The sequence below is a fragment of the Peromyscus eremicus genome, chromosome 2 (genome assembly GCF_949786415.1).
Source record: "Peromyscus eremicus chromosome 2, PerEre_H2_v1, whole genome shotgun sequence".
NCBI lineage: Eukaryota > Metazoa > Chordata > Mammalia > Rodentia > Cricetidae > Peromyscus > Peromyscus eremicus.
The window spans coordinates 34,496,842-34,568,930 of NC_081417.1; the positions used below are offsets into that span (position 1 = coordinate 34,496,842).

General features: G+C 44.2%; 1 protein-coding gene across 3 annotated transcripts; it reads left to right on the forward strand.

Annotated features, from left to right (window-relative positions):
- Positions 1-5,966: 5,966 nt before the first annotated feature.
- On the forward strand, positions 5,967-29,687 carry C2H8orf89 (chromosome 2 C8orf89 homolog). 3 transcript variants are annotated; one of them, XM_059253993.1, is made up of 5 exons: positions 5,967-6,226; positions 20,871-21,034; positions 23,096-23,237; positions 27,751-27,806; positions 29,401-29,687. In XM_059253993.1, exons 2-5 carry the CDS (start codon positions 20,908-20,910, stop codon positions 29,547-29,549), a joined length of 474 nt encoding a protein of 157 aa, XP_059109976.1. In that variant the 5' UTR covers positions 5,967-6,226; positions 20,871-20,907; the 3' UTR covers positions 29,550-29,687. The 3 variants fall into 3 exon arrangements, with proteins under 3 accessions (XP_059109976.1, XP_059109975.1, XP_059109977.1); XM_059253992.1 differs by having other exon boundaries at positions 5,972-6,226; positions 20,868-21,034; XM_059253994.1 differs by lacking the exon at positions 5,967-6,226 and adding an exon at positions 20,183-20,199 and having other exon boundaries at positions 20,868-21,034.
- The last annotated feature ends 42,402 nt before the right edge of the window (positions 29,688-72,089 follow it).

The window sequence follows — 72,089 nt, forward strand, 5'->3', positions numbered from 1 at the left end:
TTAGGATGAGAATTGATGGGTCCATAACCCATCTCCACACTGATTTGGGCTGAAGTCTGGAGCCTGGGAGGTAGCTTGGGGGGTTAAAAAAACCTGTGGCACACACGCTAGACAGACAACCTGAGTGTCAGGAATCCCTGTGTATAATGGGGTACATAATCTCAGCACTCCTACAGCAAGATGGGAGTTACACACACACACACACACACACACACACACACACACACACACACACACACACACACCCTGGCCCCAGGAGCTTGTGTACCCCCTGGTCTGGAGTATCCAGCACAGAGGCATACAGGGCACCCTTCCTCAAACCGAGCTGGAGATGAGGACTGATAGTTTCCATGTGTGCTATTGGACAGTGCACTCTGCTTTAAGGAAGTCTCCCTTGTCAAATGGGGAAAATTCTTGTATATAGCCTCATAGGGTAATGAAGGTTAAGTATTTGTGGTCATCTAAAAAGCTACTTGGTAGTGTAGCTTGGATACAAAATTAGCTTGTCCAACACTAAACATAAGTTCTACTTTTGCACATCCATCCAACAGACAGGACAAACAGGTCTGGAGATAGGAATCCCAGTCAAGGTGTCAGTAGACCCACGATCCTTCAGAAGGAAAGTAATCGCCTTTAAAATGAAAACTGATTTTACATTTACATCTTCCCTCATTTGTAAAATAGATAAATGGTAGTGGAGAGATGACTCAGTGGTTAAGAACACTGGCTGCTCTTCCACAGGACCCTAGTTAATTCCCAGCACCCATGTGGGAGCTCACAACCATCTGTATGTAACTCCAGTCTTGGGGCCTCTCAGAGGGTATCAAGCATGAAACACTTACAAACCACCAATGCATAGAAATATTTAAAATTAAACTTGCCTTTGTTTTGTGTGTATGGAGGTACCAGTATTGAACTTGGGTTATCAGGGTTGGTGACAAGCACCTTTACCTACTAAACCATTTCATTGTACCCTATTTAAGGGCCTTGTGACATCGAGCCACTGGAAAAAGCCCAGATAATTTCTCCATCTCAAGGTCTTTAAATACATCTGCAGTCTTGTTCTGTATGGTGTTCACAGGCTCCAGGATTTGGAGCATGGAAATTTCACAAAGGGATACCCAAACTACCTTGTCAGCTGTAGTCTTGAGTCTGAAGCACAGGGCCCACGGTCCACCCCCAACCCGTCCCTAGTCTAACTTTGAAGTATTTGGCACATCTGAAACTTTGTTGCTCCTCCTAGCCACCAGTGTAAGGCTTGATGCTTAACCACTGTAGAGTAGCATTAAAGTTCCTGATGGAGTTGTAGCCACTTGACACACCCTTTTCTGTACGTTCATTAACTGACTTAAAGATTTTAAATAGATTAGCAATCAATTAAGAAAGTCATTTTAAGTCAACAAGGAAAATTTATGTCCTGGCTAGTTTCTTGTCAACTTGACACTAGTCATTTTGAGAATAGGGATCCTCTATCTTAAAAATTTCTCTGGGCAAGCCTGGGGTGTGTTTTCTTGATTGATAGGGGAAGGCCTAGGTCATTGTGGGCAGTGCCACCTTGGGGCACTTGGTTCTGGGTGGTTTTTATATTTTAAAAAGGCTGAGTAAGCTGGTAAGCAGCATTCTTCCACGGCCTCTGCATCAGTTCCTGCCTGAAAACCCTTTCCTCCCCATGATGCTTTTGGTCATTGTGCTTATCGCGTCAGTAGAAACACCAAGACATACTTCAAAAGAAAATGTAAAATTGTTCATAATTGGTTTCCAAAAGCCAACCAATTCATTCGGTGCATGTGGCTGGGGTTCTTACTAAGCATTGTTGGCACCTACTTCTTCTATCACATTTACGTTATTGTGCATCACCTAGAATGCTGCCATGTTTGTCCAAGCATGTCTTTGTTTTTTTAAATTGATACTACCACTCTATAAAGCAGAGCAAGGGTGTTTGGCCACTCTTGGAAAAGTTCAAATCCTTCATGAAATCAACTTGACAAGTCTTTCTTGGTTCAATTACATGAGGTTAGAAAAAAGCCATTTCCTTGCAACACCCTAGAGAGATTTCACACACACACACACACACACACACACACACACACACACACACACTTTTTTTTTTGTTCCTCTGCATTGTTGGGATTAAGACATGACACCGGCCGGGCGGTGGTGGCGCACGCCTTTAATCCCAGCACTCGGGAGGCAGAGCCAGGCGGATCTCTGTGAGTTTGAGGCCAGCCTGGACTACCAAGTGAGTCCCAGGAAAGGCGCAAACCTACACAGAGAAACCCTGTCTCGAAAAAAACAAAAAACAAAACGAAACAAAAAAAAAGACATGACACCGGTAGTCCTTTGGCTGGGTCAGCAAGGTGGCTCTGGGTCAGCAAGGTGGCTCCACAGGCTGAGTCTCATACTGCCTAGCCTGAGTCTGCTCCCCAGAGTGGGAGAAGAGGACCGACCAACTCCTGAAGTCCTCTAACCCTCACACATGCATGTGCACAGAGAAAATAAACTTGGTTTGGTTTAAAACAGTACATAGGAAATACAGCTTTGTGGGAAGATTCCAAGTCTCCTGCCTTCAAGTGAACACTAGATTATCTTTCTCTAAAAAACTTGATAAAGCTGAATCGCTGAAGCAGCCATCAGTTCTAGTTACCAGTGTCAGCCCCCTAAATTTCTTTTTGCCAAGAAAAGCCATTTCCCGTCCCAGGATCGAGCACTGAAACATCCAGTGTTACCTACCTCAGTTTGTTCTCTTCCCCAAACAGACTTCTCTGACTCCATATTCTTGAATGCTATCAGGTCTCCCTCAAACACAGGCCCTATTGCTCTCAGGTTGCCAGCACCTCCTGGACAGATCTATCTGCCTTGGGACTGCCTTAAGCACTGCTGAGGTCCCCAGTGCCTGCTGAAGATCCAGTGAGTCAACTTATTTAGAATATTGCATTTGAAATTCCAGGCCTCCAATTAGCTGGCGCATTGTGGTTATGGGGTATTTGTGGTAGAGGATAATAAGGTGAAGATGAAGTGTGCATCTGTGTGTAAGTGTGTGTATACACATACTATATATATATGTAACAGTAGGACAGTTATATAGGAGTAATGGGACATAACAGCATGTTACAGGAACACAGTTCATATTATATAAATTGGAAGAGTTTATAAAGGAAGTTGGGGTACAGATCTCTATTAATACTGTCTCCAAGACACGAGATGAAATAATTGTGGACTGCTTAGACTTAATAGGTAGTATTTCCCATTAAATCAAGTTTTTAAAATTTAAGTTACTGTGTTACGCGCACATCTCAGGGGAAAGAGGACAATCTTGTGGAGTTGCTTCTCACCTTTATGAGGATTCTAGAAATTGAACTTAACTCATCAAGCCTGCATCGTAAGCACTTCTACCCATTTGCTGGCCCCTAATTTACTGTTAAGATATTGTATTTATTTTGTATATGTGTATGTTATTCACATACCACAGCGTGCCTGGAGAGGTCAGAGGAAAACACCTGGGATTCCTTTCCTGCCATCTTGTGGGATCATGGATGGATGGAACTCAGATCAGGCCCTGGAAAGTATCTCTACCTGATAGCCATCTCACTGTCTCTAACTTACTTGAGAGAGAGAGAGAGGAGAGAGAGAGAGGAGAGAGAGAGAGAGAGAGAGAGAGAGAGAGAGAGAGAGAGAGAGAGAGCAAGAAAGAAGAAAGGCTGTGAAATCCAGATTGGCCTTGAACTTACAATCCTCCCTCAGTCTCCCTCCCACATGCTGAAATTACAGGTGTGCACCATGAGTAACTTGTCATCAAACATTACATGTTAGTAATTGTTAGGATATTTATACCAACTGTATGTGGAAGGTATTAGGTACCCTTTACCTTTTAAATAGCGTCATTGTTTTGCTTTTAAACAAATGAGAAAAACCTTTTTTGGCTAGAAGAATGTAACTGCATTTTCCATTCTGTTAAAAAGTCTAAACATGTGAGTTTGCCACTTTTCTGTGAATTATTTTCACATTTTGCCCTTTGTCAGTTCTTCTGACTGGGATGTGGACAGGCTTGTGCTGGGGAAATGGCTCTGGGTTAATTGCCTGAGCAGCCCAAGTGTGAGGTCTGGAAGCGGCAGAACACATGTAAACCTGGTCGGGATTGAGTATGTCTGCCATACCTTTGCTCCTAAAGGGAGATGGGAGGCAGTTAGAATAATCCACAGATGCTCAGGGCCAGCTAGTCTGGTGTGGACAGCACAGACCTTGTCTCAAACAAGGGAGGCAACAGCCATGCTTGTTCTCTGACCAAGAAACATGTCTGCACTCAGACATACGCTCATGTTTACCACCAACATGTGCGCATGTGCGCGGACATGGAGACACACACTTTAAAAGACTTCAAAGAGAGATGGTAAAACTGTAAAATAATGTGGCCTTTCTGAATTTTATAATGTCATTGGCAAATAGTATGAGGTACATTTTCTAGACTTGGCTCCCTCTGTTTCTAGTGTTTTGAATGTTTGTGTTCATGGTGAAACTTAATGCTCAACAACATCAAAAAGTACAAGATTGTACCTTGTGGTGGTTAGGTTGAGAGCTTTGTCCTAATGGATGGGATCAGTGCCGTATAAATTGGCTGGGGACAATATGGTAGATCTCTTTTTGCCCCTCCCCATTTGACATTTGTCTTTCTGGAGCATGCAGTGTTCCAGGTGCCCTCTTGAAAGAAGGGACTCTGCCCTCACCAAACACTGACCCTGCCTTCCCTTTGATCTTGGACTTCTTAGCAATAGAACTTTAAGAAAACAAACAAAAACATTTAAGGGAGATTTTTAGATACCCAGAAAAGAGCAGTTGGGGAAAGGCAGAATTTGTATGGTGCAGGAGCCAAAAGGACACATGAAAGAAACATTTGAATCCTGGTATATTGTTTGATCCATATCATCTCTTCTATGTGATTCTCCACTTTGCAACCCCAGAACTGAATTTATAATTGGTTTTGAAATGGACTCAGACATGTTTTCTCTTAATTTCTACCCATTAAATTCTTCCCTTAAGTTAATATGCAGCCCAGTCTTCTATATGTCTCATTAGCGCTTTTTTTTTTTGCCAATACTTTTATTTATATAAAGTATACACATACATGTATTTATTGGAGACAGGATCTCATGTATCCTAGACTGGCCTTGAACTCATGATGACCTTGAACTGATCCTCCTGCCTCCACCACAGGGTTTGGGATTACAGAGCATATGCCACCATGCCCTCTTTTATGTGGTGCTAAGCACCAAACCCAGAGCCTTGTACGTGCTAAGAAAAGGATCCACCAAAAAGTCTAGATGCCCAGCTCCACTGAGCCTAGTTTCAGATGAGGGGTTAGCTTTATCTACTTTAGTATTACAGTCCGGGTCTAATTTGAGTTAGCTTTCTTAACCAGAGGACCCGAGGACTGGTATCCTGTGTGTTGAGCAGTGAGGCATTGAAATCTTACTGAGTAGGTGCGGGTGCTAGACTTCCAAGGTAGGGAAAGGACACCCTTTTCACAAAACATTGAAAGAGTCTAGTTACTCTGAATCTGAAAAATGAGGCTGAGATCAGCCGATGTGCCAGCGGCCTAAGAAGCCAAACACCCCACTTTGCCCAACGGTCCATTCTCTCCCCTACCCTAGGAAGAGTGTTAGGCTGCATAGCTCTCCACTCAGCAGTGACCCAGAGGCAGCAACAGTGTAAACGGTCTCCTAACCATCCGGGCATCCACCCTGGCTTGGTACCCTGACGCCATGTCCTTTTCCTGCTCTCCTAGCCATCCCAGCATCCACCCTGGCCCGGTACCCTGTCGCTAGGTCCTTTAGCTGCTGTACGGGCCGAGCTCAGTGGGGCGGCCCCAGGCTACCGGCGCCTAGCAACCAACGGCGCACCGGGCAGGCGGGGCCACGGCTGCAAGCGCTCGCTGGCTCCGGCAGGACCGGGCCGTGCCGAGCGGCGGCCGCGCTCCGAGCGTCGCCGGGCTGCCGGCCGCTGAGCATGCTCGCCCGGAGAGTGGTGCCAGTGCGAGCAGGCTGCGGGCCGCCCCGCCCCGCCGCGGCGGACAGTCCCGCGACACCGCTGGCCTGGGCCGGGGGCTCGGGTCCGAGCCAGGCCGCCGCTGGCTCCCACGCTGCCCGCTGCCCCCGCTGGCCGAGCAGCACACTTTGGTGCCTTGGGTCCGGCACCTGAAGAAGCCCATCTCCTCGGTGCAGCTGCGGGGACGGTGAGTTCAGGGAGTCGAGTCGGGGCTCCAGGCTGGAGGCAGGAGGAAGGGCTCCTTCCCTCTAAGGAGAAACTAACTGAACGTCTGCTAGAGAGCCGCGTGGGCCACTCCAAAGCTGCTCTCGAGGCACTTCGGCAGGATGGCTTGGGCATGGGGACCTGACCAAGCATGCTCCACTTGTGGGGTAAGATGGCAGGAAGTGAGGAAGAAACCCTGAGTATTCTTAATACTGGACACACCCTTACAGGCTTGCCCTCCACTTCTTCCAGAGCTTAAACCTAAGGTTGGGAGCAGAGATGTGTTCACTTTCTTGACTTCCGTGTGTCCCCCTTTCTTCCCGCATAGTCTCAACTAAATGGACCAGAACTCCCTACGTTGCCAGTCCTGTCTTGTATAATTTCCGATGTGCTCATATTTGTGGGTGTATTTTTTATTTTCACTAGAATCTGAAGATACTAGGAAATAATTGTGCTGGGCAGGTAGACTGTTTTATGTACTGGTTATCCACACTGGTTGTCCAGCCTTTTTGGAATCATAAGCGTCAGAGAAACCATAGGGACAAATGCAAACAACTTTGCAAACAAATGCTCTTAGGCCACTGTACTCGGAGAAGCAAAAGAACCCCAGGTCTTGGATTATATGCACGTGTGCATGTGTAGTCCCTGTTAATTAACTGTTAGAATAACGTGCTGTTGGGTTTCCTTTTACTTTAGCCCCACGTTGGAACACCAACATGTTGCTGGTTGTTTCTGCCCTTTGGTGGGGCCTACCACCCAGCTCCCGATACATCACACACGGAGACTTACTCTTAATTATAAATGTCTGGCCTTAGTTTGGTTTAGTTTCTAGCCAGCTTTTCTTTAATTATCCCACCAAACTTTTGCCTCTGGGCTTTTCCCTTTCTCTTACTTCTGTAAATCTTACTTTTCACTCTTGCTCCATGGCTGACTGAGTGGCTGGCCCCTTGCATCCTCCTTTTTCTTTACCTCCTTTTTTTGTCTTTCCAGATTTCTCCTCATATTTATTCTCTCTGCCTGCCAGCCCTGCCTTTCCTTTCTCCTGCCTCGCTATTGGCCATTCAGTTCTTTATTAGACCATCCAGTGTTTTAGGCAGGCAAATTAACACAGCTTCACCGAGTTAAACAAATGCAACATAAAAAAAGGCAACACATCTTTGCATCATTAAAGCAAATGTTCCACAGCACAAACAAAAGTAACACCTTAAAATAATATTCCACAACAAGAATGTTTCATAAGACTTTTGTTGTTGCCTTTTTAAAAAGTTATCTGTGGTTTTGAAATTTACATTATGGCATATTAGGGCTTCTCATTGACTCAGCAGAGGTATGTGAGCAGGCCCCAAAGTTTTCCTTATTTGCTACCACTTCCTTTACTTTTTAATACATTTAGTGTTCTTCTGTCTTCCACCGTTTTAACTTTGGTTTTGGCCATGGATGGTAGAACTATACAATCCCAATTGAGAATGGTTCCCATTTTTCCCTTTTACAAACAACACAACTGTAGTGATATTGTGTTCCCCAAAATACTGTACACTCTAATAAATTTATCTGGGGTCTGAGAACAGAACAGCCATAATATTAAACATAGAGGTTAGGCGGTGGTAGCACACACCTTTAATCTTAGCATTCCAGAGGCAGAGATCCGTCTGGATCTCTGTGAGTTCAAGGCCACACTGGAAACAGCCAGGCATGGTGACTCATGCCTTTAATCTCAGGAAGTGATGGCAGAAAGGTATTTAAGGTGTGAGGACCAGGAACTAGAGCTGGTTACGCTTTTAGGCTTTTGAGCAGCACAGTTCAGCTGAGATTCATTCTGGATGAGGACTCAGAGGCTTCCAGTCTGAAGAAATGGGATCAGTTGAGAAATTGGCGAGGTGAGGTGGCTGTGGCTTGTTCTGCTTCTCTGATCTTTCAGCATTCACCTCAATACCTGGCTCCAGGTTTGTTTTTTATTAATAAGACCTTTTAAGATTTTTGCTACAGGGGGCTGGAGAGATGGCTCAGAGGTTAAGAGCACTGAGTGCTCTTCCAGAGGTCCCGAGTTCAATTCCCAGCAACCACATGGCTCACAACCACCTGTAATGAGATCTGGTGCTGACTTCTGACCTCTAGTCATACATACTGTATACAAAATAAATAAATACATCTTAAAAAAAAAAAGATTCGTGCTACACACAACAGTGAACATTCTTCTACAGGTCAGGTGGGGACTGGGAAACGGCTCAGCAAGTGAAAGCATTTCCAGCACAACCTTGATGTCCTGATGTCCAAACTCACAGAGGAAAGAGAGGACCAACTCCACAGGGCCGGCCTCTGGCCTCCACATGCATGCTGTGGCATATGTGACCTCCCTACTCCCTGCCACATACATGGTTGGGGGAGGGAGTAAAGAAACAGAACTACTGAGTCAGATGTATGTACATTAAAATTTTTGACAGAATTTTGCTTTTAAAAAGGTTGTATTGATTTGCATTTTCTTTGTGTGTGTGTGTGTGTGACAGTATCATGTCATCCAGGCTAGCCTTGAACTCACTATGTAGCTTGAACTGATCCTCTTCCTGTTACCTCCCAATTATAACTGTACCATCATGCAGAGCTTGGTTTACCTTTGTATCAGCAGGCTGTGGTGAGGGAAAAATATTTATTATTATTTAAAAATAACTAAAATCATACTTTCTGTTCGCAGAGTGCTTATTACATGTTACTGCCTGATGCTCAAAGGTGTTTTAGAAATTCAGTCTTTGTCCCCTTATGAGAGGCAGAGGCATGACCCTATGAGTATGTAACTATCAGAAGGCAAAGTGGAGACTAAAATCCAGGTTCACTTTACTCTAATGCTGGGTTTTATAAGCTTCAAAGCCTTGTTCCAGTGACTCACGCAGCAAGCCCAACTTTTGGTTAGCTTCAGTCAGTTTCTCCTGAGCCTGAGGCCGAAGGCAGAGAGCTGAAGACAGGCATAGGCCCATCCCTAAGAACCCATCCATCTCCAGCAACTTCTTCCTCAGGCCTAAACCTCAGACCTATTTGGTCCCATCAAGTGGAGCCTTAAAACCTAGTCCTGGTATGGGGGGCATACCAGGGCAATTGGGTAGTTGGAGGCGCACGTATTATGTCTTTCTCCTCACTAACTCCTGTCCACTCAGATATGGCCCCTTGCCTCCATGATGCTCGGGGTTGTCTCTCTCTCTAGTCACTGTTCCTCCTTAACCTTTTCTTTGTCTTCGTACCCCACATATATCTTAAAAACTATTCTGACTTTCTTCTCTCTCTCAAATCTCCTTTGCCAACTTTAGTGAAGACTTACTTCTCATCTGTAAATAGATAGTTTTTAACCTTTTGTCTCCAAACCAGTTACCCCCAGTTTCTACTGAGTGGTTCCAGGTTGTGTATGTCCGCTGAATACCCTTCTGTATTTGTTTTCTGTAAAACAGTGTTTCTCATCACCTGCCAACCTCCACTCCAGCTCAGTCTCTTTGGACTCTGTATTGGTCAGGTTCTCGTGCCCAGTTAACAGCCACAGTCACCTTTAACCCCCCTCTTCCCGGTCAGAATGTCAGTATTCAGTCCATTGTCAATTACATTCTCGCTGGACTGTTTTAGTAGCTTCCTAGCAGGGTAGCAATGCACACCTGTAATCCCAGGACTGGAGAGGCCAGGTAGGAGGTGTGTGAGTTTTTCTGCAATCCTGGGCGACATAGTAAGACAGATCTTGTATAAAAAAAAAAAAAAAAAAAAAAAAAAAAAAAAGAAACGAAAAGGGCCGGGCAGCAATGGCACACACCTTTAATCCCAACACTCGGGAGGCAAAGCCAGGCAGATCTCTGTGAGTTCAAGGCCAGCCTGATCTACAGAGTAAGATTCAGGACAGGCACCAAAACAACACAGAGAAACCCAGTCTCTAAAAAAGCCACCCCCCCCCAAAAAAAACCCAAAACAAACAAACAAAGGAAAGAAAAAGAAAATCACTTGTTTTAGCAATTTTCCAGCTATGGTGACATACAGATCCCAATATGCTGTTTGCTTTTATAAATAGAAGTTGTTCGTGCTCACATTGTAACAATCCCAAGGCAGGTGTATTTATCAACAGGCAGCTTTCTTCCAGGTTTTAGAAGAACCCAGGCTCTGCCTTAAGTGGCACTTCACTGTTATCTAAATCCAGCTAGCACAAGTGGTGGTTAAGCTTCAAGAGCTTCCTCGGTGATCCAGGCGGCAATTGTATTGTATTTTTATGACTTAATCTTGGAAGTCACGCTGACTTCCTCTGCTTTATTCATTCATCTGTAGTTAATGGCTGCAGAAGTTAATTTCAGGGAAAGGGGCACCGATCTCATCACTGAACCCTGACGTCACGTGGGAAGGAAGAGCATGTGAGACTAAATTCATACTAGCATATCTGTCTTTGACAAAGAGTTTCCTAAGTGCCATGAGAAGACAAACTGCCATTGACCTGTGAAAGCTGCTAGAAAACTTGCCATCTATCTGAGCCATGCTAAGAAAGAGTAAGCTGCTGAGGGGTGGAGCTTCTAAGCTAGACCAGCTCAGCTCTGGGGCCAGAATTCCCACTGCTATGTAGTTAGAGACTGCAGCCCAAGAAGATTGCTTGATTGTGCCTGTAACTCTGAAACCCCAGGCCAGGCAGAGGTCAGTGGGAAACTTCTCTGTTTAGCAAAGTATCTATTGCTTAAGCAACAGTTGACTCCTGGAGGCAGCACCCTCTCCAAGTCAGGCTTGGAAAGTTACAAGTGATGTAAAGAAATTAACCACAATCAGGAGACACAGCAAATGCAGTTAATGGCATATTTGTGTACAGCAGCAGTTCTGAGCCCCTCTGGGCCCAGCAACACTCCTGAGTGTAGCAATAGAGAGAACGGGGAGATGTGCTGAGTGAGGAGTTGGCACACACAGGAGTCAGCCTAAAGAAAAGGGTGTCTTGCAACTGCTCCGAGAGCTGTGTGCGGCTGCTGGAGAAGTGCCAGGCTTCTCAGAGCGCAAGGGGGCGCTGCAATGGGAGCCATCTTGAGAAGGTCCCAGCAAGCAGCTGCTGAAAAAAGAAAAGGGTGTCTGTCCCCCAGCATGCTTCTTTCCTAGGAGCTCAAAGTCCAAGAAGAGGTGGGAGGAAGTGCGGACTGGCAGAGTGAAGGACTGTCCTTCCCTGCATGACCATTCCGGTTTTTTTAACCTCGGGGTGTGTTCGCTTTTTGTATGTGCTGACTGGTTAACTGGAGTGTGTGTGTGTGTGTGTTAATTCCATATAAGTGTAAGTATTTTTCTTTTTATTCTCCCATTACCCCTCTCTTCCTCTCCTACTGAAATCGCCTCTCCTCTATCTCTCCTCCATCCCTCAAACCTTTCTCTTTCTCCATCTCCCTCCTTCCCTCTCAAGATCAAGCCTTTCACTTCCACTTTTCCCCTATTTTTGTTTTGAATATTAAAATTTTTGCTTTTCTCTCTCTCTTTTTGTTTTTTAAATAACTTACTTATTTTGTGTACATTGGTGTTTTAGTACCCTAAGACTGGAGTTACAGACAGTTGTGAGCTGCCATGTGGTTGCTGGGAATTGAACCCTGGTCCTCTGGAAGAACAGTCAGTGCTCTTAATCACTGAGCCATCTCCCCAGCCCCTTCTCTTTCTCTCTTTCTTTAACAACCTTTTATCATAACAAAATGTAATTGTTATGCTAATCCTTTGGTTTATACTACTTCTCCACCACTTTTCAGTTGCTGTGGTTCTTAGAGTTGTGGGTGCTGTAGTTGGTGCTTGGTCATTACTGTATTTCTGTGTCTGGCTCACTGTTATGTGCTGTTACTGTTTTGGTTTTCTTCTTCCCACAATGTTTGGAGAGTGCTGTGTAGATGTTGTGTATATGCTGCTGAGGGTCCACACCCAGCCCAGCCGCAAGTCAGTACATGTTGCTCTGCACATAACCTTCCCTGGCTCAAACTTAAGCAAATACATAAACTCAAAGAATAAAAGTGATAAAAATCCCAAGCCAGGGACCAGGCTCTAAGTAAGCGTGGTGTGTGTGTGTGTGTGTGTGTGTGTGTGTGTGTGTGTGTATGTGTATTATGGAGTTCCCAACCCCTGGGAAAAAAACCATAGATTTAATCTAATTATGATTAAAGGATTTATTGATTTCTCCTAGCAGGACAACAGTCGCTGAGATAAATTTAAGATTGCTGTGAGAATGGGGGTGGGGGAAGGATTTTTTTTTTAATTTCAAGATTTATTTATTATGTATACACTGTTCTGCCTGCATATATGCCTGCAGGCCAGAAGAGGACACCAGATCTCATTACAGATGGTTGTGAGCCACCATGTGGTTGCTGGGAATTAAACTCAGGTCCTCTGGAAGAGCAGCCAGTGCTCTTAACTGCTGAGCCATCTCTCCACCCTGGGGGAAGGATTTTTTTTTTTTTTTTTTTGGTTTTTCGAGACAGGGTTTCTCTGTGTATTTTGCGCCTTTCCTGGAACTCACTTTGTAGACCAAGCTGGCCTTGAACTCACAGAGATTCACCTGCCTCTGCCTCCGGGGTGCTGGGATTAAAGGCGTGTGCCACCACCGCCCGTCAAGGGAAGGATTTTTAAAGGCAAAACCCACAAGAAGACCTTGAGTATCTGCACAAGCAAGCTAAGAGTTGTTTTGGAAGAAAAAAAGAAAAAAGAGTTGTTTTGCTCTGCCAAGATTGGGCAACCTGAATGTCTGCACAAGCAGGTTACAGAAGCCAGAAAGCAGTCAGTCCCAACATACCAGTGGATGGTCATCACTGTATACTTCTGAGTGTGCGGTCACTAAGTCAGAGTTCCTGGGAATCTATCTTCCGGGGACTGGAGTCAGAGACAACCAGTGGGTACCAAGATGGATGCCTAGCGTAAGACGGAGGGTTGTTTTTTTTTTTTTTTAGCTATCACAGTTGTGCTGAAGACCTGCTCCTCAGTTTTGGCAATGGCAGAGAAAAACTGAAAAGTCTATGGACCCTGCTTCTATAAGGACCACAGCACAGGCTGAACCCACATCCTCAGAACACACATTCTTACCAAGATAAAGCTGTAATTAAAGGAGGAGGGCCCCGTGTATTCCAGTGTTTACATCTTCTTTTCTTTTCTTTTCTTTTCTTTTTTTTTTTTGGTTTTTCGAGACAGGGTTTCTCTGTGTAGCTTTGCGCCTTTCCTGGAACTCACTTGGTAGCCCAGGCTGGCCTCGAACTCACAGAGATCCGCCTGGCTCTGCCTCCTGAGTGCTGGGATTAAAGGCGTGCGCCGCCGCCGCCGCCGCCGCCGCCGCCGCCGCCGCCGCCACCACCGCCTGGCTTCAATGTTTACATCTTCTGGATCCACTCCTCTGGATCCTCAGAGAAAGTAGGACCCTCAGCTTTCTAAACAGTATGTACTGTTTGAAAATACACTAGTCCTTAACCAATACATAAACAGGAAATTATACTATTAAATCCATTAGGAAATATATTCACCACTTCAACATTCTCACGTCGTAGGAAATCTCTTCCTAAAAAGGCTACCCCATAAAAATGGAAATATATCCACCCAACATGGAAATACAAGAAACGTGAAAAAAAAAGGCAAGATGACTCCTCTGAAAATTCATAATTCTCAGCCGGGCGTTGGTGGCGTTGGTGGCGCACGCCTTTAATCCCAGCACTCGGGAGGCAGAGCCAGGCGGATCTCTGTGAGTTTAAGGCCAGCCTGGGCTACCAAGTGAGTTCCAGGAAAAGGCGCAAAGCTACACAGAGAAACCCTGTCTCGAAAACCCAAAAAAAAAAAAGAAAAAAAATTCATAATTCTCTAGCAATTGGCTCCAAAGTTATTGAAATGGATGAAATGCTGGATTAAAAACCTCCGAATAATGACTGTTTAAAAGACCAATGAAGGCTGGAGATAAGGCTCAACAGTAACAGTACTTGCTGCCAAGTCTGACAACATGAGTTTGATTCCTGGAGAGAACTGATCCCTGCAAGTCATCCTCTGATCTCCACACATGTTCCATATGTGTACACACACACACACACACACACACACACACACACACACACACACGAATGAATAAATGTAAAAAATTAAAACATCAATGAATACCAAGTGGAGGGGGACCTGAACTAATTAAGGAGAATAATATAGGATATGAACAAGAAGTTCAATAAAAATAGATTTTTGAAAAGAAAACAAACAGATTTTTAGAAATGAAAAACTGAGTAAGGGCTGGAGAGATGGCTCAGAGGTTAATAGCACGTGCTGCTCTTCCAGAGGTCCTGAGTTCAATTCCCAGCAACCACATGGTGGCTCACAACCATCTATAATGAGATCTGGTGCCCTCTTCTGGCATGCAGGCATACATGCAGGCAGAATGCTATATACATAATAAATAAACCTTAAAAAAAAAAGAAAGAAAAGCTGAGTAAGTCAAAATTAAAACAACTCAGTGGAAAGCTTCACCAATAGAGGAAGTCAAGAAGGGAGAATTTGGGGGCTTGAAGATAAAGTTCATGAGTTAAATGATTCAAACAGGAATAAAGAAAAAGAATCTGTAGTAATTGAGAAGCTGGAGTGGGAAAATCATGGGCTCGAGGCCTATCTGCCTACAGAATGAGTTCAAGACCAGCCTCAGCAACTTAACCCTGCCCCCAAATAAAAAGCAGAGGCTGGAGAGATGGCTCAGCACTAAGTGTTCACTGCTCTTCCAGAGGACTCAAGTTACCTTCCCAGAACCTTTGTTGGGTGGCTCACAACTTCCTGTAGTTCCATTTCAGAAGAGAACTATAAGCATGAACGCACAGGAAAGAATAAATCCCAGCAGAAAAGCAGATAAGCAATAAAAAATGAAGAGCATCAAACATTAGAAAGATAAAAATTATAGGAACTAGGACACACTTCTATATTATAACCTTAAGTGTAAATGGTTTTATTTCTCTAATTAAAAGATACAGACTTCTGAATGGAGAGATTGCTCAGCGGTTAAGAACACCGGCTGCTCTTCCAGAGGACCCTAGTTAATTCCCAGCACCCATATGGTATCTCACAACTGTGGGAGTCTGTGAGAGTCCAGCTCCAACCTGCTCCCACCTTTTGAAGGGTTCTTGGGTGGAGGAGAGAGGAATTAGAAAATTAGTTAGAAAGATAGACCTAGACAGCAAGGAGAAAGACAAGAGACACAAGATAGCTTTAGGAGGTCCCTGGATCAATACCCAGTCACCCAGAGCTTTATGCAAAAGGCCTTTTTATAATATGCCAAGGGGAGAGGCAAAAGACCTCCCCCTTGCAAGATCAAAGCACACCGTATAGCCAAGTGTAGACTCTTTCAAACACGTGGTAAACACGCCCGTGGCCAACTCTCCTTACTTAACCCTGCTAGGTAAAGCAAGCTCAGATTCTCTGACCCTGAGTAAGGTCTCACTAGGAAGCCTCTGTGGGTCTCTACACAACCATCTGTAGTGGGATCTGATGCCCCCTTCTGGCATAAAGTCATACATGCAGATAAAGCACTCATATTGTTGGAGGGTTTTGCTCTTTTTTGGGGGGGGTGTGCCACCCAGCTTTCAAATAAATCACACACGGAGGCTTATTCTTAATTATGAATGCCCAGCCTTAGCTTGGCTTAGTTTCTAGCCAGCTTTTCTTAACTTTAAATTATCCCATCTATCTTTAGGCTCTGGGCTTTTCCTGTTCTTTTACTTCTGTAAATCTTACTCTTACTCTGTGTCTTGCTGGTTGTATAGCTGGGTAGCTGACCCCTGGTGTCCTTCTCTGGCTGCTAGATCTCTCCTCCCAGATTTCTCCCTCTATATATTCTCTCTGCCTGCCAGCCCCACCTATCCTTTCTCCCGCTTTGCTATTGGCTAGTTCTTTATTAGACCATCAGGTGTTTTATACAGGCACAGTAACACAGCTTTACAGAGTTAAACAAATGCAGCATAAACAAAAGTAACACACCTTAAAATATTCTACTACACACTCATATACAATAAATAAATCTTTTAAAAAAGATATAGATTGGCTAATTAGATTGAAAAACAACTTTCAACTGTTTGTTCTTGTAAGAAACATACCTCACCAGCAAAGACACACACACACACACACACACACACACACACACACACACACACACAGGCTGAAGGAATGGAAAATAATACTCCACGCAATTGGAATCTGGAAGGAAACAAAATGAACTGTGTTCATATTTAATAAAGCATATTTCAAGGCAAAATTAGAAGAAACAAGACCACTTCATCGTACTACAGGGAAATCATCAGGAGGATATAATGAGTGAAAATATATATGCACCAAATGTTCATGTAACCAATTTTATAAAACAAAACAAAAGAAAACTAGAACATCACAATCAAGTAAAAATTATTGGACATAAAGAGACATGGAGGCCCCAGTATAGTTATAGTGAGTGACTTTAATACCCTATTCTTACCAATAGGTTGGTGGCCCAGAAACACCCCACGGGGAGGGGGGCGAATCACTGAAGGAACTTCAGAGACGAACTATATGATAGATTATAGATTATTATAAATTATAGATGATAAATGAATGGCACTAACAGACTCTATGAAGCTTCATCCAAAAACTGCAACATACACATTTTTTTCACATATTTTATGGAAATTTCCTCAAAAATATATCTCTGAAATAGTTATGTTTAGGCCACAAAGCAAGTCTTTTTTTTTTTTTTTTAAATTTATTTATTTATTTTGTATATAGCATGTATGACCAGAAGAGGGCACCAGATCTCATTACAGATGGTTGTGAGCCACCATGTGGTTGCTGGGAATTGAACTCAGGACCTCTGGAAGAGCAGCCAGTGCTCTTAACCTCTGAGCCATCTCTCCAGCCCCCTTAAACTCCAGCCCCCTTAAATTTCTTAAGACTTGCTTTGTGGGGCTGGAGAGATGGCTCAGAGGTTAAGAGCACTGGCTGCTCTTCCAGAGGTCCTGAGTTCAATTCCCAGCAACCACATGGTGGCTCACAACCATCTGTAATGCGATCTGGTGCCCTCTTCTGGCCTGCAGGGATATATGCAGGCAGAATACTGTATACATAATAAATAAATAAATCTTTAAAAAAAAAAAAAAAGACAGAGTTCTCAGATAGCTTGATGATGCATCTCAAGGTCTTAGAAAAACAAGAACAACCCCAAACCAGTAGACTGAAAGGAGGAATACAGATCCAGAGTTGAACTCAGTGCAGTGGAGGCCAGAAGTACAATACAAAGAACCAGTAAGACAGGGAGCTGGTTCTGTGAGTAGGCTAACAAGACTGACAAACCCTTAGACAAGCTAACCAAAAGAAAGAGAGAAGATATAAACTGATAGAGATGAAAAGCAAGATATTATAGTACAGCAGAAATCCAACAGGTTTACCAGGAATTTTTCAACAAACTTAAAATAGAACTATAGTATCTACCTTCCATGATCGGCACAGCTCTGGGATTGACCTTACTGGGGTAACAATGAATGAAGAAACTACAGACACGACTGGGATGGGGTGAGCTCTGTGAAACAAATCAGCAGCCTACTGGTATTTACAGCTGAATGGGTAGATTAGCTGATCTCCGTAGGAGGTCTCTGCAAGGAAGTGGTCTCAGGCTTCAGTCATGCAGGATGAAGAAGCATTCTGCGGCACACATGGTCAGCATCCAGACAGGGATCTGGGGAAGACCTTGCCATTCCCATAGGTCGGAGGTATTAGGGTCCTTGACATGGCTGTGCTCATGCCATGAATGCTCACTCATACAGGGGTGCATTTGCTCCCCGTATCCACCCATACCTGGCGTATAACTGAAGGAATCAAAGCCATCATACACTAGGGATACCTGCAATGTTCTGCTGATTATGGCACTATGCATTCAGCCAGGTTACTGAATCAGCCTGGGAGCCTAGCAGTGGCTGAATGAATAAAGGAAATGTGGCCCATAGGAGTGTTAGCCAGATATACAGAAGATGAAATGATGTCATTTGCAGGAAATGGATGAATAAAGACCATCATATTAAGCCTGGGTCAGGTGATTCCAAGTTCTTGGCCTCTTATCCAAGAATTGAACATAAGAGCTCAGACATATTTTCAAAAGTGAGATGATGTTCTTCAGAGCAAAGCAGCAGTGTAAGCTGTAGGAGTAAACTCTGTCAAGACTGACGTGGGACAACATGAGTGACAAAGGCCCTGACTATTGTTCTGAGCTTCCTTTTAAGGAGTTGGTTACTGAAGGGCTTTTCTTGATGGTTATCTATTTTGATTGGTAGGTTATGTAATGGCTTCTCCATTGGGCATGCCCTTCCTCACAATGCGTCTGATTTTAATCATATGCACACCCAATTATGCATAAGCATAAGATGGTAAATAGTGGATCCTTCCTGTAAAGTTACTAGAAGACAGTTTTTGCCTTACTATGCATGCACCCAAAACTAGTTCAGGTCCGGCTGGCCCTTCTGTCTTCATACCAGATACATTGGGAATACACCTGAACAAAACTGTCCAAATTTGAAAACTTCTGAGGTGGGAGTATGTGTGGTCTAATGCAGATGGTGGGTGGGGGTTGGGGGTGGGGTGGCTTCTGAAGTCACTAGATGCATTGTTTGGAGAGGGTGTATGTGCGTAGTTATATGCAAGGGAAGGAAGTCAGTTACTAACTGTCTTATTACAAGAGGATGTATGTGCATAACCCCAAAGCAAATGGGGATCCTAGGGCATCAATCTATTTCCTCTGCTTGCCTGCCTTGGTAGAGATTGTGTTTATGAGAAACATCAGAAAAAGCATTTGGTTTGGCCAGTAAAACAACTTAGCAGATAAAGGTGCCTAATAACCTAAATTTGATACCGGAGATCCACAAAATGGAAGGAAAGAACCAATTCCCACAGATATTTCTGTGACCTCCACATGTGTGGTGTGGAATGTGCAGGGTGTTTTTTTTGTTTGTTTGTTTTGTTTTGTTTTTTATTTTTGAGATAGGATCTCTCTAAATAGACCTAGCTGGCCTTGAACTCACAGAGACCCACCTGTCTCTGCTTCCCAAGTGCGGGATTAAAGGTGTGTGTCACCATGCCTGGCTAGTGTTTTGTTTTTTATTATACCAATACATTCTTGAAGTTGTAGATATTTGCAAATTTGGATTATTATTTTTCAGTTTGTATTTTTAAATTTATTTCTCTTTATTAAAAAAAAAAAAAAGCTTATTGGAGACAGTCTTTACCACCCACACTGGCTTCAGGCCAGCCAAGGATGGCTCTAAGGTTCCCATTCTCCTACCTCTCCACTGGGATTACAGTTTACATTGTGTAGACAGTCTCTCTCTCTCTCTCTCTCTCTCTCTCTCTGGCCTTGGCTGTCCTAGAGCTCACTATATAGACCAATCTGGCTTTGAATTTCCCAGCTTGCCTCTGCCTCCCAAGTACTAGGATTAAAGCTTTTCACCACAATACCAGGCTCTCAAATGTGGACTTTCAAACAAACTTTTATCATAAAAAATGTCAAACATAGATTTAGAGATTAGAGATTAGTGTAATGGGTCTTCATGTATTTAGTGTGTGGATGTTCTAGAAAAATCCAGTTTTAAGAACATTTTAGCAGGATAAAATGCCTCAAGGAGGCCGTTCCAGTGTGAGATGCTCGGAAGTCCATCTGAGCATCCCTGTCTTCCCTCCGCCACCGGAAGAAAGCAGCCTTAAGTCTCTGTCTCACTTCCTGGGCTGTTGAAAGGGAGCAGGAGGCTGGTTGGAAGCTGAAAGTTATCTGGTTCTCTCTGTAGATAAAAAGGAAATTCTTAGAATGGAGTCTGGATTGTGATTCTAAGAGTTGTTTTGTTTTTTTTTTTTTTTTTGAGCCAGAGTCTCACTATGTTGATCCAGCTGTCCAGAAACTCCTTATGTGGACCATGTGGACCAGGCTGGCCTCAAACTCACAGAGATTGGCTTGTCTCTCCTTCCCGGGTGCTGGGATTAAAGGTGTGTGCCAACATGCCTGGTGAACTGAATGTCTTTGAAGAGTTTGGAAACTGTCAGTAACTTCATGTTTCATTTAAGGTCATTTTCATGGTTGTCACTCAGAGAGTGGTCTCCTTTGGCCTTCGCCTCTTTGGCCACATCCTATGACATCAAAAGCACTTACGAGGTTCCAAGGATATCAAAGTACTGGGAGTGGTAGTATCTTCTTCCTGTTATCCCAGCTCTGGGGAGGCGGAGGCAGGAGGATCGGAAGTTCAAGGCCATCCTTGCAGAGTTCTCTTTAGCCTAAGTTGAGACCCTGTCTCAAAACGCCAACCAAATAAAAACATTCATTTAAATGCTTCAAACATAGCAAACTTTATTCTTAAAACTCTCTAGCTTTCAAATCCCAAGACTATGCTGGGCACGGTGGCACACAGCTTTAATCCTAGCATTCACTTCAAGGCAGAGGCAGCCATATCTCTGTGAGTTCAAGGCCAGCCTGGTCTACATAGTGAGTTCCAGGCTAGTCAAGTGCTATATAGTGAGACTTTCAATAAGCAAAATAAACCCCCCAAAATGCATATTCCCACATTATAGAAAATGTGTGTTAATATTTAGTCTTCACGGTAATATGAGAAAAGATATTTACAAGAAATGCCTGTGTTCTTGCTTCCCCTGCTCCACAGCAGCGTGTCCTTCTCATCCGGGCTACTGAAAGAAGAGAAAATGGCAATACTATCTCCTGAGATCAAATTTGAGGCTTCCAAAGTCAGTAGACATTCCTTGGACAACTGCTTTCTGTTTGAGAGTAGTTGGAGGAAAGCGGTTTTGGAAACGCAGAAGATGAGGAAAGGTAACTTCATTTCAGTTGTAATTCTCTTGGAGAAACAGAAGGGATGCCTGGAATTTACATCCGTTTCTCCCCTAAGCAGTCAAGAGACATTATGGAACTCCTAGACATTTATATTGGGCTAATATATTAAGTTTATGGAAGGGGAAGGGGAAGCAAGTTAAGATTAATATTCTGCGAGCAATGGAAACACATTTTATTTATTTACTTATGTTTTAAAATTGTTTTATTTATTACTTACATTTTTCAATTGTTTTAAGGCAGCCTCTCTATGCTGTCCTGGCCTGGGACTTGCCACATAGTCCGAGCTCACCTTGAATCTTTGAAATCCTCTTGCTTCTGCATCTCAAGTTCTGGTGCTATAAGCATGCACTACAATGTTCAGCTACAGATTTTAAACAGTTACCTTTTTTTCTGCTATTTTTCTTTCTAACAGGGTTTTACATACCTTAGGCTACTCCTGAACTTGTGGTCTAGGCTGGTCTTTTAATTCCTCATCTACCTGCGGCCACCTCCCAAGTGCTAGGGTTTCAGGCTTGTGCCACTGTCACCTTTAAGCTTTTAGCCTCTCAATCTACCTTTTCTGTTTAATGCCTTTGTTTTTATTTCTTTTTAAAATGTGTTTATTATTTGTGTTTTATGTATATGAGTGTTTGCCTGCATGTATGTCTGTGTAGCAGGTGGTAGCTGGTACCCGCGGAGGCCAGAAAAGGATATAGGATCCATTGGAACTGCAGCTGCAGACAGTTGTGAGCTGCTGTGTGGTGCTAGGAAAGGAACCCTTTTCCCTGGAAGAGCAGCCAGTGCTCTAAACCTCTGGGCCATCTCTCCAGCCCCTGTTTTGATTTCTTAACTTGGGGATGAGGAAAGAACTCAGCCAGTAAAACACTTGCTGAGCAGGCAAGTTCAGGTCCCCAGAACACATGAACAGGTCTGTAGGAATGGCAGCCCGCCTGTAATCCAGCACACCAGAGGAAGAGAGTGGTAATTACCAGAACAAACTAGTTTAACTTGACAGCTCTGGGTTCTTCTGGGTTCTGCCTTAGTACGTAAAGTGAAAAGGATTGATGAAGGTACCCAAGTAAATCTTGGGCCTCCACACAGGCAAACACCCCCATACTCCCACCCACATGAAAAAAAAAGAAAGAAAAAAGAAAAAGAGAAGAAAACAACTTGAAGCCAAGTATAGTTGAGCATACTTGTGATTCCAGCTCTTGGGTGGCAGGGAAATTGTTGCAAGTTCAAAACCAGCCTGAGCTACATAGACCTTGTCTCGATTAAAATCCTGACCAACCAACCAACCAACCAACCAACCAACCAACCAACCAACCCTAAAACCCAAACAAAACAATTAAAAAAAAACCTGTGGAGTCAGTGGGAGCAATCTGGACACTTTGTGTTGTTTTTTACGGATTTGGTATGAATTTTGTGGAGAGAAAATTCAATTCAAATCGATGCTAAGGGTAGGATTTCAGATCATGTAATTTCTGCTTTGTGGTTATTTACACAAAAGCAGGACATATTGAAAGTGATTTTATCTAAATATTCTGTGGACTCTAATTAAATGAAACAGAGGAGGCAGCGGAGCAGCTGGACACCCTTTTTTCTGCTACTGCTCATATTTTTGTTTTTTTGGGGGAAGGGCAGGTAGGATTCTGGGGGCAGAACCTAGAGCCTCGCATGCACTTAGCGAGCCCTGTTACTGAGCTGCTTTCCAATCCCTTTGTGCTTTTATTTTCAGACCCAGTGTCACTAAATTGCCCAGGCTGGCCTTGAACTTACAATCCTCCTGCCTCAGCTCCCCAGCACTGGGATTGCAGGCATGAGGCAACATGCCTGATTCTCCTTGTTCCCATTCTTATCCACCCTCCAAGTCTTGTCCTCCCCGTGGTCAGTCTGGCTGCACTTGACAGTCATTCTCCTGGGAGAGCAAATGGCAGCAGCTTCCTGCTCTTTCCTCTGTGCCGGATTTCCTTTGCAATACTATGCATTTTAGTAAGTGGTAGAAGAAGTGTGCATTTAACCGAGAGAATTATGATTTTTTTTTATCACAACGCCCCATAGCATTTGGTCTAGAAGAGCCCAAAGAATGTCTCAAAATGCCGTATTTGCCAGAATTGCCAAGTTGCCCAAAGAACTTAAATTCAACTACACTCGAGATTCATAAGCACCTGCTGCACGCTGAGACGGAGATCCCCCCGATCAGGTAGGTGACCTGAATCTGACTCCCTTGGTTGAGTATTTGTAAGTAAAGGTGCTGAAGGTAGAGGGCTTTCTGGGCTAATAAATCTGATTCTTGCTTATTGAATTTTTTTCCATAAAGGGTTGAATTTTTAACTTTCTTTCTTTCTTTCTTTCTTTCTTTCTTTCTTTCTTTCTTTCTTTCTTTCTTTCTTTCTTTCTTCCTTTCTTTCCATCTAAGTTAGCCATTTCATTCAAGTTGACAAATAGGCACGTTTCTCTCTTTTTAAGTGGCATTGCTAGAAAGGATTAACGGACCTCCTTTTAAGTATATTTATTGTCTGAGCCTAGTTCAAATGCATAAGAGCACGGGGATGATTATCTATAAGGGTTTTAACTCTGCAGCCTTTGCAGGTTTTGGAAGATTGTGGGTGAGACTGGGGGTGATAAAACCTTGCACCATCAGGAGGGAGAGTTTTCGCCAGGCACCCACCTTTGTAAACTGCCACTAAAAGCCTTCTCTGGCTCAGGAGCTGGGCATGTAGCTCAGTGGCATGGTGCTTATCCAGCCGTCTAGGTCCCGAGTTTCATCTCCAGTACTGAAAAAAAAAAGTCTGAGATTTGTCTACATATCTGTAATCTCAGTACTCAGGAGCCCCAGGCAGGAGGATTTCTACTTCAAGGCTAGCCTAGGTTACATAAGGAGGCCCCCATCCCCCTACTTTTCTAATATAATTAATATAACTTTGACATACTAATCAAAGAAGAGTTCTCCCCCCCCCCCCTAGTTTCTCTGTGTATCTTTGGCTGTCCTGGAACTAGTTCTGTAGACCAGGCTGGTCTCAAACTCACAGAGATCTGCCTGCCTCTGTGTCCCTGAGTGGTGGATTAAAGGCATGCGCCTTTCACTGTTTCAGTCTTGGAGGATAAGGCAGGGACAAAGCCAGCCTTGAGAGGTGGGTCAGAGGTTAGGTGTGTGCACTGCTCTTCTGGGGACTAGAGTTTGACTTCTAGCACCTTCTTCAGGCACTTTACATGGACAGCCTCATGTAATTCCATCTCCAGGGGATCAGACACACACGCAGTTAAGGTTGCTGAGAACCGAGATTAGCCACCACAGACTAGTTCTTGTTCATTTGCTCGTTTTATAGAAAAGAAACATTATCTGAGTTGTAACTTTTTTGAAGGAGGTATACAATATACAGATATATATCTGGGTGGGTTTTTTTGTTTGCTATAGGTACAAATCACCATACCTGGCACACAGTTTTGTATGACCTTGCTACTACAAAAAACTTTCACCCACAGACAGCATACAAGACTGGGATTTTAGATTTCTTTTTTTCAATTGTCTTTGAAATGGGGTCTCACTGTGTAGCCCTGACTGGCTTGGACCTCACTCTGTAGACCAGGCTGGCCTTGAACTCACAGAGATCTGCCAGCCTTTACTTTCCAAGTTCTGGGATTAAAGGTGTGTGTCACCATGCCTGGTACTGTTTGGTTTTGAGCTGCTGGAGATTGAGGCCAGGGCTTTGTGAATGCTAGGCTAGCAATCTACCACTGAGCCATATTCCCAGCCTTAGCTTTGTTATTTTGTTTGAGACATGGCCTCATGTAGCCCAGGCTGGCCTTCAACTCACAGTGGAGCAGAATATTCTGTGAATCCCTGATACTCTGTCAAGTCCTGGGACTAAAGGCATGTGGATCACACCTAACTCTATTTCTTTAAAAAAATATTTTTATTTTATATGTGTGCGTGTTTCCCCTGCATGTATGTCTGTGTACTACATGCATGACTGAAGAAGCCAGGAGATGAAGTCAGATTCCCTGGAATTAGAGTTACAGGCAGTTGTAAGCTGCCATATTGGTGCTGGGAACCAAATCTAGGTCCTCTTGCAAGAACAGCAAGTGCTCTTCACTGCTGGGCCAATCTCTCCAGCTCTCAGCTTTCTTTCTTAAGTTTACCAGATCAGATTGCTTTTAAGTACTCTCAAAATTAACTGTGGCAACATAAGTAGGTAACTAGAAGATACTATGAAAAGCCAGCCAGTCTCACTGGCTTATGTCTGTAATATTAGAACTCAGGCGAGTTAGGGGAGTCCCAAATTTTGCTCAGTCACTTAGTGAGTTCTCTCACAGATGAGACATGTGGGGAAACCTTATATCCAAATAAATAAATAATTGAAAAATACTGGAAGATATCTATCTAGATGATGGGGAAATTTTCAAGTTTACAGAAAATTTGGAGAAAAAAAGAAACATAAAAAAGAAACACAATTTAGGGTGTTTTTCTGTTTTTCTTTCTTTCTTTTCTTTCTTTTTCTTTTTTTTTCTTCGAGACAGGGTTTCTCTGTGTAGTTTTGGTGCCTGTCCTGGAACTCACTTGGTAGCCCAGGCTGGCCTTGAACTCACAGAGATTTGCCTGGCTCTGCCTCCCAAGTGCTGGGATTAAAGGTATGTGCCACCACTGCCCGGCCTAGGGTGTTTTTCTATACTTGATTTTCATGGATTTTATTTTAGTTGTGATTTTAGTGTCTCTGTACTTTTCATTCTGCCCCTTTCCCCAAAGACTGTTTGCAGGAACACATACTCACGTGCACATGAGTTCAGGTGCCCAAAGAGGCCAGAAGTGTTGGCGCCCACAGATAGATGTAAGTTTGGGGAAGAACACTCTTTGCTCTTAGCTGTTGAACCACCTCTCCAGCCCCTTATTATGCCTTTTAAGAGTTATTATTGGCCAAACATCATGGTACAAGACTTTAATCACATCACCAAAGTAGGCAAGTGTCTGTGAGTTCAAGTCCAGCCTGGTCTACAAAGTGAATTCCAGGCCAACAAGGGTTTCATCTGAGACCCTGTCTCAACAAAACAAAACACAAGAAATCACAACAAAAAATATCCAAACCCAGCCACCACCACCCCCACCCCACCGACTGCTGAGCTTGACACTTACCATGTCATATAATCTTCACTTTACATAGCCTTGCTAGCCACACTATTGTCCATACATTGCTCTGTGGTTTACCCAACCATTTCCTACTTTAGACTTGTAAGTTCCTGTGACATCTTTGATTTTATAAATAACGTCACAAGGAATCATATAGCGTTGGTCAGCACTTTCAATATTTTTCTGAAGACAGATTTTCTAGGATCAAAATGTAAAAGGCGGGGCTGGGGATCTAGTACAGTTGGTAGAGTATTTGCCTACCAAGCCTGAAGTCCTGAGTTGATACCCAGCGCTGCATAAACTTTGGTAGAGCATCCTGCCATCCCAGTACTCAGGATAGAGGCAGGGGCATTCAGAAGTTTAAAGTCATTCTCAGTTATACAGTTACATGAACTACATGAAATAATAATCTCAAAAAGAGAAGGCAGAAATAGAGATAGTGAAAGAGAATCTTCACCCTCTTTCCCACTTCAGCCAGTGTTGGTTATCGTTTGTGATCAGGCTGTTCAGGAAATCACTTCTTGACATTTTCCGTTGACAGCTGTGGATCTGATTCTTGGTGAAGGGTAATCTGAGTACATTTCGTCACAGTCTGGCTAGTGTTCTTCATATATAAAGAGGAGTGGTGTGGCCAAGTGACGTGGTGTCTGTGAACTCTAGGCAAATGTAAATGTCGCTCTTTTCCTTGCCTTTCATTGAAATGCCTTGAGTTCAGCCACTCCAGTGAGGACGCACCAAGTTGTCTTGTGTGTGTTATTCCCCTCTGCATGCGGCACATCGTTCTGTGAAAGAACAATCTTGGCAAAGCAGGGAAGTACGCCATTTATTTGTTTTGTCCACTTTCTTACCTTCTTTTTGGCCCCCCAATGTGTGAATATTTGACTCCAAAACTCTGGTAAATGTCTAATCTTTTCTCAAATGTTCTTAATGAGGACCAGAAATTTTCAGTGACTCTCGCAACAAACAAGGAATGTAACTGACAATAACATCATAGAGGTAAAGATTAAAGTTTACCATAGTTATATGAAATGTGAAATCTTTACAATTCCTTAGTCATTTCCCCTAATAATTTGTTATGCCAGTCTATTCATTTAGGTGCAGAATTATAGCAAAAGTTCAGATCATGGTGACTGATGAGAAAAAGTGCAAAAATATGGGATCCGGGCATCTGCATCTAACACATCCAGACACATTAGTGTAGCTGCTGTCCTGACTACTTACAGTTACCACAGATGCCTGTGAAGAATTACACTCAGTGCCTAGCTACTGGCGAAATGTATCAGGAAATCTACTGTTGGATTGGTTCATTCCCACTGTTGGGGTTAACGATGGTGGAGTTGTTTCTCTCCTGTACCACTGATTTTTGTCCCCATGTGATATCATTTGACAAGGTGAGTTTTAGTGGGACACATCATGGGCTTACCAGATGCAGGAGCATGGGACTTGTCCCCGCACAGAAACAAACTGAGCCATACAAAACGTAAGAAGCCAGTCAGTATGACTGAGGCTATGCTATTTGCCTCTTGTGTCTTTCAAAGTCAACAGCCTGTGGGTTACTGTATGCCATTTTATGACCATCCGTAATCTTTAGGATTAAGAAGACCAAGGAGCCGTGCACCGTGCCAGCCCTTCAGGAGAAGTCAAAAGGTACTCCATTGTTCCACTGCCTGCTCCCCACACCTTTGCTTTTTTGAACAGGGTTTTCCTGCATAGCCAAGGCTGGCCTCAAGCTCACAGTTATCCTCCTGCCCCAGGCCCCCTAGTGCTGCCATTACAAGCACCGGTTGCATGCCTCGCTTGCTAATGCTTCTGTTAAGCTTTGCTTAGTCTATAAATTTAGGGGGTTTGAGGTTCATTACACACGCTCTGTCGTCTCAGGACCCAGGCCAGCCTCCAACATAGCTCACCTGGGCCACTTAGTAGCCTTCAAGCTGGCTACTTTATTTTAAATTTCTGAGTTTTAAAGTCATTCAACACTGCAACAGAAGCATGCAGCCTTGACGCCTAATCATGCTACCCTCCTATTTCAGAAACACCTGCTCCTTACAACGGACTAAAATGTGAATGTAGTACTGAACCCTTTACCACCTTCCCAGAAGGTTCCATGCTATCCTTATCTTTTTAAAAAACAACTATTGTTTTATGTGTGTGGTGCTTTGATTGCCTGTGTAGTAGTACTGTGAACCATGTGTGTAGTGCACTAAGCGTCCAGAAGAGGGCATTCGAGGATCCCCTGGAACTGGAGTTATCGACAGTTGTGAGCTTCCATGTCCTGGGAATCAACCTGGGTCCTCTGGAAGAGGAGCCAGTGCTCTAAATTGCTGAGCCATCTCTCCAGCCCCCTATCCTTATCTTCTATTCTTTTTTAAATTAATTCTGTGTACTCAACACATTTCGCTACAGCAACTATCTGTATTGCAATTGTTTAGAGCCCCAAACTGACTCTTTATTTTATTTTTTATTTTTTATTATGTATACAGTGTTTACAGTGTTCTGCCTGCATATATGCCTGCAGGCCAGAAGAGGGCACTAGATCTCATTACAGATGGTTGTGAGCCACCATGTGGTTGCTGGGAATTGAACTCAGGACCTCTGGAAGACCAGTCAGTACTCTTAACCTCTGAGCCATCTCTCCAGCTCCCCCCCCCCCCCAAACTGACTCTTAAATCAGTTTCTTTCCAAGCACTGCTGAGTATTTCTACCATATCTGGAGGGAGTCTGTCCTTTGCTACTTTAGAAGCAGACATTCCCAGTTTTCTCACTTCTGATATACTTGATTAGAAATTTGTTTTTTGAGAGTAGACATCAAAACCTCTGCGGAGTCAGGTAACTTAATTACATCTACAAGATTGTAGAGAACTTTCTAGGAATTCAGGCGTCTGCATTTACTGCCTCCTCCCTATACTTGTTAGATTTTGGAGGTATAGTGTCTGAGGCAATGCGTATGGCACGTGACAGAATAGACACATCTGGCTGGTGTTTGAGCCCTGTAATAGGCTCTTAACATGTTTCTGAAGTAATTGGCAACCAAAGTTAGTGGTAAAGTTTCTTGAGCCATATACTCAAAAGTTTTCCATTCTTTAGTTGTGTCAGAAGTAGGCATTAGCCTTTCTGGAAAGTTCCAGGTGTGCCTGCAAAGACTCGGTAGTGTTTCATGGGCATCAGTGGAAGGAACCTCACTCCCTCATTATATACAGTGCATGCTGAATTGAGTTGTGAGAGCTGACTTTCTCTCTCACAGGTTCTGTCTTCAGTGACCCTTTCACAGGAGCACCCTCTCAGTTTCTACAGAGACTTTCCAGAATGGCCATATTGGAATACGACACTATTCGCCAGGAAACACACAAGAAGGCCAAGCGGGGCAAGAAGCGAGATCTCCGAGACTGCTGATGGGTCCCACGACGCGCCATGCTTTCTCCCCGGGCCGTGGCTCACATTTGCCGTGTTTCTTTTTCTTTCTTTCATTCTCTTTTGATATGTGATATAATACAAATGGAAATGTAAATAGCAAATAAATATTTTATGTTATATATGGAATAATTTGTATTTTGTTGAACATGGCGTTTCATCTTTTATTTTACTTTTTTCTTGAAAATGGATATTTTATTATTAAAATGGAATGATTTTACTTTTAAAATAAAGATGGTACTAGGTATTGAACCCAAATCTCTGTGTGTGCTAGTTCAGTTTTCTGCCCACTGATTTATATTCCATAAAAAACATTTGAATTATGCAAATATATGCATGATAGAAGTTATATTCTACAAGTTTTAAGCACATTTATATGTCTTTTGATCTAATTTGATAAATGCTTTTGAGACTTATCTTTCCAATGGATCTCACTAGTTGTCACAGAAGGTTCAAGAAGAATCCAGGGATGGTGTCATACATCTGAAACCCCATCATTCAGGAGGCTGAGGCCAAAGGATTTTTGAGTCAGGATTACAGAGTGAGGCTCTGTCTCAAAACAACCAAACAACCAAAGAAAACAGATTAAAAGGAAGTAAGTGTTGTTGGCGTTAGAAGGGACCAGTAGCTGTCGGGACGGCTCACTGGCGAGAATGCTCGCCGCTCTTCCAGAGGACCCAAGCCGGCCTCACACCAGGCTGCTCCCCATCATCTGTAGCTCCATGTCCAGGGGATCTGACTCCCTCCAAAGGCAGGCACTTCCACAGCTGTGGCATACATCCACATAAAATAAAAACTTGTTTTTATGTAAAGAAAGGGTCAATGAAAGGGTTTTTTCCTGTGTGGAAACTATTCAACCAGACGAAGAGGAAAGTCTTGTCTTTGTTTGCTGATGAAGTCTGGGTGGGTAATCTTGCCTTTGCTTGGGAGACAACAATGGACCTCCCAGTGCTGAACTTTAGAACGGAGCAGGTGAACACACGCAGGTAGTACCCACTACCCTCGGTCACTCGTCACCTCAGGACCTTTCCTACCAGGCGGAACAGAGTCTCTCCACAATGTAGATAGACAGATCTGGGAGGGGAAAGGAGGGGGAGGAAAAGCTTACTCCATCTTCATGGAGAAGCAAGTCTAACTCAAGAGAGAAACCCTTCTCCAGAAGCCCGAGGAATGGAGACATGTGCTCCCATGAAGCCAGCTTCAGTTTGAGCTTCTAATTATTTTTGGCCCACACATGAACTGACTTCAAGTTAGTTGCTAGTGTTTGCACACTGGAAGGTTTTACACGAAAATCTAGGACGCTGACAGCTGGCCCTGGAGAGTGCAGAACACTGAGTCTCCTAGGAGTTTAGAGACCAGGCAGTAGTCCTCAGTCAGAGAGGGCTTGTGGAAGACATAGCGTTGGAAATGAGCCTTAAATATGGGACACATGGAAGACAGGCTGTTCTAGAAAGCCGAGAGAACATAAGCCAAGGCATACTGTCCACTTGGGGATGGCACACATACTGCATACAGAGCAGGCATCATGAATTCACATGCCTGCAGGCTCCAGGCCAGTTCCAAGTTGTGTGACCCCATCAAGCAGAGGCTGTAGTAAACCTACTTGAAAGGCCTGGATGCCTAGCTTCAGTTCTTTGTGCTATATGAGTCCAAAGTTGCCAGATACCCCAGCTTTTCACGAGAAACGAGAGTCTGAATTTTCAGGTACTCTTCTTGTCTTAGGGTCCCGTTGCTGCGAAGAGATACCACGACTGCAGAAACTCTTAGGAAAGAAAGCATTTAACCAGGGCTGGCTTACAGTCAGAGCTTGGTCCATTACTGTCATGGTGGGAATGATGGTGGCACACAGGCAGGCATGGTGCTGGAGAGGTAGTTGACAGTTCTACATCCAAATCCACCAGCAGCAGGAAGAGGGAGCCACTATGCCTGGCTTGGGCTTCTGAAGCCCAAAGAGACACACACCATGCCCACCCCAAGTGACACACTGACTCCAACAAGGCCACACCTCCCAACCTCTCTCAGGGAACTCCGCTTCCCTGATGATGGAACATTCAAATATTTGAGCCTATTGGAGCCAGTCCTATTCAAAACACGACACTTCCAACAAGTGTCTAGAGAGTCTCTAGTTAGGAAGTAGGAGAACTGGGATTCTACCCACCTAGGGTCTAGTTCATATACATAAACTCTTAGAAATAATAATTTTTAAAAATCTTCAACTTATCATACCAAAAGACACATCGCAATGGTTTGAGTATCGTCTTCCTGCCAGAGGCCAACAGGACCATCCCTTTATCACAGCAGATGTAGTGAACTCTAGTAATAAATATAGCCAAATACTACAACTGTGTGGTTGATCAACCAACCAACCAACCTCAAATTTAGCTGATAATATATATTATATTAAATATTATAAATATATAATAAATATAATCATGGTTTAATTGATTAAAATTTAGGGTATGACAAAAATAGCTGTCTCAAATCATGGCAATATGATATCACAGATTCATGCCTGTGGAATGGGAAGCTGGGATGGTTTACATAGATACTATGTCCGCACCACCCTATCTCCCTAGGAAAGAATTCAACTTAAGCCAGTTCCAGAGTGGAATATTTTGGTATTTTTTAAAAAAGATTTGTTTTTATTTATTATAGGGACTGTAGGGGAGTTATGCCACATGTGAGCAGGAGTCTTTGGAGGACAGAAGACGGCATTGGATCCTCTGGAGCTGGAGTTACATATGGTTGTTAGCCATCCGACATGGGTGCTTGGTACCAAAAGCAGGTCCACTTGAAGAATAGCAAGCGTGCTTATCCACTGAGCTCTCTCCAGCCTCTATTGTTTCTTTTCAACAAATGAGATGGACTGATAGTAGTTGATCACTTGTTTAGCCTTAGAATCCAAGTTAGCTTACGATTTTTATTAAATATTTTCTTGCTGTTTGTTTTGAGACAAGGTCTCATGTAGCTCAGGCTGGCCTCAAACTTGAAATAAGGTTGGAGGATGACCTTGAATTTCTGATTTTTCATCCTTCACCTTCCCAAGTGCAGGGGATAATGGCATGTACCATTAGCATATGAGGAAACAGGTTCATTAGGCTGAAAAAAATTTCACAGACTCTACTACTTTAGATCACATTTACCTTTTTCTTGTTTGTTTGTTTTTTGTTTTGTTTTGTTTGTCAAGACAGGGTTTCTCTGTGTAGCTTTGGAGCCTGTCCTGGAACTCACTCTGTAGCCCAGTCTAGCCTCGAACTCACAGAGATCTGTCTGCCTCTGCCTCCCGAGTGCTGGGATTAAAGGCATGCACCACCATCGCCCGGCCACATTTACCTTTTGTACTTGATAAAACTTTGAGGAAGACTAGTATGTATTTAGAACACAGAAAGCACAAGGCACATCCAAGTTGGACAAACCAAGGACTTAGAGAAGGATCAGAACCAGCTGAAAAAAAAAAAAAAGGTTTTGTTTTAATGCATATGGATGTTTTGCCTCCATGTATAGCTGGGCACCATCTGTGTGTAATGCCCTAGGAGGCCAGAAGAGGGCCTTGGAGCCTCTGGAACTGAAGTTACAGATGGTTGTGAGCCCCGATATGAGCGCTGGGAACAGAACTCCTGGTCCTCTGCAAGAGCAACAAATTCTCTTAACTGCTGAGCCATCTCTCCAGCCCCTAGAGACTCACTTCTAATACTGCAGTCACCATGAACATTAAGTGTTTTGTCCTTGTGATTTGGAAACTCCCTCCAGAGTAAGCGGCACCATTTCCAACCTTGAGGACCTGAACCTTATGATAATGTTTAGGATGGAAAATGGAGTTGAGAAAACAGTTCATTTAAGGGTTTAAGTATGGGGTGTTTGTGTGTGTGTGTGTGTGTGTGTGTGTGTGTGTGTGTGTGTGTGTGTGTGTGTGTGTTATGCTTATATGAGGTCAGCGCCCAAGGACACCGGAAGAGAGTGATGGATCTCTGGAGCTGGAGTTACAGGCACCTGACCTGGATGCTGGGAACCAAACTCTGGTCCTCTGGCAGAGCAGTATGTGCTTTCAACCTTTCCATTATCTCTCCAGCCCAAGAACAAAGTTCTTTACACTCCATTGGAGGAAAAATTCCTAGTCAACGAAGATTCCAAATTATTTTTCTAAGAAGACTCCGTTTCTTTTCTTTATTCCTTTTAAAATCCAGCAGATTCCTCATATGTAATTTTGATTTCCCAGTAAACATATCCACTAAAAAACAATACTTTCTCTAGATTCTTTTTTTTTTTTCCCCGAGACAGGGTTTCTCTGTGTAGCTTTGGGCCTTTCCTGGATCTCACTCTGTAGCGCAGGGTGGCCTTGAACTCACAGAGATCCGCCTGACTCTGCCTCCCAAGTGCTGGGATTAAAGGCGTGCGCCACCACCGCCTGGTTTAAGTCTTCATTTCTGAAAGATCCTTCTGTGAGGACTTTCAAACTGACACATGGGTCCAAATCTCCCAGAGAACTTCTTACACTCCAGATTCTTGTGGCAGTGGATTGAGCGTCTGTGATGCAAAAAGGCTACCCCAGGTGGTGCTAAGGATGCTGATTATGGACCGTTTCAATAGCCCTGCCTTAGCATGTCCTGCACTCAGGGTATTGGATGCACCACCTTTTCAGTAAGTGGCCTGTGTCAGCATCTCCTACACTCAGGGTCACTGGGTGAACTTTGGAGAGCTACGCTCATTCGGGCACCATCCCGGAGTGTGATCCAATTGGTTTGGGGTGCCCCCTTGGACATGGGTAATTTTGAAAAACTCTCCCTGCCCCTGTGATCGCAGGGCACATTCTGAAGAGAACTCCTTTGCCTCTCCATTTCCTCTCTAGCAGTTGAAGCCCTAAATCATCACATTCTCCCCTCTTCCATTTGTTATTTATTATATTTATGTGTATATGTGTGTGCTGGCATGAGTGTGTGTGCACCGTGTGTGTGTGTGTGTGTGTGTGTGTGTGTGTGTGTGTGTGTGTGTGTGTGTAGCTAGGAAAGAGAAATACTCTTCTTAGGTTGAGAAATTATGGAAAATATTTAGAGACTGAAATAAGCCCTTTTCTTTCCCAAGCATTGTTCTCTCCTCCAGAACTCCATGGGTGTTGTTTCCTTGTCTTCCTGTGCTGTTAGCGCTGGCTGGGAAATCTGGAGGGAAGCCCCTGGGCTCCTGAGGGGATTGCTGGCTGTCCCTTTAGGGACTGTTGAGATCCCTCAAGTTGTTGATATGTTTCAGGTCAGGCTCTCAATGGAAAACTACAAGGAGTCACTCTGACTTAATCTTCTTCCACAACGACAGTGAAGTGTTCTTCTAATTGTTAAAATACTAAATTCTCTCTCAGTTTTGTATGCATGAAGAAGCATGCTCTCCCACAGAGGCTCTCTCAGGGATTCGCCTCCCTGGCATAAATCAGCAAGTTTCCTAGTACAATCCCTCTGCCTCCTTCCTTCAGATGTTGCTTTGGGAGTTACCACAGTACTGTCATTCCTTCCGTAGTAATAAACTCTCTTCACAGTTTACCTTCTGGTTGCGCCTGAGGGCTTTGCACTCCGCAAGGGACTATGGTTGTTATGATTTATTATGCCGGGGTGGGGTGGGGGCGAGAATATCCCGGGCGAGCAGGGAAACATGCCGGGCAGATGCAGCGGCGGGCTGGGTGCCATGTGGACATGGCGGCAGTGGCGGCTGCCAGGGGAGACACAACCCAGACGCTGATCCACGTGGAGAGTTTATTGTAACAGAGAGATACAGAGGCGGGGGGGAGGGGAGATGCACACCTCATAGGGGAAAAGAAGGAGAGAAAGGGGCGGAGTGTTTCCTTAAGAGGCTTCTATGATCCCAAGGGGCGGGATCAGAATATTAACATCGGTGATTTCCCAGAATGCTCGGTTGGTTTCGTGGTGTGAGAGTGTATGTGTGTGTGTGTGTGTGTGTGTGTGTGTGTGTGTGTGTGTGTGTGTGTGTGTGTGTGTGTGTGTGTAGATAGCATCTTGCTTTGTGGTTCAGGCTGACCTTGACCCACGATCCTCCTGCCTCAGCTTCCCAAGTGCTGGGATTACAGGCATATAACACCACGTCAGACTCCCCATAAGGAGTAAATGACCTCCTCGAATCTCTTGTACCCTATCTGTCTGGGTGTCTGAAGACTTTCTTGGTTCTTAAAGCTAAGTAAGAATAGTTCGCTGTAGCAAGTCTCAGAGCAAAGTCCCCTGACGAATGGTGGACTGTTCCAAGGTCCCAGACTCAATCCTTTCTTCATTTGGGGAAATCTCCTGCAGCCATGAAATTTTAACTCTTTCTGTTCTGTGGTTTTAAGTCCCCCTTTTCCCCGAGAGGCACAAAATATCCTTATTTGGAATCACTTTCATCTGTTCTAAATATCTGCAGAGGGAGAAAAGGAATTTGTGAATATTTTCGATTTTCTTTCTGATTGCTTTAATCTGTGGGCTTTTCCATCCCATTCATTGTTGATTATCTTAGCATTGTTCTAGGTCAGTGATCTAGCCTCCAGCTCTGCTTCCTCGCTGTTTCTAATTATTAATTCTGTAATGATATCATTCCTGTTTTCAATTTATGTGTTTTTTAGGTCTACAATCACTCTTTATCTAATTCTGTGTCAGAGATTAGCAATCTACTTTTTTTGAAGTGGAGACAGTAAGTGCTGTAGGGTTGACGAGCCATCCAGTCTCAATGCAACCACTGAACTTGTGACATTACAGCAAGAAAACTGTCAATTAATAGGTATGATTGTGTGCCAATAAAACTTTATTTACAAAAAAGGCATTGGCTAATTTATTCCTAATTGTAGAATGGTTTAGCACATACTGTTCATTAAGCGATTGCTAGCATGTTCCTCTTTCCCTTGTTAAGATCAGATTTTAATTCCCTGCCTCGAGGGTTAGTTAACATATTTTCCTGTGGATGCCTCTTCAGAGGCATCTTGATCATTACCAGGTTGATTTAATAAGTACTGTTCTTTCTTTTTTTTTTTTTTTTTTTTACATGCTCATTATGCACAGAACACTGTGCAAAATGCTTTTCATCTTTTGTCTTACTGAATCTTCACAACAATCCAACTGTATAATCCCTGGTCAGCTCCCTTCTTCTCACACCATCCCTACAAGTGATTGCCTTCCTTAACCTCTCATTCCAAGATTATGACCCTTCTTGTTTTATTTCTAAAGCCAACTAGATAGAGACCGTCTGGCCCTGTGCTCATCTGTGTGATCCATAATCTGAAGGAAGCACCGTCTGCATTTCTAGTTTCTCTCCAGGAGTTGTATTCTTAAACTATCACCACCTCCTACTTTAAGATTTACCCCTGAGAGGTGGCAGCACTTGGGAGGCAGAGGCAGGTGGATCTCCGGGAGTTCAGGGCCAGCCTGGTCCACAGAGTGAGTTCCAGGACAGCCAGGGCTACACAGAGAAACTCTGTCTCTCAAAAAAAAGAAAGAAAAAAAAATGTAAAAAAGTGTGTGTGTGTGTGTGTGTGTGTGTGTGTGTGTGTACCTGCTTAAGTGTATGTGCACCATGTTTGTGCAGGAATCTGTGGAAGCCAGGAAGAACTGGACTATACAGGGGGTTGTAAACCACCATGTGGGTGCTGGAAGCTGAATACAGGTCCTCTGCAAGAGCAGTAAATGCTCTTAATCCATCTTTCCAGTCCCACAGTTTCCCCTCTTAATTATTTCTGTCAGTATGAAAACTCAGTGCAAGGGCAAGCACACACACACAGCCCCTGGGATGCACTTCTGCATCTGTCTTGAGCAAACACACACACACACACACACACACACACACACACACACACACACAGCCCCAGGGATGCACTACTGCATCTCTTCCCCTTTACAGCAAACCTCCTCCAATGTGTGGTCTGTACACGGCCTCTGCTTCTTTGACCCAACTCCCTTTCTCTTTCAACCCATTCCAATCACGTCACTGAAAGTGCCCTGGTCAAGCTTTCTATAACCTCCCTGAGGCCAAGCCAGTGAGAACTGTCATTGTTATCTTACTTGACCAATAAAGGGGCATTTGATAGAGCTCTCCTCCTTTTGTGAGCAAAGAGGAGGATACTTTCAGGCATTATTATTCGCTTTCCATCCTCCTCCTCCCTTTCTGGTCACTTCTCAGGTATTTTACAGAGCCTGTGGTATGTCTAGGATTTGAACTCCTCAAAGGCAGATACTAAATGATTGTTCATTGCTGTATTCTCAATATGTTCTATTATGCTTAACACATGGTGTGGGCTGAGAAAAGTTTTATTATTTTTCACAAAATATCGGAGCTGGAAGTCCGTTGACAATGACGCAGTTCTGACGAGACACTGAACTCTGTGTAACGTGAACACAGGACCCACTAGCGGGCTTTCTGAGGAGCAAGGAAGAGCTGGCAGACCCAAGAAGGTGAAGTCAGCAGGCAGCCTTCGGTTAGCACCTGACAGAAGGAGACCTAGTCTTGACTGACGGGTGTGGTCTTCGAAGACTAGCAGCATGGGAGACCATTTTCTGGTCTTTACTCAGCACTGTCTAAGGATAGAGTTACTGAAGAGCCAGACTCCAAGTTGGAGCTGAGTGTACAGGACGTTTATGGGGGTACTGTCACTCATTGTACTGAGCAGAAGAAGGAAAATGATGATGTACCAGGACAGCCTTGGGGAAGGACGACTCATCAATTCCACAAGGACCCTGGGAGCTGAAAATCTCCTCAGTATTGTCTCATCCTGAAACAAGGAGATTTCACCTATAAAATTGCTGTCCAACTGACACCAATCAAGTTTTGGATCATAGGATGTGAAATGTTCTTGAGGAGTGAGACTCTGAACAAAGTGACTGTCTTCTGAGAGAAATTCCTGGAGAGGGGCTCTGCAGCAAGCATTGTAAGCAACTGGAGCACACACGCTCCAGTGAGGCTTTCTGAGAGCACATGACAGTGTCTCCTATACATGTGCACAGAGGAAGAAAAAGGTTACGTAGAGAATGAATCCATGCATCTAAGAGTGGACAAAGAAAATGGCCTGGAGCCAGTGAGATGGCTGAGTGGGTAAAGAGCCCTGTCTCCAAGTCTGATGATCTGAGTTTGATCCCGGGACAGAGCTCCAGAAAGTTGCTCCACATGGATACCATGGCGCTGTAACACACACACACACACACACACACACACACACACACACACATAGACACTGGCGGCGTGGGCGGGGATGTAATGAAACAATTTTGAAAAGAATATGGCGTGGCCATGTTTGGTAAAGCTCCTGTTAGGAAATGACTCAAATGAAGAGGGATTATGGACAGAGTTAAAGAATCATATAAGACTGGACATATCCAGAGAATAAGGAACAGAAAGTTGTTACTACTCCCTGGGCCAAAGAGTCAAAGGAAGAAAGAGGCAGTGTCAGCTGACCCAGTGCAACTGGTGTTCCAGAGGAGAGCTGTCGTTAAGAGGGTTACTAGAGACAGTGCCTCGCTGAGCGGATACATCCCCGACTCTCTCTACCTCCTGCCAGTGTCTCCCACCACCAGCTCCAGTTGGAAGTCTGTCCACGGTGAAGCCTGAGTGATGAACTCCACAAGAACCAGCCGCTGAACACAGAGCTGAACGCACAGAGAGACCCGGGACCAGAGACTATCCGGCAAAGGGCAGTTTTTTGCATTTGGAAACATGAAGAACGGGTTCCTCCTTGAACGGGCTCTGAGTGTTGTGTAACTGATGTCAGCAGACAGCGCTGAGCAGAACGGAGTTGAGACATGCTTTACAATAAATATTTGTGATTCCTCCAGTAGTTCTTGCCTCTTAATGTATGGCGTTTCCAAAATGCTTATAGCCTGTACCCTGATGGATGTGTCTGTTTAGAGAACTATAGGCATGGCATTGGTACCTGATGATTCCACCGGGGTATTAAGCTAAACAAAGAAAATGAATGCGTTCCCAACCGCAGGCGCAATTTATAGTTCTTGGAACAGAAGTTGACATGAACTCCAACTAGGTATGTGTTGGGAGGATGCGTTTTGACTCATCCAGAGGGCTTTGCTCGTGTTATGTTTTTATCTGAAACTAGAGCCAGCCTGCATTTCCCCCTAACTCTACGAACCTGAGTAAAAACTTCAGCACTGTGCACATGAAAAGAGACCAAAGTCTGGCTGTGGTAAGATGACTCCTCAGGGACCCTAGCCTGAGCTGACAGTTTCTGATGTGCCTGACAGACTTAAGGCCTGGGCTTTCTGGGTATTGTTTTGATGACAACGAAGAGGACCGAAGAACAGAACAACATCAGCTTTGGCTCATGAATAGGATTTCATCTAATAGAAATATACTTTTAGCAGATTAAATAATTTTACAACTTGATTTATAAATTAGACAATTTGCACATGTGCTTAAAATAGTTTCAAAAAACTTCCTTCCCCAAATACAAATCATGTTTCTGTAATTTTTTTTTAAATTTTGAGATAGTGCTTCATTTAATCCAGGCTGGTTTTGAACTCACTATGTAGCTGAGGATAGCCTTGAACTTTTGATTCTCCAGCCCCTACCTCCCTAGTGCTAAGATCACATAGCACATGCCTGACACCTTTAAAAAATTTTATTATAAAAATGTATGTAAAACATAACATTTATAATCTTAACTATCATTCTGTTTATAAATTTGTATGGATGGCTAAATGTAAGTCTGTGCACCATATATATGCATATGCCCAGTACCTGCAGAGGTCTGAAAAGGGCATCAGATTCCCTGGAACTGGAGTTACAGAGAGTTGTGAACCACTATGTGGGTGCTGGGAACTCAACCCAGACATTCTATGAGAGCTCACTATGAGAGCAGCCAGTGCTCTTAGCCACTGACCATTGAGCCATCTCTCTAGCTCATGATGTGTGTGTGTGTGTGTGTGTGTGTGTGTGTGTGTGTGTGTGTGAGAGAGAGAGAGAGAGAGAGAGAGAGAGAGAGAGAGAGAGAGAGAGAGAGATTGAGAAACAGACCTCCTGCCTCATCTCCCTAGATGTATTACAGGCATGTGCCATCATACCTGCTCATCTTAACTATTTTTGTCTTCAAAAATTTATTTTCATGCCAGGCAGTGGTGGTGTACACCTTTAATCCCAGCACCAGGGAGGTAGAGGCAATTGGATCTCTCTAAGTTCAAGGTCAGCTTGGTCTACAGGGTAAGTTCCAGGACAGCCAGAGCCACATAGAGAAACCCTGTCTTAAAATACCAAAAACATTTTTTTTCATAAGACACGGTTTTGCTGTGTAGCTCAGGCTGTCCTCAAATTTGTGATAATCCTCCTGTCTCACCCTCTTAAGTGCTAAGATTACATCCCTCAGCTATTACACCCAACTGCATTGATCACTGTGTGTATGTGTCGCAACTGTGTATGGAAACAAGTGTGTGTGTTTGTGTGTGTTTGTGTTTGTGTGTGTGTGTGTGTGTGTGTGTGTGTGTGTGTGTGTGTATGTGTGTCCAGAGGCCAGAGGTCAACCTTGGATGCTATTTCTAAGAACAGTTGACCTCCTTGTTTGTTATGTCTTATATTGGCCTGGGGCTTATGCTAGCATGACTGTCTATGTCTGTGTACCCCACCTACACAGGTATACACACACACACACACACACACACACACACACACACACACACACACTGAAATAAATCATCTATGAACTATAAAAATGACTAATGTAGGGGGCTATGTTAACATTTTAATTAAACTTCAAAGTGAGTGAAATTATAGACTGCTAGGCAATTTAAGAAACCAGAGATGCCAGTCTAGCCAAGTGAGTGCTGGAATGCTCATAACTGTCACTAGCAGACTCCAACACCACCCTGTGCAGCAGATCCCTTAATCTGAATTCCTTAGGATGGTCTGGGAAGCCACAGACACGCCGAGGTGGTCTGTCATAGTCTTTGTTATCAGCAGGCACCAATCTTCTTTCATCTTGGGAAAATTACATCCTTTCTGCTTAGAAGGGACACAAAACCAAGGCTTGGTAATTGAATCCCACCCAGCCCTACAGGAATGGAGTGAAAGTGGCCCATCAGCCCCTCTTGAGTTACACTCCTATTCATGTGGCTTTTTTTTTTTTTTTTTTTTTTTTTTTTTAGCCCTTACCCTACCTTTGATACTCCAAAGGTTTTGTTCAATTCCTGAGAGGTGGGGTAGAGCCATCTTGAAGGGTTTTTTAAAAAATTAAATACCATGCAGCCAATGCTGTATGAAGGATATCAGTCTCCCAATACCCCTGAGAAATAGGTACTATTATTTAAGTGATTTTTTTTGACATCTTCATATTCCAGATGACCAAAGTTAAACAACTAGCAATTTTCAGAGTAAGGATTTGACCTCAAAGCCCATATGGTTAATCTGCATTCTAACCGACATTTCAAAACTCCATTCTATATATATATATGACAGTGCTATATGACTTGATTGATTCAGAACTCCCAGAATTCACCTGCTGAAGTCTTCGGTCTCAGTCTATTTTCTGTTGCTAGAACAAAATACCGAAGATCAGGTACTTTATAAGGAACAGACATTTATTTGGTTCACCATTCTGGAGATCAGAAAGACAGTCGGAGAATCAGCTCAGCATCTAGTGAAGCATTCTTACTGCATCATAACATGGCATAGAGCATCATAGAGCATGGTAAGGCAAGTAGCTCAGATCCAGTTAGAGTTTGGCAGTCATCAGGTCTCAAGGCAGGAGAAGTTCTGTTTGGTCTTTATAAGGTTGAGGAAAACCTGAACTTAGAGGCAGAAGAACCTTCATTCTTTTTAGGGAGGGGTTAATGCCTTCCATCCAACTGCCAGCCAGATTCTGCTGCCTGCCTCCCACTGTAGCTGCAGAAAGCAAAGCCCAAGATCTGGGCATCCCTCTCCACTCAAAATTTCTGTGGTAGCTGCTAGAAGAGCTACATGCATCAGGCTTCTTTTCCTTTATATAAAGCTTCAGGGTCTTTTGTTTGTTTGTTTTGCCTTTTTGTTGGAATTTCAGGAGTAAAGCCAAGAAAAGGAAGCAAAAGAGAAGTCAGCCCTAAACAAAACACCAGGATTATAGATGCAAACATAACCCACTTAATGGTTAATGCAGGCCTGGAGAGGTGGCTGGGGGAATGTGCTTTCTATGCACACATGAGGACCCAAGTTGGATCCTCACAGTCCACATTTTTTTTTTTTTTTTTGGTTTTTCGAGACAGGGTTTCTCTGTGTAGCTTTGCGCCTTTCCTGGAACTCACTTGGTAGCCCAGGCTGGCCTCGAACTCACAGAGATCCGCCTGGCTCTGCCTCCCAGTGCTGGGATTAAAGGCGTGCGCCACCACCGCCCGGTGTCACAGTCCACATTAAAAAGCAGGGCCTGATAGCACACACTTGCAAGAGAACGACATGTAGAAGTTGGTTCTCTGCTTTTCCCACGTGGGTCCTGGGGACCAAACTCTGGTCATCAGGCTTGACAGCAAGCATCTTTATCTGCTGAGTCATCTTTCTGGCCCTAGATTTTTTTTTTTTTTTTTTTTTTTTGAGGTTGGGTTTTGCTATGCAGCCCAGCTGGCCTTGAACCCTTAATCTTGTTTCAGTCTCTCAAGCACTAATCTAGTCCTGGTCTAGTATTTAACTTTAAACTATTAATTATACAGCCATAATATTCCAGCCTCTCTAGCATGTGGACAGTCAGTGTTGGGCCATGTAAGCTAATCAAATAACGAACCTGTGCAATATATATCCATCCTATCAGTTCTATTAGACTAGAACAGTGGTTCTCAACCTGTGGATTGCAACCCCAAGCTCGAATGACGCTTTCACAGGGGTCACCTAAGACCATCATAAAACACAGATTATGATTCATAACAGTAGAAATTACAGTTATGAAGTAGCAACAAAAATAATTTTATGCTTGGAGGTCACCAGAGTATGAAGAACTGTGTTAAAGTGTCACCGCACTAGGAAGGTTGAGAACCACTGCACTAGAAGACCTTATCTAATACATCCTCCATTAGAGTAGAAACCCTAGGAGGTGCTGGTGCTTCTTTTTTCTGTAAAGAAGATTAATAATGACTATGCTGGCTGGTTTTATGTCAACTTGACCCAAAATATGGTTTGGAAGAGGGAAATTAAATTGAGAAAATGCTGCCACCAAATGGGCCTGTGGGCAACCCTATGGTACATTTTCTTGATTGATGAGGGAAGGCCCAGCTCACTGTGGGCAGTGCTACCCCTGGGCATGTGGTCCTGGGTTCTATAAGAAAGCAGGGTGAACAAGCCATGAGGAGCAAGCCACTAAGCAGCTCCCCCCCCCCCCCCCCATGGCTTCAGCATCAGCTCCTGCCTCCAGGATCCTGCTCTGCTTGAGTTCCTACCCTGACCTGGAAATGTAAGATAAAATAAACCTTTTCCTCCCAAGTTGCTTGTGGTCATGGTGTTTATCACAGCAATAGAAACCCTGACTAAGACAAGAACTCACTGTGGTGTCTGAAGTGTTTCTGGCACGCTCAGCTGAGATCTTTGAGCATCTTCTTCACCTTGTAAGGGAAGACATTTTAAAATGCCTCAAGAGAAAACAAAGATAAAATGGGTCAAATCCATAGGTCTCTGTTTCTTGCTCTAGCCATCCAGGCGATGTCCATCAGGAATCGTGTTTGTGCAAAAGAACCTACTGGTGGATTACTTGGGGTTGAGGAGAGGCTCAGTCAATAACATGCTTGTCTATACAGCATGAGGACCTGAGTTCAGATCTTAGTACCCACAGACAAGCTGGGTGTGGCAGCACGCTTGTAGCTCTGGTGCAACGGGGCCAGAGACAGGCAGGTTCCTGATCCTGCCAAACCCTCCTAGCACAACAGTGAGCTCCAGGATCATTGAAAACTCTGTCTCAAAAAATACGGCAGAGAACAGATGAAGAAGACACTGGATTTGACATCGGGCCTCCACACTCACATGGTCACACACATTCATGCACATACGTTCATACACACATAGGATGCCCCCCCTCCCCGCCCCCATACACACTCAAAGAAACCACTGGTTAGATTATTTGCAGCGATGTTCAGGAGTGCTCTGCATATAACAGCTGAGGTAGACACTGATGTCAACATCTGGCCTCCACATGCACACTTACTGAAGCACATTCATATGCATACAATGCTTACACACACACACACACACACACACACACATGCACATGCACACACACGCACGCACACTGTGGTAGATTATCTGCAGCAATGTGTGAGGATGCTCTGCTTTACAGTTGACAGATTTCCAATGGACATGTAGAACTGTCAAGTATCTGTGATTGCAGGCTGAGCCATGGCGATTAGCAAGGATTTTTTTTTTTCCTTTTGAGTCTTATGAGGCAGTCAGTAACTCTGGATGGAAAAAGAATAGCTTTTGGAGCCACCAGGCTATGTCCTTAGACAGTTCGAGAGATGTGGACCATCTGACCCACTTCTCAGAGTCTCTGCAGGGGACATGCTCTGTCCTGGCTCCAGATCTGCTGAGAAGGCCTCTCAGAAAGTAGCTTCAGTAACAAGAGGGAGGTTGCTGCGGTTCAAACCTTCTCCTTCCCTGGTCACTAAGGGAGCATAGTAACTGGACCACAGGGCTTAATGTTGAGTGGAAGAAGGAGAAAATAGCAAACGAACTTGAGAATCATTCCAAACCCTAAGGAGAAGTTCCCATTTGACCTGTTTGTGTCAGTGGAGTCCACGCAGCCCAAGGAACCGCAGGGCTGTTCATGACTTGGAAGAGGAATTTGGTACTTGCATATCACTGTGCATTTGCCGCCACTTTGTGCCTCTGGTTTCTCAATGCTCCTCTTTCATACTCTTGATGATTACACACAGCCAGATTCACTGGACATGGGATGACAAATTGCATTTGAATTCGTCAGGTTGAAGGGTCAGCCCTGTTCTCCATTAGCCAGTGAGGCTTCCTCAAAGTGTCTCAGTCATGAGAACATGGCTGGGATCCCCGCATGCTCTGTGCTGCATCCCACCCAGTCTTCACAGATGCTGAATTATGCACAGCCTTGGGTTCCCGACACCTGACACCATCTGAAGGCAGGGAAGAGCCAGGGGACTGAGAGAGGGAACCACAGGTTGCCTAGCTCGCTAGCTTTCATCTGGGACATGCTTCATAATAACAGCCCAAGAGTTTGAATAAGGTCTATTTCCTGAACCCCAAAGAAAAGGGTTCATTCTCCAAGGCATTGTGGTGTGAGAACAAGTCTCTTAGCCAAACATACATTCCAAACTGTTAGGAGGGGTGCAAAAACACCTCTTTACCTCTGAACATGGAGGAACAGGATCCAGAAGTTGCCAGTGGTAAGATGGGTGTCTAATTCAAGCAATGATGGGCCCAGCAGCCTCTGCACATGTATAGACCTAGTCTAGAAGGCTTTGTTGCACTACGGTTTCGTGGGTTTGGTTAAAAGCAATGGTGTGACTCCTGGGTGCTTGCATCTCCTCTGAGCCCTCTTTCTGTCTCTGTGTGTGCACACAAATGTCATGATACGCACACAGAGAAGCACGAAGGGGCAAGAGCACATCAATTCACACTGTCCGCTCTGCAGCGGGTGCCGCTCACACCGCTACTGATTAAAATTTAACTTTGTCCTATCTGTCATAAAATGATAGGGGGTGTGTTGTTGGTTTTATACTTTTTTTTTTTGAGGGACTCTTTTCATGTAGCTCAGACTAGCTTTACCCTTACAGTCCTCCTGCCTCAGTTTCCTGGGCACTGGAATCAGAAAGGTGAGCACTATATCTGGCTCTTTGAAGATCTTCCACAGTATAAAGAAATTATAAATAAAATGCTATAAAAATAAAATAATTTTTATAGACATCTAAGCACCACCTGACAAAAATAACTGATAAGCTAATTCAAGAACTAATTCTTCTCATTTGTGAAGATCCTTTCTAGTCCTTCTCTAGGCTAAATTAAGACCTGTTTCAGCTAAATAATTATTTACTTCTTCTTTTCTGCAAGCTATGGCACTGAGTGACCTAAACAAAATGGGATGTTAGAAATGTCTGTTGATAATTCTGTTGAAAACTATGGTAGCCAGGTAGTGGTAGTGCATGCCTTTAATCCCCGCACTCGGGAGCCAGAGCCAGGCGGATCTCTGTGAGTTTGAGGCCAGCCTGATCTACAGAGCGAGATCCAGGACAGGCACCAAAACTACATAGAGAAACCCTGTCTCGAAAAAAACCCCCAAAACAACAACAAAAATGAAAACTATGGTAATTAAACGTATGTACTTTTGTTATAAATACAAACAGAAGTGAATTTATAATAAAAACTCTGCAATCAAATTTTTCTCTTCATTAAGTTATAATATAATAACATATTATTATGCATATATTTGCATCTCACCATGTTAGTGAGATGCAAAATACTTTATATCTATTATCTAATCTAATTTCCCACTAGCCCAATGAGATAAATGTAAATATGGCATTGATACTGTAGATGTGGTTCAGAAAGGTCAGGTCACTTGCACAAGCTCACACAACATGTGAGTGGCAGAGCTGGGATTCAGACTCACATTCTCCTCTTCCAAAGCCAGGGCTCTGAAACACTGCCTTGCTGCATCCATGGCATAATAAACAATCCCTCAGCATCTGAGAAGGCAGAATCTGTAGTCTGTTTCTGGACTTGGCAGCAGGTGGTCTCCATGAAGTATTCCAGGGAAAACCTGATCTGCCTTGCAGGCACTCACAGTGAATGAAGAGAGTTGTGGTTAAAGGCTAAGCAAAAGAGGCCGCTGAGATGGCTCAGCTGGTGGAGGTGACTGCCACCAAGCCCAAGTAACTGAGTTTGGTTTTCTAGATCCGCGTGGTGGAAGATGAGAACCCACTCCAGCGAATTGTCCTCTGACCCCCACAAGTGTTCCATGACCTGTGTGCCCCGTCTCCCAACACATGCACACACAAACAGACAAAGAGTACAAACAAAGCTTGATATAAAAAAACAACAGAAGGTAGTGTCCACTACATTAAAGATTTGCCAGTAAACTCATCAGTCAGGTTTTGATTTCGTTGAGAGATGAGACTGTGTGAAACAAATGCAGATCCTGTTTGCTCATGTGGAAATGAGGAAATGGTGACTGAGAGACGTCACAGCTGTTTGTCATACATTGACAGACAAGCAGAATTTTCAAATGATGTTAGTGTTGAAAACCAAGTGCAAATCACAACTAATTTAAAAAATGTATACTTAGAGGCAGAGGCAGGCAGATCTCTGTGAGTTTGAGGCCAGCCTGGTCTACAAAGTGAGCTCTAGGATAGTCAGGGCTACACAGAGAAACCTTTTCTTGAGAAAGAAAACAGAAGAGTGCACTTTAGTTATTTTTGAACAACCTGTGGATGATGACTCTAGATAATTTTGAATTGACCTCAGTCTGTTTTCTAGTCCTTAGGTATATCCTACACACAAAGATGCAAGAGATTCAGCCCAGTTCTCTACATTTTGCTTTTCAAATTAAACTGAAGTAAAAAATCATAACATTCCTTTGATGTTGAAGAAATTCTCTCTCTCTCTCTCTCTCTCTCTCTGTCTCTCTCTCTGTGATTTTGATGAAACTGTATTTTATTTATTCTTTTGTTGTTGTTGTTGTTTGTTTTTTGAGGCAGCCTTGGCTGTCCTGGAACCCATTCTGTAGATCAAACTGGACTCTAACTCATAGAGGTCCACCTGCCTCTGCCCACTTATTCTTTCTTTGGCTTTGAGCACATTTTATTTTTAAAATTGCTTTGAGATTCCATCTTACTCCAGTCAGAACTGTCATTATCAAGACAACAATGACCATTTCCAGCCAGTCATAGATGGGGTAGATATTGGTATAGGGCAGCTGGAGCCTGTGAAGGGACTGGTCCTGTGGAACCACAGCCACAGGACCTCCATGACTCAGGCAACAGCAGGAGACTCAAGAGGAGTTTCAGTGAGGGCCAAGTACCGATGATGTACCAGAAGCCAGAGGCCTTGAACCAGACCAACAACTCATTCGATAAACATTTGCAAGTAAAGCTGTTTGGACAAAAGGGTATACTGCATGTCCACTGAAGCTCCCAATGCCACCAAGACGAACAAAGAGGTGGTGGAGAGGCGTGAAAGACAGAGGATCAAAGTGGTTTTTTTTAATTAATATTTTATTTTTTGGGATTGCAAGGGTGAAAGGCAGATATGGAGGGACTGGGAAATGAGTGGGATAGGGGTGCATAATCTGAAATTCCCAAAGAATCAATAAAAAGTTATGTTAAAAAAGAAAACAAGGGGCTGGAGGGATGGCTCAGAGGTTAAGAGCACTGGCTCCTCTTCCAGAGGTCCTGAGTTCAATTCCCAGCAACCACATGGTGGCTCACAGCCATCTATAATGAGATCTGGTACCCTCTTCTGGCCTGCAGGCATACATGGAGGCAGAATGTCGTATACATAATAAATAAAAAAAAAAAAGAAAACAAATGACAATAAATGCTCAGGAAAAAAACTGTTAGTATTGCAGCTTGTATGGAAAGGTATGGGAGCCAAGGAATACCACAAAACCACTGTAAGTATAGTAGCTTCCAGCTCCGCTCCAGGGAAAGGTTTCCCCAATGCAAGTGTAAGAACTCTGTTCAGGCAGGGGAGGGTTTCCCCAGTGAAACAGTTACAGCTTTGTTCTGCTCCAGCTCTGGAGAAATGTTACAGCTCTGCTCAGGTCCAGGGAAGTGTTACAGCTTTGCTCAGGTCCAGGGAAGTGTTACAGCTCTGCTCAGGTCCGGGGAAGTGTTATAGCTCTGTTCTGTTCCAGCTCTGGGGAAGTGTTACAGCTCTGCTCAGGTCCAGGGAAGTGTTACAGCTCTGCTCAGCTGGGGGAAAATTTCCCCAGAGAAAGTGTTACAGTTCTGTTATGCTCCAGTGAAAGTTATTACAGCTGGGCTCCACTCCCATGAAAATGTCACACCACACAACAAACGTCATTCAAGAGATTTATTGGGAATGAAGACTCAAAGAGGGTGGCTGCCTCCAGTGAGAAGCAGCAATAATCTTTAGATAGAATAGATCCTCAGAGGTAGGCTGAAAATAGGTTTTCAATGAAGTAAAACAAAGCCTGGCTAGTAAGGTGAAAGATCTGGTGCAGATAAGATAGACTTTGTTGAGTGTCTGGGGATAGTAATGAAAATGTGGGTTGTAAAATGATAATGTCTTGTGCCATGGGAGAGGGACCAAGAGCCTCAGCTCTAGCTGCCTCATGAGCTCAGTTTCCCTTGGAAATAATGGAACTGTTCGTTTGGTGCGATCAGCAGTGGACAATTCCTATGGCTGTGGGAAGATGAGAAACCTCTAGCAGGGCCATAATTTGGTCTGAGTTGATTATGAATCCTTCTTTTGTTGTTATTAGCCCACGCTCCTTCCAAGTAGCTGCATGTGACAAGAGAATGTGAAAAGCACACCTGGAGTCTGTATAAAGGCTTAGGGACTGTCCCTTTGCTAGTTGAAAGATGTAAGAGCTATTAATTCGGCCTGTTAGTTTGTGGCTTGGGCTGGAAGGGCCTGTGCCTCAACCACTACAGTGTCTGAAGTGATAGCGTATCCTGCTTTGCATACTCCTTCATGTAGGAAGGAGCTGCCATCAGCTCCATATAGGCTAAGGTAGTAACTCCTTTAGGGTCTCAATTAAGAGTGAGATGGGGACTATTCCAGGATCGGTCAGGGGAGAAGATTTGAAATGTTAAGAGGTAGACCTGACTAAAGGGTAAGTGTTGTATCCTCTACCAGTGCTACCTGAAGGGAGAGGACTTGGGAGGGGAGTTAATGTTTGGAGACCCTTGTGTGTTAGAAGATGAGACCAGGGACGAGGAGAGAGGACAGTGACAGGTGACTCAAAGGTTGACTTCCCTGATGCATGTATAAGAAGTTCAGCTGCAGCCAGAGCATGCAGACAAGGTTTAAAGTATGTTTAAAAGAAAAGAAGAAAGCAAGAAAGTGAATGGCAGTGAATACTGAGGAAGAAGCCCCTCTTCACTGCGGATGCAAACTTGCAGTCACTGTGGAAATCAGCATGGACATTTCTCAAGAAATTCAGAATAGGACTGCCATACAGTAGCCAGGAAATTGAACCAGCCCAGCTACCCACTGGTGTTGGGGCACAGAGGTCCTTGTGCCCTCAGAGCACTAGGGAGCCAGGAATAAACACAAAGGGGTGTGGTGGTATTGTGTTCCCCGAAATATTGTGCACTCTAATAAACTTATCTGGGGTCAGAGAACAGGACAGCCACATTATTAAACATAGAGGATAGGCAGTGGTAGCACACGCCTTTAATCCTAGCATTCCAGAGGGATCTCTGTGAGTTTAAGGCCACATTGGAAACAGCCAGGCCTGGTGACACATGCCTTTAATCCCAAAAAGTGAGCCTTTAATCCCAGGGAGTGATGGCAGAAAGCAAAAAGGTATATAAGGCGTGAGTACCAGAAACTAGAAGCATTTGGCTGGTTAAGCTTTTAGGCTTTGAGCAGCACAGTTCAACTGAGATTCATTCTGGATGAGGACTCAGAGGCTTCCAGTGTGAGGAAAAAGGACCAGCTGAGGAACTGGCAAGGTGAGGTAGCTGTGGCTTGTTCTGCTTCTCTAATCTTCCAGAAGTCACCCCAATAACTGGCCTCAGGTTTGCTTTTATTAATAAGACCTTTTAAGATTCGTGCTACACAAGGGCCTCTCCTCAAAGGAAGAATACCCGTTTTCCACCCAGAAGGCTGGGAGTGGATATTGTTAACTACCTGTTGACCTTTTTTTTGGTTATCTGTGGCAGCAGATTATACCCACCTTTTGCTGTAGAGGCAGACCTCACTCAAATTCTCCAAAATGTTTATTCCAGATTCTTTCTTCCTAGACCTTTATCTTTAGCTCCCAGTTAATAGCACCTATCCTTAGGGAAGATGTCACATGTACTTTATAGCCTGATGACCTCTATGCTATCATGGTCAGAGACCACACTAGATTCTAGGGTGCTACAGAACCATCCCCGACACCCCATGGTTACATGTACTTTGCAAAGGAGTTTCTATGTAGTCACCCCTTAAGCTTTATTGTGCACCTAGAACTGAAATGATTGTTGCCTGGAAACTTCTCCCCAAATCGTACTATGTTTTAAATATGCTGACAATGAACCTCCTGGCATCAGACTCCCAAGTCTGGTCCAGGTTGACTAAGTCAATTAGAACTGAGTTTTTATTCTCAACTCTTTGGGGTTCACTTCACTTCCCTGCCCTAGACATCTGCAGGGTCCCCTTCACAGTGGCAGATGAATAGATAAGTAAAATTCAGAATTTTATTCAACCATAAAGAAAAATGAAATCACAACAAAGAATAGACTAGAAATCATTATGTGGAATGGAATAAGATGGAGAAACACGTGTTCCTACTCATATGCAGAATTTAGATTTAAAATTGTGTGTGTGTGTGTGTGTGTGTGTGTGTGTGTGTGTGTGTGTGTGTGTGTTTAGGTTATGAAGGGAGAGAGGGGGCCAGAAAAGATCTTGGGGTCGGGGAGAAGAAAGAGTAATAGAATAACCATTCTAGCTTTGATCTGGAAGTTCCAACCCCCATTGAGGCTTCAGTAACTGTCATGCCTACAAGGCAGGGCTGAGAGAGAACCCTGAAGACCCGAGATCCCGATGCGCCGGCTCTCTTGGTTCCTGGACCCTGGACGCTGGAGGTAGACTGAGCAGAGTTCTCCAGAGAACACAGTCAGACTGCACTATACCTTTCCCAGACCCTGTAGCCTATCCCTTCACTTGTAAGTTACACCACAAAATAAACCTCCCTTTTAACAACGTGGAGTAGCCTTAATAATTTCACCAATAGTGGGAACTATTTAGGGAAAGAAGAGAACCCACAGGGGTGGGAGAGTGGGAGAGAGGAGGAAGAATCAGAATGACGTATAAAGAAATAAAAATCAGAATTGATCATGGGGAGAACAAACTATCAGATCTTGAAGACAAGGAAGAGGAATTGATACATTTGGTGAAGAACAATAATAAAAATTTTAAAAAATGAACAAGGGCCAGCAAGATGACTCATCAGTTACAAGCGCTTGCTGAGCAGGCTTGATGACCTGAGTTTAATTCCCAGATCCTATGGATGTAGTGGCACGCATCTGTAATCCCAGAACTCCTATGATGAGAGGCAGGGATGGGAGAATTGTCCAGAAGCTCATGGGCCAGACGGTCTGCAGTATGGTACACAGAGCAGCGCTGCCTCAAGTCCAGATGCAGAGAACTAAGTTCTCACAGTTGTCCCTGACCTCCACATATGAGCTGTGGCACAAGCCTGCCTCCATGCACACACAGTAATAATATAATAAACAACAACAAAACAAAACCCCAAAATGAATGGAACATGAAAAAAATTAGAGGATACCACCAAAAAGACCAAATTGATGACTTATGATCATAAAAGAAAGAAAAGAACTCCATGCTAAAAGCATAGAAAATATTTTCAGTATGAGCAGAAAATTCTCAAAATCTAGGTTAAGTGAGGCCTGTCCAAGAACAAGAGGCACACAAAGCAAATAGGACCAAACAAACAAACAAACAACCCTCCTGTCTTAGTCACTGTTCTACTGCTGGGAAGAGACATCATGACCAAGGCAGCTTTTATAAAAGGAAGCATTTAGTAGGGGGCCTGCTTGCAGTTTCAGAGAGCTAGTCCATGGCCGTCATGGTGGAGAATGTGGCTGTAGGCAGGCAGGCATGATGCTGGACAGTAGTTAGGAGCTTACAACCTGATCCATAAGTTGTAGGTAGAGACAAAGAGGCAAAGAAAGAGACAGAGACAGACAGAAACAGAGACAGAGAGATTGAGAGACAGAGAGACTGTGCCTGGCATGGGCTTTTGAAACCCCAAAGCCCAACTCCATTGGCACACCTCCTCCAACAAGGTCATGCCTCCTAACTCTTCCCAAACAGTTTCACTAACTGGGGACCAAGCATTCAAATACGTGAACCTCTGGGGGCCGTCCTCATTCAAACCACCGCACTCCTTGTGCCACATTGTAGTTAAAACACTAAATGTATAGAACAAAGAAAATGTGCAAAAACTGACAGTGAGAATGTTAAACATAAGAACACCACATAGAAAGGCAGACCCATCAGAACAAAAGCTAATCTTTCAGGAGAAACTTTAGAAGCCGGAATGGCATTAATGATGCATTTCAAGTTCTGAAAGACTGAAAGACCACACACAGCTGCCCAGTCAAACCACTGCACTCCGAGAAACTGTTTGTCATACTGATGGAGAAATACAAAGATTCCATGATGAAGGATAAGGAATTTATGGCCACCAGTCCAGCTCTACAGAAGATACTGAGAGGAATTCTTTGGGCCAAAGAGAATTATAGATGTATTAAAGAGGCGAGGGGGAAAAAAAGCGCTAGGTCAATAGGTAAATAAACGAGAATCCGGAAAATATCAAACACTACAAAATCAATGAAATGACAGGAAATATTATTCACCTTCCAATAATAACTCTGAATATTAATGGCCTTAGTTCCCCAATCAAAAGACATAAGCTGAAACCCTGTCTCAAAAAACAGTACAGATCAAGACAACGACAGAAAGGATTCATGCTGTTTCTGACAGTGATAACTCATCATCAAAGACAGACACTAGTGGGTAAGAGGATAGAAAAGGTTTTCCAAGCAAACTGAAGTGGAAACTAGCAGGTGTCACTGTTCTAATATTTGACAAAATATGTATTTCAGACCAAAATTAGTCAGGAGAGATAGAGAAGGTCACTTAATACTAAGAGAACAACCCATCGAAAGGACATTATAGTTATAAGCATCTATCCCTTGAATACAAGTGCGCTCACTATCATAAAACAGATACTACTAGATAGGATGTCACAGAGTAACCCCAACACAATAATAATGAGTGACTGTGGTAATCTACTATCACCAATAGACAAGTCATCCTGACACAAAGTAAACAGAGAAATACTGAGACAAAATGAACATCTACAGAACACTCTATCCAAACACATTCTTTTAAGGAAACCATAAAGAGAATGCAATTAGGAAAGGGAGTAAAAATGTCTTCATTTGCAAATGATATGGTCCTATACATCGGAGACTCTAAAGACCTCCCCCCACCCAAATCTTAGAGTTGGTGAATATTTTTAGCAAAGATGCAGGACACAACATTAACATAGAAATATCAGTAGCTTTTCTATTTTATCAATGACATATTGAGAAAGAAATGAAGGAAACAATTCCATTTACAATAATCTCAAAAAATACTTTGCAATAAATCTAACTAAGCATGGTAGTTTGAATAAAAATGGCCCTCATAGGTTCATAAATTTGAATGCTTGGTCACAGGGAGTGACACTATTTGAAATGATTAGGAGGTGGGACCTTACTGAAATAGATGGCCATGTTGGAGGAAGTGTGTCATGAGGGGTAGGGGTGGGCTTTGAGGTTTCAAGAGCCCAAGCCAGGCCCAGTGTCTCTTCCTTCCTGCTACCTGCCTGTGTGCCATCGTGCATCCTGCCTTGATGATGATGGGTTAAACCTCTGAAACTATAAGCAAGCCCCAATTAATGGTTTCTTTTCTAGGAGTTGCCATGGTCACAGTGTCTTTTCACAGCAATAGGACACTGAATAAGACACCAAGGAAGTGAAAGATCTCCGTGACACAAACTTTAAAATACTGAAGAAAGCTGGTGTAGATACCAGAAGATGGGAAGACCTCCCATGCTCATGGATTGAGATGGTAATACTGTGAAAATAGCTATCCTACCTAAATCTATCTACAGTGTCAATGGGATTTTAACAAAAATAAAAAAAAATCACTCTACAGAAATAGAGAAAAACCTTAAAATTCGCATGGAGCACAAAGACTCCACTTGAAGGTTTCATCATAACTGATATCAAGTTATACTTCAGAGCCTCAGTAATAAAACCAGCCTAGATGTTCTGTAGATCTGTAGAGAGTCATGCACGGCCGCGCCGCAAAGATGGCGCCGGCATCCGGCTTCCGCCTTGCCGATGGCAGGTGCTCCTTATTTGGCTAAGGCTAGGATCTGGCTTGTATAAAGGGCGTGGGCTGGCTTTCCCAACGGGGGGGGGGAGAGAAGGAGAGAGAGAGAGAGAGAGAGAGAGAGAGAGAGAGAGAGAGAGAGAGAGAGAGAGAGTGGAAGAAGGAGAAGAAGATGGCTTTCCCCGGGGTCAGAAGATTGTTCAAGGTTCCTGAATAAACTGCTTGGAGAAGAGCCTGGTGTTGCGTCTTCCTTGCTGGTTGAGGCGGCCGCGACATAGATCAATGGGACAGAATAGACAGACAGACAGACAGACAGACAGACATATATTATGTGTGTGTGTGTGTGTGTGTATGTGTGTGTGTTCAGCATCCTTAGCCATTGGGGAAATGTGAATTAAAGTGCAGTGAGATTCTATCTCACTCCAGTTAGAATATCTGTCAGCAAGAAAACAAACGGCAACAGGTGCTGGCCAGGGTGGGGGAAGCAGAACACCCACTGTTGGTGGGATTAGAAACAGTGCCAGTGGCCAGGGTGGGGGAAGCAGAACACTCACTGTTGGTGGGATTAGAAACAGTGCAGCCCCTATGGAAACCATCATCGAGGTTTCCCAAAGAACTAAAAACAAAACTTCCATAAGATGCAGCTATAGCACTTCTGGGCATAAACCCAAAGGACTGTGTGTTCTACCACTGAGATTCCTGCTCATCAGTGTTTATTGTGGCTCTGTTCTCAGTATCAAGGATGTGGAGTCAGCCTACATGTCCATCCACTGATGAACATATAATAAAAATGTAGTACATATACACAATGGAATTTAACTCAGCCATAAAGAAAAATGAAATTATGCAGTTTCTAGGAAATGGATGGGATTGGAAAATATTAAACTAAATGAGGTAACCCCTGCTCAGAAAGACAAACATCATATTTCTCCCTCATATATCTATCCCATATTTTTACATTTATGCATATGCATTTATGTGGGAGATTTTGTAGAGCCAGGGAAACTAGAAAGGAGCTCAGGAGAAGGGAAAAAGATTCCTTAACAGGCAGTGGGATGCATGTGACAGGAAAACTGAAGGAGGAATACCAGAGGTAGAAAAGCTTTAGCAGAGGGAGGAGGCAGGAGGATGGGGCCCAGGAGGGGTAGGAGGGTCAATCAAAAGTAATGATGCCTGAAAAGGATGCCAGGAAATGTGATCATTGGTAAACCAATGCAAAAATAATTCTTTAAAAGAGAGCTTGAATAGAGGCTCCTCAGTAGGTGGAATGAAGCTGAGTCAGAGGCCACAGGTTAGTAAATTAAAATCCCAGTGTATGGGCAGGCCACCTCCATATGAATTGTTGATCAGGAAGGCCTCTGAGTCCCCCAAACACTACAGGCTCTTGCCATGGTGGCCCACTAATCTTAAACGGTAAGAAACTATTTCTGAAGACACCACAAACCCTGGCTGCAGGGCAAAGAGAACTCAAGCTAGGACAGGCTTGCTCCCAGCTGGTTAACCCTCCGAGTGTTTGAACACCCTATGAAGCCTGTTGGGGAGAATTGTCAACTGTCTCCCTCAGCTGCGGACTCCATGCAACAGCACCAACTACTGGTCCAGATGTGCCCACCAGTGCTGTCGTGGCAGGTCTACTCTGGGTGGTCGACTGCTCTCAGAGGGAATTTAGGTTTGGTTCTCTAACCCAGTCAGAGCCTGTGGCTAGGGAGGTCATAAGCTCTAGTGGGGGAAAGCCACTGCTGTCCTTTTGCTAAACGGACACGGGGTGCCCATCAGATTGCCTCCTGAACACCTGGGTTGATAGTTTGGCGCCACCAACGGCTCTGCTCAGAGAACCTTCTTTCTGCAGTGCTCACTGGCGAGTGCGAGACAGATAACCGGTCAGAATCCTGAGAATGAATGACCGCTGAGTGCCTCGATGTACATGGGACACCTCTGTCACCCCCTGCAGGGGGCCAGCATGAAAGAAGGGTCAGAAAGAACACAAGAGCTGGAGGAAGGGGTGAAGTGGAGGGACATGGAATGCTGACTTCCGGGAATAACGGGGCTAGTACACGTTGGAACTCATAGCGAGCATGGCTGTCTGTACAAGGTCTGTACAAGATCGGGCCTGTTAGTGTGCTGTCACGGAAGGGGAGGAACTCTCGGGGCTCTGTCCCTCCCTGAGGATTTGTATGCAGTTTAGGTTTGCTGGGGAAGGAGAGACATTTTCTTCAGTGATGTAGCCATAGGTGCCCATGCTCCTGTAAACATGCCCAGGGAAACCCATGTTTCCCCCCCCCCCTCTCTCTCCCTCTCCCTCTCCCTCCCTCCCTCCCTCCCTCCCTCTATCCCCCCCCCTCTCTCTCTCTCTCACACACACACACACACACACTAAAACATGGGACTGGAAAGGGCATGAGTTGGGAAGAGAAAGTGAATTAGCGCCAGTGGAAGGGATAAGAGAAAGTAAGCCGCTCCAGCACCATGTGTTGAAAAGATTCTCTTTCCTCACCTTGCACCTGTGTCAACAATCAGTTGTGTACATCTGTATGAGTCTGTCACTGGATCTTGCATTCACAGCCACTGATCATTTTGTGTGTGACACCGATACCACAGTGTCTTGGTTATTGAAGCCTTACGTGAGTGCAGAGGTCACGCAGGGCTGGCTTTCTAAGTTGCCTTTTCAAATTCTCTGCTTTTCCTAAATTCTTGAAATTTCTACAATAAACCCCTCCCTCCCTCCATTCAGCATGGTTATTTATGTACCCTTGCTATATTAAACTTTAGAATTATTCATAAGTGCGACTTTGAATCCTTTGATACACCTTCTCAGCCCCCGCTCTCCTACCCTATCCTGGTAACCAGCTATCTACTCTCTGTTCTTACGTTTTGAGCCTACTATTTAGTTTACTCAAATAAGGGAGATGATACAGTATTTTCTCCTTGGGCTGGAGAGATGGCTCAGGGGTTAACAGCACTGGCTGCTCTTCCAGAGGTCCTGAGTTCGATTCCCAGCACCCACATGATAGCTCACAACCATCTATAATGAGATCTGGTGCCCTCTTCTGGTGTACAGGCATACTATATACATGGTAAATAAATAAATCTTAAAAAAACCAACAACAAAAACCCCCGATATTTCTCCTAGACTTTTGTAAAAATTTATCACTACCTCTCTGTGTGTGTGTGTGTGTGTCTGTGTGTGTACACAGGCAAGGTGCACATGTGGATGTCAGAGGACAGCTTTGTGGGATTGGTTCTCTCCTTCCTCCTTTATGAATGCTTGGTCGTCAGACTTGTTCAGCCCCTTTACCCTCTGAGCCAGCTCACTGCTCCCCCACCCCATTTTTCTTTTTGCATTTGGTTTATTTCATCTAACATAATGTCCATCAGTTTCATCCATGTTGTTTGAAATGGCAAGATCTCATTTTCAAAAGCAGAACAACATGGCACGTAGGTGCATAAATATATATCCATGTAAGGTACGTTCTTCATGACTCGTTATGCATTTATCTACCAGTGGACGGTTAGGTGGCTTCTACATCCTGTCTGAAATGAACATTGTAGTCACAGTTCTGTGAAGGGCAACCTTCGCTTTCTTGGGTTGTATGCCAGACAGTGATGCTGGGTCATCTGGTACTTTTAAATTTTCTGAGCAATACCCATACTTCTTTCTTTAATGGCAATTCCAGCCTTCTTTCAAATCAATAGTATAGAAAAGTTCCTTTTCCTCCACACTCTTGCCGACACTTGTCTTATCATTTTTTTGTTTTGTTTTGTTTTGTCGTTCTAAGAGCTATCAAGTGAGAGGTAATATTTCATCAACTTTTTCACATACTTTTTGGCCTTGTTCAATGATTAACTGGACAAGCAAACAGTAAGACTGTAGTGACGTTTAGAAACCACTTTACTCAACCTACAAAAGCAGGTGAGACGGTGTAGTGGGTAAAAGGACCTGCCACCAAGTCTGGCGACCTGGGTTCGATACCCGCAATCCACATGGTAGAAAGAACCGATGTCTCTTTGTGAATGAAGATACAAACACATTTCTATTTTTAAAATGTCTTTCTAAGTGGCACATGTTTGGGTCTTACTTTGTGAAGAAGATCCAGTCTGACGACGTTGGCTGTAGTTGGGCTTCGGGTCTGTCTGTCCCACTGAACCGTTCACTGGTCTCTGACTCTTGCTGCACCTTTCCTACGGGCATCTGAGAGAGGCCAATGGGGAAGAGCTTTCAGTGGAGCACGACCCCCATTGCATCTGGTGACTACTTATTTCAACCAACACCCACCGACACTGGATTTTATGTTAAGCCAGGATAGTGCCTCATGCCTGTAATCCTAGCATTTAAGAGGCTGAGGCAGGAGGGTTGCCATTAGTCTTAAACTGAATGAATTTTGGGTCCACCCGGACTACATAGTGAGACCTTGTCTCAAAATAAACAAGCAAGCAAGCAAAAAACAAAACAAAACAAAAAGCCAAAAACAAACAACAAAAGCCAACCACCCTGTTAAAATTTAGATCATAGAACGGCATGGCAGCCAACTCTTCATTCTGTTCATGGCCAAAGGTGAAATGCTATTTGAGCCCCCTCTCTCTTAGGCTTACCAGCCTTTGGAGTTCAGGGTACTTGGTTGCCTTGTGACTTCAATTATTTGGTGAGCTTGGAGAACCACAATTTTGCAAACGCCCTGCTATTTTTTTTTTTTTTCCATTCTGGGGATCTGTGTTCTCTTATGGCATCCATCAACCTAAGTGGAAACAGAACCTACTGGAAGGCTTCAAGCCACAAAAGGATATTATCTGATTCGTATTTTCAAAAGCTGCCTCTGGGCTGTTTCACGGGAAATGCATTCTAGGGAGGCAGAGTGGGAGGATGGGCTAGCAAGGCAGGAGTTTGGTCATGACGGGATGGCAGTCTGGACTAGATGGTACAAGAGGAGAAGAGAAGAGTTGGGACATGTTTTATTTTATTTATTGAGACAGGGTCTGATGTATCCTGGTTAGCCTTGAACTTGCTGTGTAGTCCTGAGTGGCCTTGAATTTCTGATGCTCTTGCCTCCATGTCCTGAGTGTTAGATGACACATGTATATTACCCCTCCCAGTTTATGGGGTACCGGATCAGACCCAGTGTCTTGGGCATGGCAGACAAGCATTCTACAACCAGGTTACGTCCCCAGCCCCAGGGCACATTTTAAAGGCAAACTAAGAGTACTTAATGAAGGACTGATGAAAGGAATGAAGGGCAGGAAAAGCTAATGACTCTTGGGCGTGGGACTGAATATTACTGGTAGGAAAACAGACCTGGAGAGAATGTGGAGCCGAGGTTCTAGGCTGGACGTGTGTGGTGGTTAGTTTTAACTGTTAGTTTTGACATGACCCAGAATCACCACAAAAGAGAGCCTCAGTGAGGGACTGTCTAGATCAGTGTCCTGGTTGGGTTTCCATCACCATGGACACAAGCTAATGGTACGAAGAACCTCAACTGAGAAAATGCCCCCATTGGTTCCCTGTAGACAGACAATTCTATGGGCATTTTCTTGATTACTGATTGGTATGAGTGGTAGTGCCACCCACGGGAAGGTGGTCCTGAGTTGTATGAAAAGATGGCTGAAAAATCAAAGCAACTTTGAGATTTCATCTTATTCCGTTCACGTTGATGAAGATCAACAAAGAAATGGGCAGCAGATGCTGGAGGGAAGGGGACCCTCATGCACTGATGGTGGGATTGCAGCAGATGCTGGAGGGAAGGGACCCTCATGCACTGATGGTGGGATTGCAAACTGGCCTGGCCACTCAGGAAGCCAATGTGGAGAACCCTCAATAAACTAAAAATAAATATACCATGTGACTCAACTTTCCCACTCCTTGGCCTATGGTCAAAGGACCCGACATTCTACCTTACAGATGTTTCCTCAGCTGTTCTAGTCACAATAGCTAGGAAATGGAAATGGCCTAAATGTCCTTTAACTGAAAATGTGGTAAATATGCATTATGGCACACTATTCAGTAAAGAAAAATGAGACCAAGAAATTTGCAGATAAATGGATGGGACTAGAAAACAATATATTGAGTGAGGCAACCTGGATGCAAAAAGTCAAATCTCACGTGTTATCTCTCTCTTTCTCTCTTTGGATTTTTGAGGCAAGGTTTCATTGTGTGGCCCCGGACCTGGCTCTGGAGACCAGGTTGGCTTCAAACTCAGAGACCCACCTGCTTCTACCTCTGAGTACTGGAATTAGAGGAATGTGCCACCACTGCCCAGCTCACATGTTCTCTGGGGACACTTTACTTAGTAAGGAGAGGATACACAGAGGGGTAAATAACAGTAAGGGTGCCTGAAAATTTGTAAGGAATGATATCATATATTTACCCCAAAATCACATATAATACATGTAAGTCTATGTGTATAGATATGTAGTTTAAATGAAATGTTCTCATCTGGGCTAACAATGTTCTCCCCAAGAGATATCTAACAAAACCATCTAACCAAAACCTCAAAACCAGACGTGAAAAGCTCCTTTTTGTTGCTATGACCCTTGGTTATCTCCTAGAGGTGGAAAGACAGTCCTCGTCACTGAAGACACCATGCACTTCTGACACAGGGCCCAGGGGATCTGACCCGAAAGTCCCCTCCCTGAGGACCAGCTTTCATGGTACTGGAAGGCACCTTGTAGGCGTCCAAGGAAGGGAAGCAGCTAAGGTCCTACCTGGCTGCGGTACCTGTGAACTCCAGCAATGACCGGCATGGCACAATATCCTTAAGGGGGACACAGTGCCGTGCACACTTTGGTACTAAGCAACAGCTCTCTAATTGGACTCAAGGCCTGTTCAACAAGAGGGAAATCATGCCTGGTTGGAAAGCTAGCCAATACCCTGAGGCTAATGATCTTGTATGAGAAACTACAACCCCTGCTTTACTAGACCAGCATACTCTCTAGCTACATTCTAAATACTGATCCTTATACCCAAAGATAAATATAGTTCTCACCCCTCATTGAACAAACTTCTCTCTCCAACAGATGCAGACCATCATGGAAAACCACAACCAATCAAAATGCAGGGAACACGTGATTGTGTTATGCTTAGCCCCAACAGATACACCTACAACATAGCCTAAGGTTCAGGGGACACCGTGGAAGAGGGGGCAGGAAGGTTGTCAGAGCCAGAGGGATGGAAGTCTGCTACAAGACTGTGTCTTCTAGAAATGTCAGGGAAGCTACACCCATGAAGTCTCAACAACACGGCTGCCTAGACAAGACCCAAACAAGGACACTAAGAGACCCACTGACATGGACGTCCTGTCATGTGACTTTAATGAGAATGGTCCCTATAGGCTCATATATCTGTCTGTTTAGTTGCCAGTTGATGAACTGTTTGCCAAGGATTAGGAGGTGTGGCCTTGTTGGGGGAGGAGTATCCCTGAGGTTTCAAAGCCCACACCAGGCCCAGTATCCCTCTCTGCATGCTGCCTGTGGATCAGGATGTAAAGCTCTTAGCTATGGCTGAAGTGCCATGCCTGCCTGCTTCCCAGCGTGATGATCATGGACTAACCCTCTGAAACTGTAAGCAAGTCCCCCAGTAAATGCTTTATTTATAAGTTGCGTTGGTCATGGTGTTTCCTCACAGAAATAGAACAACTACAACTAAAACAGTAACTAAAAACTAGGTATCCCAACTTTAGACAAATAACTAGAGAGAACCAAGGAATACTGAAAGCAGGAAAAATAGTCTTCTCCAGGGAAGGGCCCCATAATTGGTTATCCAATACTGACTAGTCAGCCCTGAAATTTTATATATTACATACACGTGTGTAATGTATATGTGTTGTATAAGGTATATTATATTGACTACGCAGGTTGTATTTATATATTAGGAATATAAACAACAAAGAAAAAGAGGCCAAGGAAGAAGGGGCATGCATGGAGGGTTTGAAGGGAGGAAAGAAAAAAAAGGGGAAATGACGTAATTATATTTTAATTTCAGAAAATGAAAAAAAAAATTCATTAAAAGTCCAGGAAGCAGGCTGAGCAAGCTAGTAAGTAGTGTTCCTCCATACTGTCTGCTTCAGTTCCTGCCTTGAATTCCTGTGCTGACTTTCCTTCATGATGGGCTATGAGCTAGGAGGTGAAAAATAAGTCCTCTCCCTCCAAGTCACTTTTGGTTATGGTGTTTATCACAGCAATAGAAAGCAAACAAAGACAATCAGGTTGGCTTGTGGGGAATTGTCTTGATCGCTTTCACTGAGGTGGGAACCACCCCTCGGTTTGGATCCTGCACAATAGAGGGGGTTGAGTACAAGTGAGCAGCCATGTGTTTATTTCCTTCTGCTCCTGACTGCAGATGTAATGTGATTCGAGCTTCAAGTTTCTGCCCTAATGTCCCCACAACAATGGACTGTAAACTGTGATCTAAAGCAGACCCTTTCTTTGCTAACTTGTCAGGGTGTCGATCACAGCAGCAGAAACTAAGTTGGGACAAAATGGGAGGTTCTAGATCAAGGGCTGGCATCAAATGGGAGGTTCTAGATCAAGAGTTGGCATCTAGTTACCAGTAGCTAGATACTGGATCTCAGGACACAGGGAAATTCTGATTCGACAACTTACCTGTGAAGGTTCAATTTGATAGTCTTGGGATTGGATGGGATTCCTGAGGATGGAATACAAACAGAGCACTGTCCATGATTGAACCGGGGACAGTTAACATTCATTGCACATAGGATGGAGAAGGGACAAGGAAACTCGAAGGAGACACAGAAGCAGTGGTCAGAGACAAAGAAGAAAGACTCCTTCATTGGTCCCTTGAGGGTAATTTTAATCTTTATTTGGTAGTTATTAGTTATTAGTCATTTGTTATTTGTCATGTGACTGATAGAATACTTGAAAAAAAAAGCAAAACTTAAGGAAGGAAGGGTTGATTTGGTGACAGTTCCAGTGGGGAAGTCCACCAGGGCGGGGAAGGTGTGGCAGAAGGAACACGATGCTCTGGTCACACTACATCCAGTCAGGAAGCAGAGACTGCTGAAGGCCCATGCTCACCTTGCTTTCTCTTTTTTGCTTGGTTCAGGACCCGAGCCCGGGGAATGATGCCACCCACTTTTATTTATTTATTTATTTATTTATTTATTTATTTATTTATTTATTATGTATACAGTATTCTGCCTGCACATATGTCTGCAGGCCAGAAGAGGGCACCAGATCTCATTACAGATGGTTGTGAGCCACCATGTGGTTGCTGGGAATTGAACTCAGGACCTCTGGAAGAGCAGTTCGGTGATCTTAACCTCTGAGCCATCTCTCCAGCCCACCACCCACTTTTTTTAATTCGGAGCTGAGGACCAAACCCAGGGTCTTGTGCTTGCTAGGCAAGCACTCTACCACTGAGCTAAATCCCCAACCTGCCACCCACATTTAAAGTGGGTCTTCCTACCTGAGTTAACCTAATCTAGATGATCCCTCACAGGTGTGCCTGAAGTTTATCTCCGAGATGACTTGAGATTCTGTAAAGTTGAACGTATTAGCCATCATGGGCTATTTCATCCAAAGTTAAATTTGAGATAATGGAACTCTACTTTCTCTTTGACAATCAGCAGAGTAGAATTTCTAGTTGCTTCTAGAATCTGAGGCCAGGTTCTTTTCTCTGATGCCAAGTGGAAGCCTGCTACTGCTAGGCAGGGGCAAGAACATCTCTTTTTCATGGGAGTTCAATTTCTTGAAGGAAATTCTGATTTTCCTATCCCACAAGATGAGAATGAGCCCGCCTGATGTCTTGCTGTTGTGCTGTGTGCAGGGACATCTCACTGAAATCTTAGTAAGCTTTTCAATATGTGTGTGTGTGTGTGTGTGTGTGTGTGTGTGTGTGTGAGAGAGAGAGAGAGAGAGAGAGAGAGAGAGAGAGACAGAGAGACAGAGAGACAGAGATACAGACAGACACAGAGACACAGAGAGAACCTGATGCTTCTCTTGAAGTGGTTCTAACCCCTCCTCTGAGGAGGCGCACAGCCCTGCTCTGATGGGTACCGGCTGCCCTGCACAGACTCCTGCTTTGGTCTCTGCATGCGTTATTGTGAAATCCACCAGCTAGTCAGAGGAGATTCGCTTTGTTGAGTAAGAGAAATGTGGCTGAAGAAACACGGCAGCAAGGCCCATCAGATTCCTCCGTTGGTAGTGACCTTTCTCCTTAACCCTGACAAGGTGTTGTTTGGGGTTTTAAAAATAAATCACAAATCTCACATTTCTTTCATTTGGCCTTTGAATTGTACATAGACTTACACTTGCTAAGAAAGTTTAGAAGTTAAAAAATATTGTCATGTTTGGACTTTTGAAAAAAAACTTCAAGGAACCAAGAATGATATTGTAAGGGTTGGGGATGTAGCTCAGCTGGTAGAATGCTTGCCTTGCATGCAATTCCGGATTCCATCCCCGATACCACACAGACTGGATGTTGTGGTGCTCGTCTATGATCTCATCACTCAGGAGGTGGAGGAAGGATGATGGAGAGTTCAGGACCATCCTGGTCTACACGAGAGACCCTGTTTCAAAACAAAACAAAACAGTATTTTATTTGAGATGAGGAAGTGATGGGACGAGTTATATGGAGGCAGGGGTGAGGTTTTTTTTTTTTTCTTTACAAAAGTAGCAAACACCATCCATGTGCTGCTGTTACCCAGCAACTGTAAAGGGTCATGGGTTTCAACATAGCCTAAAACACAGCACTCCTATCCAAGGATCTGTCACAAAAACCTAAGAAATGAACTCTGCTGGAATACAGGCCACTGCTGGGTTCCCAAATTATTATTTTTCCCTCTCCTAAGACACATAAACCTGAAATCCATCTTAATCTTTATCCTCTCCTTGGAACCAAGAACAGCATTTAGATTAAGATTCTTTCTTAGTTCAGGTATTGCTACCATCTCGTGCCACCTGAAGGATCTTGATTCTCTGTCAAACCCCAGACATTGGTGTACTGTGACAGCACCATGGTAGGTGGTCCCATGTCAGCTGTTAACAACCACAAAAACCCTTCTTCTTGTTCTGTCTTTCCACCCCCACCCAGAAGGGGGAGCTACTGGTAAGAACGGAACATTGGCCATGGAGTATGTAGACCCAAACTGAGAAGTATTTTCCATTTTGCCTTTCTGTGGAACGGAACTCCAGCTGTTTGATGATGCACACCTGTAATCTCAGCTCTCCAAAGGCTGAGGTGGGAGCATTGTGAGTTCGAAGCCAGTGTGGGCTACATAGAGAGACTATGTCTCAAAAATTAGACCAATCAAAGTACCATGGCCCCTTCTCCTTACACATTGCCTCTCTTTAAGTTATTGTTTGTTTTGGTTTGTTGATGTGCTTGCTTTATTTGAGAGAGTAGAGATCATTAAAATCACGATGGGACCAGCAAACTTGTATCGTGTGGTTATACTTTGAAATGTGTTAGCTCAGAACACATCATAGACTGTGTAGCCTGTGAATTTATAAGCAAAATAATGGTTTGGTTTTTAGAGACTTCAAATGTCTATGTTGGTGAGGGTCACTGTCCCTCTTCATTTCTGAAGACCTCTTTGAATATGACCTGAATGTTGCAGAGAACTATTTGCTGCCTCACAGCTGTGCAAAGTCCCTGGGCAGCCACTAATGGCCTGTTTTTGCATGGCACCCAGCTCCACTCTCCCTGACTGGTCCAGCGTGTGAATTGTCTTGCCATCTCTTTCTGTCAGTTTGTTTGTTTTCTTTAGACAGGTTCTCTCTGTGGTGTTCTTGGCTGTCCTGGAACTTGCTATGTAGACAAGGCTAGCCTCAGACGTACAGACCTCCACCTCCCTCTACCTCCCAACTGCTGGGATTAAAGGTATGTGCTACCATGTCTGGCTTGCCAATTATTTCCTCTATTCCAAGTTATACCCACCTGCACATGGAGTTTAGCCCTGTTCTTTGGTTAAAATATGTTCATACCTGTGTTAACACATACATGCATAAATGCACAACCACTTGGATGAGTATGTGTTACAGACTGAGTTTCCTTGAGAAAGTAGAGTAGAAATACCCTTTATTCTCTGCTCTACCCTCTCTTCTACAGGTCAGAGCTCCCAGAGGAGCAGAACTAAGGCTGTGTTTGTTTGTATCTTTGATATTCTTTGTGTGTGTGTGTGTGTGTGTGTGTGTGTGTGTGTGTGTGTGTGTGTTTGGGGGGTGCAGCATCTTATGTGTCTCAGGCTGGCCTTAAACTTGCTATGTAGATGAGGATGGCCTTGAACTTCTGATCCCCTTGCCTCTACCTCCCAAGGGCTGGCATTACAGGTGTGGCCCACGGTGCCTGATTTTGTTTGTGTGTATAATTAGAAGCAAATGGGGAGGGGGGTGAAGGAGAGAGAAAGAGGAAAAGGGAGAGGAAGAGGAGGAGAGAAGAGAGAGGGACTAGGAGACAGAGAAGTGTGACATCTTTGCAATTTCTCAGGAGCACATTGGGAATGAAAAGGCAGGTATGGCACTGTTCGCCTGTGGTCAACCAGGAGTCACTGTGGGCAGGGCAGAAGGTGGGAAGAGGCTGATGGTCTTTGCCTCCAGGTTGTTCTGCTTCATGTCCATAGCTCACACATCTTCAGTCCTGGAGTGACTGAAACAGGGATTTTTCAGAGGCTGGCGGTGGTAGAGACATCTCATTCAGATTTTTTAATCTATAATTTCAATCTTTACTGCCCCTCAGACTTGGTATTGAACCCAGGGCCTTGTGCAAGATACGCAGATGTTCGAGCAGTGAGCTATGGTCCCAGACCTTCTCTTCCTTTTACAAGTCAGTCTCATTAGGTACTCTACTGAGCATCATTTCGCTGAGGAGGACATGCATATGCAATCAACGTTCACAGTGGGCTGGGGGAGATCTTTGTGTAGAGCATTTGCCTGGCAAGCTGGGGGTCCCAGGTTTGCTCTCCAACACGGCCAACAAACTGCTTATTTCTGGAATTTTCTACTTAACCATTGTTTAAGATTTACTTTAATGAATTAGTTATTTGTGTGTGTGTGTTTGTGTGCATGTGTGTACTCACATTTGTGCATGCATGCGTGCATGCCTACAGAGGTCAGAAGAGAACATCAGATCCCCCAAAGCTGGACTCTGAGATGGTTTTGAACCACCTGACGTGGGTTCTATGAATGTCCCCTGCAAGAGCAGCAAGCACTCTCGAACACCGAGTCATCTTTCCAGCCTCTGCTTACTATTTTTAGTTACTCCTGAGTAACTGCAATAATGGAAAATAAAAATTGGATAATGAGAGAACTACTGCCATAAGCAATCATGTAAGCATGTTTTGTAGTAGAATTATGAACTCTATTGGAGCAGTCTGTGTGGCTCAGCTACGTAAGGTCCGTTCCAAGAGTCTCAGGAATGAAGTTCTGGCTGATTGCTCAGTGGGACAGCTTGGCGTAGGTCAGAGTGTCAATGTGATATTGTCACATGATAGAAGGTAAGAATGCCACCAGCACTGGTGTTTCAGGTGGGTTATCTGCCCTGTTCTGTGTGACTGTCGGAAGAGCCAACCCCTAAGAGGTTATCCCAGCCTGTAGAACTATCAAAGCCAAGAAAAGGGAAACAAAAGACAGAAAACAAGGGCATCCAAAGCAGGCAGGTAACCCCAGCACTCAGGAGGCTGAGGCAGGGGGACAACTGCAAGAATCAGGTTAGCATCAGCTCAAAGGGGGTGGGGAGGAGATAGGAGGCTGAAAGATGGCTCAGTGGTTAGAAGTACTGTCTTCTGGACAGTCTGAGTGGCTCCCAGCACCCAGGTCAGGACTCCAGTTCCAGGAGATCTGAACACCTTATGGCGTCTTCCTGCACACATGTCCACAAACACACATATATACACCTTATTACAACAAAATAAAATAAAGACATCCCGAGTTTCACGCTGGACAGGAAATCTCCATAATGTCTGTAGAGAGGAGGAAAAGAGAATCATCACTTGACGTTGCTTGTATCTACCACTGGGTCACACTGTCAAGAGGCTTAGAATGACCTGCATGGACCCTGGGAGGACTGATGTGGCGTCTGTTGACCGTGTTGCACAGAAAACATTTAGGGAACATCTAGTCTGGAAGGGGATCCCATTTGTGGGTTGAGAGCCACACCCCTCTGCCCTGGTGATAAACACCGGCCATCACAGGGGCAGGGTCTCGGCATACAGGACTGCAGAGTGCAGCTGCAGCAGGAGCATGCCATGGTCAAGCGGTGCTGGGGGCCAAGTGTAAACAAAGATGGAAGATGCTGCTCTGACATGACAGCAGACACCACAGGACAGATGGTGGAGCAAGACCACCAGGGCCCAGCTGGACCCAACTGCATGTAAGTGCTGGTGAGGGAGGTACCTGCTCTATGGTTTGTAGCTGGAAGGTTTCTCTGGTCTCGCCTGGCCCCAAGGTCCCACGGCCGCTTATAAAATAATCATTCAGAGGCTTAATATTAATTATCAATTGCATGGCCCATGGCAGGCTCCTTGCTAGCTAGCTGTTATAACTTGACCCATTTCTGTTGATCTATAAGTTGCCACGTGGCTGTGGCTCAACGGTATTTTCACATCTTGCTTCTCCTGGCAGTGCTGGTGTCTCTCCCCTCGGCCTTTCTTCTTCCTGTCTCTCTCTTCTTAATTTCCTGCCTAGCTATATAACCTGACTTGCCATAGGCCAAATGGCTTTATTTATCAACCAATCAGAGCAACACATATTCACAGCATACAGAAAGACATTCCACAGCAATGGTTGTGCCATAGTTTTACATCACAGGACTGTTTACTTGTTATTCAAGTCATATACATGATAGCAGAGACACAAGGAGGGAGGAAGAGGAGGGACAGGAGAAGGAATGAAGGAAAGAAAAAAAAACCGGTAAGGTTTTTGTAGAAGGGCTTATTACTGAGGGAAAGTAGGTATGGGACTCCAAATAATGTATGCAACTTCTTGAATCTACACTTATTTAAAAGAGAAATTATAAAGGAACAGTGAATCTCATGGTCACTACCACTGATGCTGTAATACGCATCTTTGGTTACCAGTGTGCCTGTGCACATGTGTGTGTGTCTGTTTGTGTGTGTATACTTTGCCGTAATTGACAAGGTACAATAAGTGAAAGAGAGCTGACTACAGAGTGGGAGCTGGGCATTCTTCCCGGATGTTTTGTGTCTGTGTGAGCTCTCCACAACATTCATGAGTAAAGCTGTAAGTAGCCCGGAAAACGGCATACACATACTGTTATCCCAGACAGACACCCCGAAAGCAGCCTGGAGGATATTTCTGCTTTAACGAAGCTTACTTTCCCCCTGGTGTCCCCTAGAATAAAAATCTCCACAATGGCTTTGGACACTTGCGGTGAGTCAACAGACCATCCTGTACAAGGATCCGGTACAAAGACTGGACTGGGGGTTTGGGAGATGGCTGGGTTGACGCAGTGCCCGCCGCTCGGTTGGTGCAGTGCCCGCCGCTCGGTTGGTGCAGTGCCCGACGTACAAGCATGAGGATCTGAGCTTGGGTCCCCAGCACCCATGTTAAAAGCCCAGCATGGCAGCAGGCATCTCTAAGCATAGGGCTGAGGAAGCAGTGATAGGAAGGTCTGAGGGTTGCCCACCAATCAGGCTAGCCAACGGGTAAGCTCCAGATTGGGTCAGGGATCATTTCTCAGAAAACACATGGAGGGTGTTGGAGGAAGATGCCCAATGTCCACCTCAGGTCTCTGTTTGTGCACTGGCTAGTGCACCCCCACATATACAAACATGTACACACACACACACACACACACACACACACACACACACACACAGGCTGGAGAAAGGGTGGAAGACAAACGCAGATCCCCAGAGCACAGAAAAGGAACACAATGCACTAAGTGGTGTCAAGGGCCTAAAATTAAAACCCAGCATTACTAAACTCAGTGCTGACCTGGAAGCCAGGGACCTCTACGCACGGCCTGGCTGCACGGCACCCTTCCCACCTGTCCGGATGGAGGAGCGCTTGACACCAGTCAGAAGGACACAGTCCCCGCTTCTCCCTGAGGACCAGGCTTCAAGTCCCACCATCCCACGCAATTACACAAACATGCGGATCCCACCCTCCCCTGGGAACCGGGGCACCCCACCCTCTTGCTGCTATAACGCCTGCCTCCCACAGTGGCTGCCAGACCGCTCTGTTCCCAAGTGCAGCCTTCCTCCGGGCTGTGAGTACACATTATTAATAAACTGCAGTTGATCTCATCTGCCCGCGGTCGGGCGTTGTGTGTTCGGCCCTCCCCAGAACCCTAGGGTGTGGCTGCCTCCTTCATCATCACCACGTGAAGAGGAGGTGATCAAAACCGGGTGGGTGCGGCGTCAGTAGCTGGAGATGCCCCCTCTAAGGAGCTGCGCCGCCCCGGGCAAAGGGCTTGTCTTTGTGTGTGCATTCCAAGTCTCAAAGCAGAAGCTGTTGGGGCAGTTGAATCACTTCTGTTTGCCTTGATTTACTTACATTTCCTCTTACTGGAAGAATTCTTGTCAACAACCCGAGTTTTGCCTT

Bases quoted from the DNA above. Each gene is read 5' to 3' on its own strand.
- C2H8orf89 (XM_059253993.1), top strand. From the start codon at position 20,908: ATGGCAATACTATCTCCTGAGATCAAATTTGAGGCTTCCAAAGTCAGT. The intron at 21,035-23,095 runs GTAACTTCATTT...AACGCCCCATAG, and splicing joins AACGCAGAAGATGAGGAAAG to CATTTGGTCTAGAAGAGCCC. The intron at 27,807-29,400 runs GTACTCCATTGT...TCTCTCTCACAG, and splicing joins CCTTCAGGAGAAGTCAAAAG to GTTCTGTCTTCAGTGACCCT.